Below are 72,089 nucleotides of genomic sequence, written 5' to 3' on the forward strand. Positions count from 1 at the left end.
CTAAGTATATAAGTGCTTCGGTTTATCTCTTCTCTCTCAACATTTTTAGAGATGAAAACAATTTTAAATGAGAAACCTGACACTGAGCCTAAATCCTCCATTCCTTCTCACATAATGAATCTTTACATTTGATAGGAAAATCCTGCGAACTTCCCTGCGCTAAATGCATTTGCTGCATTCCTGAATTTTCTGTTAAAGAGCAGAAAGAATCCAGTTGAAATTCCTACAATAGTATGTTTATTATCTCAGGTAGCATATAGGGCTAATGTATACTAGTACATATTGAGAGCATTTCGGTACAATATAGATAACTTACTTTCCAATTATGACAGTCCAGGTTTAATTTCATGGCAGACTTGGCAAGCAAGGAAGGATGGACTAGCATTCATCTGTGGTCTCTGTGCAGTTCTGGGCTTAATTTCACCAATGTATAGGGCGAACTATAAGGGACCATTAATTAATGTCCAAAAGACCAGGTGGAAAATGGGTGTTTATTCAATGAACTACTATTTTCTCAGTCTGTTTCCACAATGTGTGAATAAGGATTTTCTCTATCAAATGGAGAAAAGAGAACATTTAAAAATGTCTGTACTTCCAAATATTAGGCTGAAATTCAAACACTTCTCCTAATAAATTTTGACAGTGTTTATACATATTTTTAATCTAATGGTTTATATATTCCATTTTCTTCTAAAATGATTAATCTGTTCATGCACATGGCTTTGGCAAGTAGCAGAATTGTGTTTTTACAGCTCTGGTCACACCAGTCTATACATAGTTATGACTTCTCTTTTTTCCAACAATACTTCAGTATTGGATTTCTCTTCCTCACCCTTTCATCCATCATCCCTTCTATGCTCTATTTTCCTTCCTGTTTCACTTTCTTTCCCTTCCCCTCTTCTGTCTTTTGCCATTATGTACTGTAGTTAATATAGAACTGTGATATATTTTTATTTATAAAATATTTGGTATCTTAAAATAAAATGGAAAAAATAATACTAACTTCATTGGATTCTTGTGAGGATTAAATTATATATATAATACTTAGAATGGTGCTGGGTACAGAGAAAAAATTGCATAAGTATAATTTAGTAAAAGTGATCTTTATTTTTGATAGCTATTGAATATAATTTATAATCCTTGTTGCTAATTTACAATCAGATGAGTGAAGTGTCTTGCATTTCTCTTATAAAAGCAATTTGTGTAACTTTCTCTTTTCTTTATTCTTCAATCTCCTCTCCCGCTTTTAGGAATTTCTAGCACTCCCAATGTTTTATAGCAGTGGTTGTGCTATTGTGCGTGACCACAAAAGCTCTAGGCTTTACCCAAGAAAACTGCCTGTACACATAATATTTTGCACGCTATTCCAAGGCCACTTAGTTGTCCATAAACCTTACTGAGAACTTCTGCTGCACAGAGAATAAGATTTTCCTACACTGAGCAGTACCAGATTACACAAATGGAAAAGAAAGTATGTGCTTATGACAACAGCAAAGCAGGAGAGAGGGGAAGAAAGTGGGGGGAGGTCTTTGAAATTATTTGCTTACTAATATTTCCGTAACTAGAGGCCCGGTGCATGAAATTCGTGCACGGGGGTGGGGGGTGTCCCTCAGCCCAGCCTGCACCCTCTCCAATCTGGGACCCCTCGAGGGATGTCCGACTGCCCGTTTAGGCCCGATTGGGGCTAAACGAGCAGTCAGACATCCCTCTCACAATCCAGGACTGCTGGCTCCCAACTGCTCGCCTGCCTGCCTGCCTGATTGCCCCTAACCACTTCTGCCTGTCAGCCTGATCACCCCCTAACCACTCCTCTGCCAGCCTGATTGATGCCTAACTGTTCCCCTGCCAGCCTGATTGCCCCTAACTGCCCTCCCCTGCAGGCCTGGTCACCCCTAACTGCCCTCCCCTGCAGGCCTGGTGCCCCCCAACTGCTCTCCCATGCAGGCCTGGGTCCCCCCCCAACTGCTCTTCCCTGCAGGCCCAGTTGCCCCCAACTTCCCTTCTCTGCCGGCCTGGTCACCCCTAACTGACCTCCCCTGCAGGCTTGATCGCCCACAACTGCCCTTCCTTGCAGATCTGGTCCCTCCCAACTGCCCTCCCCTGCTGGCCATCTCGTGGTGGCCGTCTTGTGTCCACATGGGGGCAGCCATCTTTGACCACATGGGGGGCAGCCATCTTGTGTGTTAGAGTGATGGTCAATTTGCATATTACTCTTTTATTAGATAGGATAGAGCAGTGGTTGGCAAACTGCGGCTCGCGAGCCACATGCAGCTCTTTGGCCCCTTGAGTGTGGCTCTACCACAAAATACCACCTGCGGGCGCGCATGTACAGTGCAATTGAAACTTTGTGGCCCATGCACAGAAGTCAGTTTTCAGCTCTCAAAAGAAATTTCAATCACTGTACTGTTGATATTTGGCTCTGTTGACTAATGAGTTTGCCAACCACTGGGATAGAGGCCTGGTGCATGGGTGGGGTCTGGCTGGTTTGCCCTGAATGGTGTCCCAGATCACGGTGGGGGTTCCCTTGGGGTGTGGGACAAGGGGCCTGTGGTGGTTTGCAGGCCAGCCACATGCCCCGGCAACCCAAGTGGAGGCCCTGGTATCTGGGATTTATTTATCTTCTATAATAGAAACTTTGTAGCCTTGAGCGGAGGCCAGGGCCAGCCAGGGTGGGCAGGAAGCTTGGCTTCCTCCATTACCAGGGAAACCCAAGCCTCCTGCTTGCTCAGTGGCCACAGCCATCTTGGTTGGGTTAATTTGCATACTCGCTCCTGATTGGCTGGTGGGCGTGGCTTGTGGGTGTAGCAGAGGTACAGTCAATTTGCATGCTTCTCTTTTTTTTTATTTTTTATTTTTTTTATTTTTTTTTTAAATATATTTTATTGATATTTCACAGAGAGGAAGGGAGAGGAATAGAGAGCTAGAAACATCGATGAGAGAGAAACATCGATCAGCTGCCTCCTGCACACCTCCTACTGGGGATGTGCCCGCAACCAAGGTACATGCCCTTGACCGGAATCGAACCTGGGACCTTTCAGTCCGCAGGCCGACGCTCCATCCACTGAGCCAAACCGGTTTCGGCTGCATGCTTCTCTTTTATTAGCGTAGATAACTAAACACAATAGTTACCTTGGGAAAACTGTAAAATATTATGGGATGTTTTTGCACATATTTTAGGGGTTGGCATTATTTTCTTTTGCATTACACTGGAGGGGTTCATTACATGTTAGGACCATCTGTGCCCTGCCTCACAACTAAAACCAGTGTGGTCCAGTGGAGAGAGCATAGATTCTAGAGTTTGTGTTCTGTTTCTCTTCTTTCATGTCCTTGCTGTGGATGAGATATTACACTTCTCAGAAGCCTTGCTTCCCTGAGTCTAAGGAGGTAGTATCACCTACCTCTCAGGCTCGTTAGGGACAATATAAGGCAGGAGTGCTGAGGTTAGTAATGCTTGTAGGCTTCCTTTACGCTCTCTCTTTCTCTCTCTCTCTTCTAAACATGAAGTTTGCTGAATGAATAGATGATGGTGAAGCCTGCTGTCCCCATTATTTTAGGAGAAGTTTCAGAGACTGTCACACCATGGTTTCCATGACTTACTGATCCCATATGAATGACTGGTATTGCTTTATTTTGCTTTGACTGGAAAGTTTGAATTTAGGAACATTATTGAGGCATACTGTTGCTTTTCTGAGAATGGGACAGCCTTACAAAACAGAGGGAAACTCTCTGTGTGCTCATGTTCTTTGACTTTATAAGGGAAAGTATAGAGAACGAAAATTAGAATAGGACAAGAATAAAATTGTAAACATGGGTGTAATATACCTGTATTCCTTTACATATTTTATAATAGTACAATTGGCATGAATCCCCTGAGACTATAAAAATTTCCATTTTAAAGACAAAGTCTCAGTCTTTAACCTTATTCATGGTTTTCCTACTTGCTTCACAATTAAATAGGTGAAGAAATAAAATATCACATCTGGCAATGATTTTTCATGGCAACATTCTGTTTGTGGTATAAACTTCTTCATACTGCTTGATTAAGAATGCCACACAAATTGCATATGCTTATGCCATCTACAATAATTAATTTACTGCCAACAAGGCAATTTTTCTTATCTTGTAAAAGAATTTCCACTGGGAGGAAATATTAATATTTGCTTACTTCTTTCCCATCCACACCTTATGCTTAAAATGCACTTTTTTTCTGTACTCTTAAGTACTAGTATTTTTACAAATTTCATTGACCAAATATCCACTTAGAAAACCTAAGTATTAAGATGGATACCTCTAAGAACAATTGTCCAAATGGGTGTGAACTCCCACTCTGCAAGGTTTCTGACAATCGTATCATGTTAGAGGCACATATTTGGGTAGCCTGTGCTTCTCCTCTGGAGCACAGAGGCAGACATGCAGAGGTTGAACAACGCTTACAGGCTGGCCTCTTGGCAAATCATCCCCCAAATCCGTGTGGAAGGGTTTCTTTTCTTCCTTTTCCCTTCCTAACCTTGATGGTTACAATACTTCTCTTCCTATTTCCCCATCCTTCTTTTGGCAAAACCAAAGAAGACAGCTACTTTTTAAAATTTCCCTAGCTCATGCATCCTAAAAGAGACACATAAGTTCTACCTTTTCTTTTGTTTTCCTTTTCTCTTCTTGTGGTGGGAGAGTGGCTATTAAATGATTTTTACTTGAGACACTGAGTTTATAAACATGAAATTCACATGAGATGCTATTTACACCAACACACGCTTATTGAGCATGTACTATATGCATCAACAGTAGGCACTGTGAACATAAACATGGTTTAGGGATAACTACTGTCCTTTATACATGTCCTTTATACAATAACTCGGTGCTTAACTGAGCTATTATAAAATGGATACACTCTCTAAACAGGTATGTGCCCACAAGTTTGCTGGCACAGAGGATGACATGGTGAATTCTGCCTAGAATGAAGGGGTATCATAGATATAATTTCACAAATAAAAAATGTGGAAATGAATCTTAAAAGGTGAAGGGTTTCAATAATGTACTGGTAAACTAGATCATTGGAACCACCCATCTCCTAAGGAAAGCTAGCTTAAAAACAGCTGATTGAGCCAGGCTGGCATAGCTCAGTGGTTGAGTGTTGACCTGTGAACCACGAGGTCCCAGCTCGATTCCTGGTCAGGGCACATGCCCGATGTGTGGGGCATGCGGGAGGCAGCTGGTCAATGATTCTCTCTCATCATTGATGTTTCTATCTCACTCTCTTCATCTCTGAAATCAATAAAAATATATTTAAAGCAGATGAGTGGATTAAAAAACTGTGGTACATCTACACAATGGAATACTATGCTGTAGTAAAAAAGAAGGAATTCTTATCATTTGCAACAGCATGGATGGACCTGGAGAGCATTATGCTAAGTGAAATAAGCCAGTCAGAGGAACATAAATATGACATGATCTCACTCATTTGTGGAATATAATGAACAACATAAACTGATGAACACAAACAGTTCCAGAGACAGAGAAGCAGCGATCAGACCGTCAAACCTCAGAGGGAAGGTAGGGGAGGGTGGGGGGAAGGAGGAGAGATCAACCAAAGGACTTGTATGCATGCGTATAAGCCTAACCAATGGACACAGACACCAGGGGGGTGAGGGCATGAGTGGGAGATGTGGGGGGAGCAATGGAGCGATAAGGACACATAAGTAATACCTTAATCAATAAAGAAAAATAAATAAATAAAATTATATATATATACGTATATATATGTGTGTGTGTGTGTGTATATGTGTGTGTGTGTGTGTATATATATATATATATATATATATATATATATATATATATATTTAAGAAACAAGCAGAAACCCCAGCTGATTGAAAGCATTAAACAGCTAACAAGGGAATAAAGAATTTTAAGCTCAAGGAACTAAAAACAGAAAGAACCACAAAGAGTTAAGCCTGCTATGTAGGTGTTCCTTCTTCCCCAGGGACATCTGTCCAGCCCAAAAGAAGGGACTAGAGAAGCTAAGTTGAGCAGAACTTCTGACAGTCTCCTAAGTCTCGGGGAACAAAACTGGGAATCCAAGATGACCAATGTGAGTGGGAGCCTCCTAACCATGCCAGGCAGTGGGATAGGGCCTGGAAGAGCTACAGCATAAGAGTCACAGTAAATTGGAAAAACACCACCCCCATAGGCACTGCAATCCACTTGCCAGATATATGGTGGTATGCAATAAATCACTGTTGAATGGTCAATTAAATTATTAGATCTGGGAATCAAAGGGGTGATGACCCATATTTTGCCTGTTGCCCCATTACAGAGCATATAGTGACTGGATGGCCATGTGGCAGAGGCAAAAAGAAGCCCAAATCCCCCAAAATTGTGAATCCACAAAGTTGGGGTTCTGAAATAGGATAATTTATGCAAGAAAAGGAAGAAGGTAGAAGGGACATGCAGCTAGGACCACTATCTCTAGCCACCTCTGTGCCACTTAGAAAAAATGAAGTAGAGAGTGGGGGTGGGGGGATAGAGGGAGAGTTGGAGAAAAGGACAGGGGTGAGGAGGTGGGAAAAGAACTCAGTTAGGAAACAGAAAAAAATTCATTCTATTACACAGCAATCATATTTTCCTACAGTTGTTCAGAAAATGTATTTCTTAAATCCATTGAATTAACTAATTATGTTAACATCAATTTCACTTGCACCACATTGGAATTTGTTTTATTTTAACTGTGGTTTGTGGAGATCTCTGATCTCTCTTAATTCCCAATCCTCCTCCAAATCCCCATTATTTAACGGTATGAGTCTCCAGATTAAACTTTTTTCTTATTTTATTGAAATTGTTTCCATGTTCTAAAAACTTAGCATTTCATGTTAACCACTTAGAAGAAGCGAAACTTGTTCAAATATGTGCACGTTTTCTTGAAAAATTAGAATTGTGAGTGGACAAAGGCCAAGTTTCCATTTTGTAGCTGAATGATAAATGAGGCGAGACTAACAGCTTCTATTTAAAAAAATAATATAAAGATTTTTCCTTCTCTTCTTGTCATGCTTAGAAGGACGAGCTGACTGCCTTAAAAAGTGTAGTTATTCAAACAGCAAACCTGGTCTTATTGAACTGTTTTCTGTGGAAGCCATGTGTTTACAAATATCCTTATCCTCAGTTTCTCCTTCGCCTCAAAAGCTGATATTCTGTGTGGTATACATTAATGCAAAATTGTTTAAAGGGTGAACAATCAAAAGTCAGAATATGCCTAGTTAAAATTCTTAGGAGCAATAAGAACTTGGCCACATTACATACCCTGGGCAAACTATGACACATTCTTTACCACATGAACAGTACTGCATTGAAGATATAAATTTACAAGGGAAGGAGGAATAGAAAAATTACATTCAGGCCACAGCACCCACATAATTGGGCTGCAGAACCTTCAGAATTTCCTGACAACTGTTCTAAAATTTGGACTTTGCACATAGATATTGTGGCAATAGTATTTGCATTGAGTTTCCATGGCTTATTAAAGGAAGAAAGCATTCTAGAGAAAGCTTCAACTTAGCTGTCCCTAACCCAAAATTTCTTAATTCCTGTGTCTTTGTAGAATTGCAATGGAACAAAGAAGAAACCAAAACAAAAGATTAATGTCTTTAATGGGCTTTTATTCTTTACATTTGTATTGAGAATTTTTTTCCTCAGAAATGATGACCATTGGATTAAAGTGAACTTTTAATAATTTATCATTCAGAAATATGAAAGCACTGATATTTGTGCTTTAAAATTTGTTCCCCAGGCAAGAAATAAATGGGTAAAAAGTGATTGGAAAAGCCTGAAATGGGAAACTATCATTTTCTCATTTTTTTTCCTGACCAAAGCTTTAACAATTAAAGAATAAAGTTTTCACAAGGCTAAATCTTTAGCACTACTTTTTGCTCTGAATATACAAATAATAGCCAGGTTTCATAATGGGGTTTTCTAGATAAGGTCCAATCAATTCTTTTGTATCTGCTGAGAATTAGAAATCAGTGGCTATCTCAACACAATTTCCCTACCAATTTCCTGAAGAGATTCAGGATTTTAAACAAAATTCATTTTTAAATTCTAAGTCTGGAAAAGTCACATTTTTTATGGATGTACCTACCTTTGGTATCACAAACTCTTAGGAATTGTACAGATTCAAATGGATGAAAGTGAGTATGGAAATTACCATGCTTAATAAGTTTAATTTTCTTTCAGAAAGAGAACAGAAATGGATCAATTTACCATTTACTTCCTAGAGTGGGTGAGAAAACCCCACATAGAAAATGCTATAGGGAGAAGAGAAGATGGCTGCCGACAGGAAGGCAGACTGCAAGACAGTGTGTGAGAAAACAAAGGGAGAGTGTGTGGTCGCACGGGGAGTGTTTGTTGGTGAGTTGAGGGACAGCTATACTCCAGGAGACTGTGGGAGACTGCTGGACGGGGCTCCCCTGACCGGGCAGCCCCCACTGCTGCTGGGTTCCCTCCCAGAGCAACCAGCTCAGATGTGGAGATCGCCCATCTTGAAGAGGAAAGTGGATGTTATCAGACGCCTGAAAAGCCCGGGGAATCTACAACTGCGGCACCCACCGAACAGCTGCGAACCTGAGAACACTGGCCCCCAATTGGCGCAAACATGCGGATTCAGAGGAGCGCTACACTCCACCACAGAAAGGTTAGATTCTGCCTGGGATAAGGTGAGGTCTGTGGTCCTGGCAGGAGAAAGAACCTGGGGAAGTCTGCACCTAGAAAAATCTGTGGCCATTGGGGCTGGTGTGATCCGTGAATGTGGAAGGGGGTCCTCAGAGCTGCTAACAGAAGGGAACTCTAAAAAGCAACCCATTTTGATTTGGACACAAAAGGACAGCCTAAAAATTTTAAAAGTGTGCCTGCTGCTTAGACCCAAGGGAAAAAAAAAGACTGCACAGATTTGCATGCAGCCCTGGAGTTCACACACTTACTCTGGCTCTTTTTCTTTCTTTCTTTCTTTTTCCTCTTTAAATCCTTGCTTCTGATTACTAACCCCAATACATAAGATCACCCAATTGGGGACACCCTAAGAGGCTTCAGGGAAAAGTTGTTTTTCTAGAACCTGGGGATCAGAGTGGAGAATAACCATCATAAAACCAGCTCTGGGGCAACCTACTCCCACAAACAAGTATTAAGTGCCACAGGGGAAGCAGGATCTAAGCACAGGCTAGAGAGAACCTATAGACCCAGAAGTCAATTCAGAAAAACTGCCACCCAGGGGTTGAATCAAAAATTGACTCTTGTGTAAACACAAATAAAGGAATACAAGAAATAGAGACATACTGCCTGCTTAAAAATCAGGACTGGCTTACAACACTGAGGAGCAGTGGAAATCAGGGAACTTCAATACTGTCCTGACTAGGAAACAGGCGTGCCAAACAGAACAGTAGAGGAAGTGAATGACCTTCACTACTGCACATTTTTATTTATTTTTATTTTTTCATCTTTTACTTAAGAAACTAATTTTTTCTTTTTTACTCACTTGATTTTACCCTTTTAATTAATACATTTTTACTTTCAATCAGTATTATTACTACTACTATTTTACCTTTTTTTAAGTGTCATTTTATTTTCTCTTTATTTTACTTTGCGATTAGTATTCTACATTCTATTTTCATCTTTCCTTTAGCATCATTGTACTCTATCTCAACTTTACCTTTATGCCTGCACTCTCTTCCTAACTTTTCCCCTTTTGTTGTCCTGTTTCTCTTACCCTTTTCCTGCTTTAGATTTTCCCTATTCCTTCTTTTTACCCCTGTTAAAATTTCACCCTACTTATATATCTAATTTCCAATCCCCTGCTCCTCTCTCTTCTCTTTATTCACTATGCAAAAAAATTTTTCTCTCTGTCCTTTTGTTGTTGTTTGCTTGATTGTTGATTATATCGATTTTTTATGCTTGTTAGTGAGATTGTTTTGCTTATTCTTTTAGTTTTTTGTTTTGTTTTTGTTTGTTTTTGTTTCTGTTTTCCCTCGCCTTGCTTGATATTAGTTGTTGTTTGTAGTTTGCATTCATCTCCAGGTACTTGTTACTGGCATTTGTTGGGATTAGTGGCTGTTCTATTGGAGTTTACTCCATATATATATATATATATATATATATATATATATATATATATATATATATATATAGTTTGTTCCCCTCTTCTTTATTATTCTCTTTCTTTTCTCTCTTACTTTTTTTCCCCTTTTCCCAATTTCATTTTTTCACTCCTTTTTTTCCCTCTTCTTCTTTCTCTCCTATCCTCTAATTTGCCTTTCTCTGGTGGTCACCTTTATTTGGAGTTATTAATATTGAGAATACATTTCTGTTCAGTGCCTTCTGGGGTATACCTGGTTGTGTTGTATTTTGTGCCTTTAAATCAATGCACTACATAACCAGACACCCGGAGAAGAGAGATCATGGGAAGACAAAGAAACAGCCCACATATGAAAGAAAAGCAGGCATCACCAGAAAAGGAAGTAAACAAAATAGAGGCAAGCAACCTGTCAGAGAAAGAATTCAGAGAAATGGTCATAAGGTGGATGAAAAGAATGGAAGACAAATTCGACAACATGTGTAAGAACCAAGAGGAAATGAAGAAGAACAAAGAAGAAATGAAAAATGACATCACTGCTGTAAATAACTCAATAGAAAGCATCAAGAGTAGACTAGAAGAAGTAGAGGACCCCATCAGTGAGCTAGAAGACAAGGTAGGAAAAAATACCCAAGTAGAGCAGCTTCTAGAAAAAAAAATTAAAAAGCAGGAGGAGAGCCTAAGGGAACTTTGGGACAACACCAAACAAAACAACATCCACATAATAGGGGTTCCAGAAGGTGAGGAAACTGAGCAAGGAATAGAAAACCTCTTTGAAGAAATAATGACAGAAAACTTCCCTGATATAGGGAAGAAAAAACCCACACAAATGCAAGAAGCTCACAGAGTCCCAAGCAAAATGAACCCCAAAAGACTGATGCCAAGGCACATTATAATTAAATTGGCAAACACTAACGACAAAGTAAGAATCTTAAAAGCGGCCAGAGAGAGACAGAAAGTTACCTACAAAGGATCCCACATCAGATTAGCAACTGATTTCCCAACAGAAACACATCAAGCCAGAAGGGAATTCAATGAAATATACAAAGTCATGCAAAGGAAGGGTCTGAATCCAAGAATCCTGTACCCAGCAAGGCTATCAATCAAAATTGAGGGTGAAATCAGGAGCTTCACAGACAAAAAAGGACTAAGGGAGTTTATTACCACCAAACCAGCAATGCAATAAATGCTAAAGGGTCTGCTGTAAAAAAAAAAAAAAAAAAAAAAAGAAAGAAAAGAAATAGGAAGCAAAGGAGGAAAACAGGGGTAAAGAATAAAAATGGCAACAAACAAATACCTATCACTAATAACTTTAAATGTAAATGGATTAAATGCCCCAATCAAAAGAAATAGGGTAACGGATTGGATAAGAAAACATGACCCATATATCTGCTGTCTACAAGAAACCCACCTCAGAAAAAAAGACACATACAGACTGAGGGTCAAGGGATGGAAAAAGGTTTTCCAGGTGAATGGAAATGAAAAAAAGCTGGGGTAGCCATACTTATATCTGACAAATTAGATCTCAAAGTGAAGGACATAACAAGAGATAAGGAAGGCCACTGCATAATACTAAAGGGAACAATACAACAAGAAGAAATAACTCTGGTAAACATATATGCACCCAATATAGGAGCACCCAAATACATAAAAAAAAAACTCCTGGAGGATATCAAGGGAGAGATTGACAGCAATACAATCATAGTAGGAGACTTTAATACCCCACTATCACTATTGGACAAATCCTCTAAACAAAAAAATCAGCAAAGAAACATTAATCCTAAATGACTCACTAGACCAGATGGAATTAATTGACATCTTCAGAACATTTCACCCCAAAGCCACAGAATATACATTCTTCTCAAGTGCACATTGGTCATTTTCAAAGATAGACCATATATTGGGTCATAGGAAAAGTCTCTTCAAATTCAAGAAGATAGAAATCATATCAAGCATCTTCTCAGATCACAGTGGCATAAAACTGGAAATCAACTACAACAAAAACAATCCAAAAAAATCAAACACATGGAGACTAAACAGCATGCTATTAAACAATGACTGGGTTACCAGAGAGATCAAGGAAGAAATAAAAAACGTCATGGCAACAAATGACAATGAAAACACAACAATCCAAAATCTATGGGACACAGCTAAAGCAGTCTTAAGAGGGAAGTTCATAGCTCTACAAGCCTACTGCAAAAAAAAAAAAAAAAAAAAAAAGAAAGAAAGAAACAATGGTAATAAAGTACCTAACCCTACAACTCAAAGAGTTAGAAAGAGAGCAACAAGAAAAGCCCAGTCTAAGCAGAAGGAAGGAAATAATAAAGATCAAAGTGGAGATAAATGACACAGAGACAAAAAAAATCAACAAAACCAAGAGCTGGTTCTTTGAAAGGATAAACAAGATTGATGAACCTCTAGCCAGGCTCACCAAGAAGCAAAGAGAGCAGACCCAAATAAACAAAATCAGAAATTAAAGAGGAGAAATAACAACAGACCCCACCGAAATACAAAGGATTTTTAAAAGATACTATGAACAACTCTATTCCAACAAACTAGACAACTTGGAGGAAATGGACATACTCCTAGAAAAATACAACCTTCCAAAACTCAATTAGGAAGAATCTAAAAATCTCTATAGGCCAATAGCTATGGAAGAAATTGAAGCAGTCATCAAAAAGCTTCCAGCAAACAAAAGCCTGGGGCCAGACGGCTTCACAGGGGAGTTTTACCAAACATTCAAGGAAGAACTAAAACTTATCCTCCTCAGACTATTCCAAAAAATTCAAGAGGAAGGAACACTTCCAAGCTCATTCTATGAAGCCAGCATCACCCTAATACCAAAACCAGATAAAAATAACACAATGAAAGAGATTTACAGGCTAGTATCCCTCATGAACATAGATGCCAAAATCCTCAACAAAATTCTAGCAAATCGGATCCAGCAGTACATCAGAAAGATCATACTACATGACCAAGTAGGATTTTTCCCAGGAATGCAAGGGTGGTATAATATCTGCAAATCAATAAACGTGATACATCACATAAACAAATGGAGAGATAAAAATCACATAGTCATATCAATTGATGCACAAAAAGCATTCGACAAATCCAACACCCATTTTTGATAAAAACTCTCAGCAAGGTGGGAATAGAAGGATCATACCTCAACACAATAAAAGCCATATATGACAAACCCACAGCCAACATCATACTCAATGGGCAAAAACTAAAATCATTTCCCCTAAGAACAGGAACAAGACAGGGATGCCCACTCTCTCCACTCCTGTTCGACATAGTACTGGAAGTATTAGCCATTGCGATTAGCAAGAGAAACAATCCCCTCACTCTATGGTGTGCTATAAATTGAGGAGTGGCAGCTCTTGTTTATTTAATCAGGCTAGCTTCCTGAAAGTCATTTTTAAAAAGGAAATATATGTGATTGGGTAAAGGATATTCTTTTCATTTGTGGCATTTTTTCATACATGGAATAAGCTAATTGAATTTACCATTAATAATCTTATTCATTTACAAACAGCCCATAAGGGGGAGGGATTTGAAAATGAAATTGAATGCAAATGTCATCTCAAGAATCAATCTTAAGTATTTTTTAATATGCTTTATTAATTTCAGAGAGAGGGAGAGAGAAATAGAAACATTGATGAGAGAGACATAATCAATTGGCTACCTTGCCTCCTGCATGCCCCCTACTGGGGATCAAGCCTGCAACCCTGGCATGTGCCCTGACTGGGAATCGAACAGTGACCTCTTGGTTCATGGGTCAACACTCAACCACTGAGCCACACCGGCCAGGCCATCTTAAGTATCTTTAATCTATTGAACTTTCAATTCTTGCTTCAGATTCATTTTCACTTTTGTCTAATCTATACATTTACATCTCTTCAAGAGGCATGGTACTTCCACAGATTTTAACAAGGTCCATAATCAGTTGATTACAAACATTACCTGCCTTCCCAACTCCAATTTTTCCCTTCCCACAGTCACTCTAATAGGCATATATTGATACTTCTAATTTTTCCATTCTAATTATTATCTACTAGAGGCCTGGTGCATGAAAATCATGCATGGGGGTGTGTGTTCCTCAGCCCAGCCTGCACCCTCTCCAATCTGGGACCCCTCAAGGGATGTCTGACTGCCCATTTAGGCCCGATCCTAGGATCAGGCTTAAATGGGCAGTCCGACATCCCTCTCACAATCCAGGACTGCTGGCTCCCAACTGCTTGCCTGCTTGCCTTCCTGATTGCCCCTAACCACTTCTGCCTGCCAGCCTGATCACCCCCTAACCACTCCCCTGACAGCCTGATTGATGCCTAACTGCCCTCCCCTGCCAGCCTGATTGCCCCTAACTGCCCTCCCCTGCAGGCCTAGTCACTCATAACTGCCCTCCCCTGCAGGCCTGGTCACCCCCCAACTGCTCTCCCCTGTAGGCCTGGGTCCCCCCCAATTGCCCTTCTCTGCAGGCCCGGTCGCCCCCAACTTCCCTCCTCTGCCAGCCTGGTCATCCCTAACTGCCCTCCCCTGCAGGCTTGATCACCCCCAACTGCCCTCCCTTGCAGATCTGGTCCCTCCCAACTGCCCTCCCCTGCTGGCCATCTTGTGGTGGCCATCTTGTGTCCACATGGGGGCAGCCATCTTGTGTGTTGAAGTGATGGTCAATCTGCATATTACTCTTTTATTAGATAGGATAGAGGCCTGGTGCATGGGTGGGGGTCAGCTGGTTTGCCCTGAAGGGTGTCCCGGATCAGGGTGGGGGTTCCCTTGGGGTGTGGGGCAGCCTGGGCAAGGGGCCTGTGGTGGTTTGCAGGCCGGCCACGCCCCCCGGCGACCCAAGTGAGGCCCTGGTATCTGGGGTTTATTTATCTTCTATAATTGAAACTTTGTAGCCTTGAGTGTAGGCCTGGGCCAGCCAGGGCAGCAGGGAAGCTTGGCTTCCTCCATTGCCAGGGAAACTCAAGCCTCCTGCTTGCTGCAGCTCTGTGGCCACAGCCATCTTGATTGGGTTAATTTGGATACTTGCTCCTGATTGGCTGGTGGGCGTGGCTTGTGGGTGTCACAGAGGTACAGTCAATTTGCATATTACTCTTTTATTAGATAGGATTACATTAACTATGGAAGAAGAAGATTCTTACCCCCACCCCACGTACACTTCCATCTGCAACCCTCCAATGTATTGACAGTGTTCAGGACATGTTATCCCCAATTATGACACCTTACCATGTTAAATATTTCCAGCTGATGTAATTTGAGAAATGGCAGGTGCAGGAAGGACTTTCTCACCTTCTCCATGAAGCAGGTCACAAAACCCTTATGTGAGAGGTGCCCTCCATATACCTGAAGAAAGGAGCATCCTTATCTCTGAAGACTAAAGGACACAGGAATCTGAATGAACAGGCCTTGCTAAGTTTCCCTCAGTTTATTAGACTTACCTCATAACCTTTGTTCCATCACATCTTTCTAAAACTTTGCACTCTTCCTCAAACTCAGCATAAAAACATTCAAGTTCAACATCACATAAACAAATTGAAAGAAAAAAAACACATTATCATATCAATTGATGCAGAAAAAAAGCATTGGACAAAATCCAACACCCTTTTTTGATAAAAACTCTCAGCAAGGTGGAAATAAAGGGATCATTCCTCAACATAATAAAAGCCTTATATGGCAAACCTATATAGTCAACATCATACTCAATGGGCAAATATTAAAACCATTTTCACTAAGAGCAGGAACAAGACAGGGATACCCACTTTCTCCACTCTTGTTCAACATAGTATTGGAAGTGCTTGCCATAGCAATCAGACAAGAAGAAGAAATAAAGGGCATCCAAATTGGAAAAGAAGAAGTAAAACTGTCCCTATTCGCAGATAACATGATATTGTACGTAAAAAACCCTAAAGACTCCATCAAAAAACCATTAGACTTAATAAATGAATTCAGCAATGTAGCAGGATACAAAATTAACACCAAGAAATCTATGGCATTTCTATACATGAATAGTGAACTTACAGAAAGAGAGACTAAAAAAGCAATGTCATTTACCATCCACACCAAAAAAATTAAGATACCTAGGAATAAACTAAGGAGGTAAAAACTTGTACTTGGAAAACTATAGGACATTGAAAAGTGAGATAGAGGAAGATATAAACAAGTGGAAGAATATACTGTGTTTGTGGATTGCTAGAATCAACATCATTAAAATGTCCATACTACCCAAAGCAATCTACACATTCGATGCAATCAACATTAAAATACCAATGGCATATTTCACAGACCTAGAACAAACTCTCCAAAAATTTGTATGGAATAAAAAAAGACCCTGAAGAGCCGCAGCAACCTGAGAAAGAAGAACAAAGTTTGAGGAATCACAATACCAGATATCAAGCTATACTACAAAGCTACTGTTCTTAAAACTGTCTGGTACTAACTAGCACAAGAACAGACATATAGACCAATGGAACAGAACAGAGAACCCAGAAATCGACTTAAGCCATTATGCTCAACTAATATTTGACAAAGGAGGCAAGAGCATACAATGGAATCAAGATAGTCTCTTCAATAAATGGTGTTGGGAAAATTAGACAGATACATGCAAAAAAAATGAAACTAGATCACCAACTTACACCACATACAAAAATAAACTCAAAATGGATAAAGGACTTAAACATAAGATGGGAAACCATAAGAATTTAGAAGAATCCATAGCCAGTAAAATATCAGACATACCTCGTAGCAATATCTTCACCGATACAGCTCCTAGGACAATGAAAACTAAGGAGAAAGTAAACAAATGGGACTACATCAAAATAAAAAGCTTCTGCGCAGAAAAAGAAACCATCAACAAAACAACAAGAAAGCCCACTGCATGGGAGAACATATTTGCTAATGTTATATCTGACAAGGGTTTAATCTATAAAATTTATAGGGAACTCTACAACTTAACAAATGGAAGATAAGCAATCCAATCAAAAAATGGGCAAAGAACCTAAACAGACACTTTTCGAAAGAGGACATACAGAAGGCTTAGAGACATATGAAAACATGCTCAAAGGCACTAATCATCCAAGAGATGCAAATCAAAACAACAATGCGGTACCATCTCACCCCTGTCAGAATGGCTATCATCAGCAAATCAACAAATGACATGTGGAGAAAAAGGAACCCTCGTGCACTGCTGGTGGGAATGCAGACTGGTGCAGCCACTGTGGAAGACAGTATGGAGTTTCCTCAGAAAATTAAAAATGGAACTCCCATTTGACCCAGTAACCCCACTTTAGGAATATATCCCAAGAAATCAGAAACACCAATCAGAAAGAATATATGCAACCCTATGTTCATAGCAGTGCAATTTACAATAGCTAAGATTTGGAAACAGCCTAAGTGCCCATCAGCAGATGAGTGGATTAAAAACCTGTGGTACATCTACACAATGGAATACTACACAGCTATAAAAAAGAAAGAACTCTCACATTTGCAACAGCATGGATGGACCTGGAAAGCATTATACTGAGCAAAATAAGCTAGTTGGAGAAAGATAAATATCACATGATCTCACTCATTTGTGGAATCTAATTAACAACATAAACTGATTAACTAAAATAGATCCAATGATACAGAAGCATCAAACAATTGTTGAGTCTCGGAGGGAAGGCAGGGGATGGCGGGAGGGGGAGGGTAAGAGATCAACCAAAGGACTTGTATGCATGCATATGATCATAACCAATGGACACAGACAGTAGGGGGGCAGGGACATGGGCTGGGAGGCGGGAGTGGCCAGGCAGAGGTCAATGGGGGAAAAAGGAAACATGTAATACTTTCAACAATAAAGAATTTAAATTTAAAAAAAAAACACTCAAGTTCAGCTGCTTCTTTGGTTCTTCATTTCCTTATGAAGGCTCCCGTTTCACCTAAAACTTAAGTAAATTTGTATGCTTTTCTCCTGTTAATTTGTCTTTGTCAGTCTAATTTTCAGACCCAACCAAGGACTCAAAGAGGATCAGAAAAACATTTTCCTGCCAAAACCGGTTTGGCTCAGTGGATAGAGCGTCGGCCTGCGGACTGGAGGGTCCCAGATTCGATTCCGGTCAAGGGCATGTACCTTGGTTGCGGGCACATCCCCAGTGGGGGGTGTGCAAGAGGCAGCTGATCGATGTTTCTAACTCTCTATCCCTCTCCCTTCCTCTCTGTAGAAAATCAATAAAATATATTAAAAAAAAAACATTTTCCTCATCTACAGTATTTATCATGTAAGTTTGCCTAGACTGTCATTTCGCTTTTACATTATTGTGACTCTGTAAATCCTATTACAAACATTTTGTTTTTCTTAAAGTGACCAATGGTCTTGTGTTTAATTCCTTAGTTTTGTGTGTACTTACTACCAGTACATTTTCCAATTATCTGCAAGCTGAGTGCATCTGTCAAGACATTAGAACCAGTTTACAACTCTGAATAAACGTCTCCAGAGTCTGAGCTGCTCCAATCTGGATTGATGCCATCTACACCTGTGCTATTTATCTACTGACACACAGTGAGTGGCTTAAAACAATGCACATTTCTTATCTCACTGTTTCCCTGGGTCCAGGCATGGCATAACTGGTTCTCTATTCAGGTTCATACTGGGCTGAAGTCAAGGTGATGGCCAGGGATGCATTCCCATCTGAGTCACAGAGTCCTCTTCCCAGATCATTGGGCTCTTGGCAGGATTCATTTCCTTGTGGTGCTAGAACGGAGGCCCTCCGCTTCGCTGGACCACCCTGTGGTACATCTACATAATGGAATACTACACTGCTGTAAAAAAACGAAGGTTGGGCCCACCCAAGATAATCTTCCTTTTAGTTAATTTAAAATCAACTGGTTAGGGACATTATCACATCTGTGAAATCTTGTAACCATTACGTAACACAACTTCATCATGGGCATGTTATCCCATCACGTTCATGGGTCCTGCCTGCCTCGGGGAGGGGATTATTCAGGGCATGTGTATCAGGGGGTGGAAATCTTGGGAGTTCTGCCTACTACTACTATACCTAATACAGTCATGTGCCACTTACTGACAAGGATGTTTTGAGAATTGCATCCTTAAGTGGTTTCATTGTTGTGCAAACATCAGAAAGTGTACTTACAGCAACCTAGATGGTATAGCCTCCTACACACCTAGGCTATATGGTCTACCAGGGGTGGGCAAACTTTTTGACTCGAGGGCCACAATGGGTTCTTAAACTGGACCGGAGGGCCGGAACAAAAGCATGGATGGGGTGTTTGTGTGAACTAATATAAATTCAAAGTAAAGGAGCGGAGGGGAGAGCAAGAGAACCCTCCGCTCTTTCGGCTCCGTGGGCCGGATAGAACAGCTGAACGGGCCGGATCCGGCCCGTGGGCCGTAGTTTGCCCACGGCTGGTCTAGCCTATTGCTCCTAGGCTATCAGCATGTACAGTCTGTTACTGTACAAAACACAAGATTAAATCAAACAGAAGAGAAAATGATGCCATCAAGACACAAGGTAAACACAAGATACACGAGGCTCCTGCTGGCTTAACACAGCATACTGTTTTACAGCAAACCTGTTTTTATAAGTAGAAAGAGTACATTCTAAAACAGCTCTTAAAAGTCTTGTACAGCAAATACATAAAAAGTAACACAGTTATTTATTACCATTAGTAAGTGTTATGCACTGTACATAATTGTATGTGCTGTACTTTTACAGAACTGGCAACACAGTGGGTTTGCTTACACCAGACCGGCATCAACACAAACATGCAAGTAATGCACTATGCTATGACATTGCAATGACTACATCATTAGGCCACAGGAATGTTTCAGCTCCATTGTAATCTTATGGGACCACTGCCATGTATGAGGTCCATCTTTGACTGAAATACCTTTACATGACTGTATCTAGAAGCCATCCAGGAAGCTCCCTTCATTACTATCAATAGGGTCACCTTAGCCTTCCTCTTGGGCTGGAGTCTCTGCTTCCTGGACCCTATCTCTTCTTTCTTTCTTGATTAACTCTATAGTTTTATAGAAGCATATCTCAAACAGCTTCCTGATAAAGACTGCATGGGATGTAAGTTTGTTGTGTGTGTATAGTTTGTTGTTTTTTTTTTTAGGCACCGAATATGAAACTCTTGGCTTGAAATTATTTTTCCTCAGAATTTTGCGTGTGTTGTTGATCTACTGCTTTCTAGCTTTCACTATTGTTATTGATAAGTCTGATGCCATCTAATATTTGATACTTTGTATGAAACTTGTTTGTCTTTCTCCCTGAGAGTTTGTAGAACATATTTTCTGTCCCCCCGCTTTCTGAAATTCCTTGATAATGTGCCTTGGAGTTGGTCTACTTCATTGTTCCAGACATTTATCAGGATATTCTGGGAAAAATTGTTGAATTATTTTATTAATGATTTCCTTCCCTCTGTTATCTCTGTCTTATATTCACAGAACTTCAATTATTCTAGAACATTCTAGATGAGCCTCTATTTCTTAAAATCTTTTTTTCTATTCTATTTTCTGGGAGGGGAGGGATTCCTTTGATTTTATCTCCCAACAGTTTGTGCTATCATAATTTTAATGCCTAAGGTTTTATATTCACTGAATATTTCTTTTTTACAGTATCTACTTCTTCATAGATTTATATCTTCTCTGAAGACATTAATAGTAGTTATTATGGACTTTTATTTCCATTTATATTTGCATTTCAAGTTGGCTTTTACTTTTTAAATAAATCTCTGGCAGTCATTGGCCATCAGATCATATTAAAAGTGGGACACTAAAATGATGACTGGAAGCTCTGGGGTTGCTTGTCAATGATGCTTTTCTCTCTAGGGTGATATTTGAAAGACCTCTGAATTGAGTATCTTGTGCTCTTTCTCCTGGAAGTTAGGTTTCCAGAGAAGATACTTCTGACCTCTTACATAGAATGTACATGTCTGGCTGCCAAAATTTTGAGCCATTTGAGGGAAGAAGGCTGAGAATCTCAAGTCCCATATATCAGGTTCACCTTAATCCCCATGTTTTCTACTTGGTCTCTGTTTGAGCTGCGCCTAGTATTGTCTAGTTCAAAGATCATCTGCTTATCCTCTTTATAGAATAAACCTCAAGTGTCCTGCCAGAATGGGGAAGGGATGTTTGCTCAGCTGACTACATTTGGAATGGAGATTGAGGGACTAAATTGTTCAACAGACTTTCAACCAATTCTTCCACCTGCCAAACCCTGCTCCTTTGGAGGGTTCTGCAATGTACATTAGGTTATGACTCCCCTTTCCCAACCTCCAGCTTAGGATTCAGCTTTCTCTGTCTGTTAAGTCATTTAACTCCCATCTATCTGCCTATCAGCTTCCCAAATTTTGTCACTGTTGTTTCCTATCTCACTTTTATTCTTGTCTATTTACTGGTATATCTTCTTCACACATTTCTTTACTCTCATTTAATGGGATTCTGGGAACAAGAAGAGTTAAAGTGATTTTTGTGTTCAATCTGCCATATTTAACTATTTGCAAGCAAGACAATCACAATCAAATCCCTAGTGAGTTTTTTGGGGTGGAGGAGTGAAGAAGTAGCTCACCAAAAAGCCTGCCTGGAAGAATACACTTATGAGAAAGCCAAGAAACTTCTGGAAAAAAATAATGACAAGACATTTCTCTACAAGATATTAAAGTAATTATAAATATATAATTACTAAAATGGAATCACTTTGGTAATCTAGACAGATGGATTAATGAAACACAGCAAAATCAAATATACTAAAATATCTGGTATATGATAAAGTAATATTTCAAATCAATAAAGAAAAGGATTAACCAGCAAATTAACTAGTCAACAAATGATATTATAACAAATGGTTAACAATTTTCATATATATATATATATATATATATATATATATATATAGAGAGAGAGAGAGAGAGAGAGAGAGAGAGAGAGAGAGAGAGTGGCCAGATTATTATGATCTCTGAATGCATAATAATCTGGCCACTCAGTGAATATATATATATATATTTTTTTTTTCACTGAGTGGCCAGATTATATAAATATTAGAGGCCTGGTGCATGAATTCGTGCATGGGTGGGGTCCGGCCAGCCTGGCCAGGGGGAGGGGACTTGGGCGGTTGGCTGGCCTGCCTGCTGGTCGAACTCCTGGTCAAGGGGATATGTACCCTTCATCAGTATAAATTCTGAGAGTACCTTTTCCTTCCCAGGACCAGACAAGTGTCCCAGGGGCTTACATGGATTCCAAGGATGTCTTTCAGTATGTGGTTGCAACTCTGCCACCTGTCTTTGCTCTGGCAGTTATGGTCCACCTAAAGGCAACTGGTTTTTCTTTTCCCATTCCCCCACCACACACACACACACACACACACAGACACACACACACAGATACACACACACACACACACACACACACACACACACACCATAAGGGATCATGAGAGCCCAAGACCACTGAGCTTAGTATTTGGTCCACAGGCCCACACACTGCCAGCCTGTCAGAGATCCTGCCCTTCCTCCGAGCCTCGTTGGGACTGGAACACCATCTCCACTGCTCTCAGAACTCCTAGCTCTCCTTCTTGTAGCTTAGGAATTTTACTCCTTCGCGGCTGGACAACTGCCTCCCTCCTTGTACTCTCTGAGCCCTGATCCTGTTCTCACTTTTGATTCCAAGGGCCTCTTAACTATTCCCTTAGGCAAAAACCATACACATCTGCAGAATAGGAAGCCCTGGGGTTACAGTTCTCTCATCCTGACTAACAAACCATCCCCACACTTAGCACCTTAAGCAATTACTTTTGTTTTGCTCGGAATTCTGCAATTTGGGGCTGCTCAAAGGCTGAGGACTGGGATATGGAATTTTCTGGAGATTAGTACACTAACATTTCTGGCAGCTGATGCTGGCTTCCAGCAGGAGGTCTCAGGTTGGGTCAGGAAGAAACACATGGTCTCCTCATGTGCCTGAGGCTTCCGCACAACATGGTGGCTGGATCTCAAGGATGTGTGTGCCGAAGAGGTAGAACCAGGCACGGCCATAACACTATTTATGACCTGGCCTCGGAAGTCATGGGTGTCACTTCCACTGCATTCTATTTGTGGAGCCAGCCCCAAAGTTCTGCTCGGGTTCAAAGGAGGAGAAGTAGATTTCACCTCTCAATAGGGGTGTGTCATGATTCTTGAGGAACATTTGGGACTGAATGTATTACTGTGGCAATTTTTAGAAAATAAAATCTGCCACACATGGGTTCTTACATGAAGAAGAAGAAGGAGAAAAAAATGTTTCTTTTATTTGTATGTGTGAAAAGCCCACAGGCAAGAAAATGTAGTTAATTTTTCAGGTTACCTGGGTTCATGGTTGAGATACAAGTGCTAAGTAACCCTTTGCTATATAAATTAACTGTTCTTTGCTTCAAGGTCATGGAATAGGTCCTTAACTCAAGCCAATCACCTTGAAAATAAATGAGACTGCTAACAAGGGCAACCAGATTTTTAAAAATAGCTCATTATAAATCCATTTCTGCTAGCACGTGATCTAGTAAAGCTACATCAGGACATCTTGTCTGCCTAAATAAGGGCAGCCTATAAACACTTACAGTGACAGGAATAGGAGAATATTTTGTTTTCTTTTCAAATAAATTGTGTGTGCATTGCTGCTTTATTGAATTCATTTATAGAAGAGCAGATCACATTTTTTACAACTTTTATCTACTTATTTATTTCTATTTCTTTCTTTTTTAAATTTTATTTTATTGTTTAAAGTATTACAAGTAGTAGTACATATGTCTCCTTTTTTCCCCATTGACCTTCCCCCAGCCTCCCCTACATCCCCCTGCCCCCGCACATGCCCTCACCATCCCCCCCCAGTGTCTTGCATCCATTGGTTATGCTTATATGTATGCATACAAGTCCTTCGGTTGATCTCTTATCTCCCCCCGCAATCCTCCCCAGCGTAAAGGCTTATAGAGTACCCTATGCACTTTTAAAATACTTCTAATAGCAACCCTATGAAATAAATATGATCCATTATACAGAAGGAAGAACTGAGGTTTAGAAAGGGTAAGTGGCTTGTGCAAGGTAGCTAACCTGATGATACTTACTACAGCTTCACCTCACATCTCTCACTCTCTGCCCTGGGCCTTCCCTGACACTATGGTGTGGTTGCTCCAGCAGATCACATTTTTGTTTTAACTAAGAAAAAGCCATGTTGTTGCAAAAATGCAGTGTGACTGTCTTGACAGCTCTATTTAGTTAAATCATTGTGGAGGCTCTAGTATTTGGTTTTGTATCATGACTGTATCCATAATACATTAAAGTTTTCTTTTTAGTTTTGATAATGGAATAGAAAACTCATATTCTGTGCCATCTGCAGTTCCAAAAGCTTTACAAATATCAACTCATTTAAACCTCGTAACAAGCTAATGATGTAGAGACTATTATGCCCAACGTACAGATGAGAAAACTGAACTGCAGAGAGGTCAAGTAACTTGTTCAAGGGCCCATTCTGAACCCAGCAATTTGGCTCCAGAGTCAGTGTTCATATCTACTATGTTCTGTTGACATTTGAGAAACTTAACCACACACACATAAAAAGAACGTATTTATGGTTATGGAACTATAGAATCAAAGACCAATGGACTGCAAGGTGTCAGCTTCCCTCTTTCTCAGCCTTTTGCAGCTGGGTTGGTATTGCAGGCTCAGTGACGTGCAGGTTCTAAGACATCGTGGCCATGGAGTACCAAGTCCTACCACCAGGAGGAGACAGTGCTACCCAATCGTAATTCCCATCATAATTCTCACAATTCCCATGATAGCAATCGTCCTTCTCCTCTGGGTTCTCCATTGGGGCAGCATGAAGCCCTCCTGCAATCCCTACCTATTCTCAACTCTTGCCAATTGTGTCCCTTGAATGATGGTTGCTGCTTTCCCTAGACCCACAGCTACTGCCTGAGGTCTTTCTCTGAGGGACTCATCATCTATGACCACAAAGTCTGTCCTTCCAGTGACTATCTCTCTCATCCAGCAGCCATATCACCTTACCTTAGAAACATCCAACATCCAGAAGTGAACCCACATCTTTCCTAGGCTCGGTGTCCTCAAACTTATACTAGCCCATGCCTCAGAGCATGCTTTATGGGGAATTCCATATCCCGAATCTGGAAATAAGTTGATATCTCATATAACTGTACTTACAACTTGTTATCTGACCTAAAAGAACCTGGTTCTTCTCTAAAATGAGAAAAAAAACATAAAATTGGAACATGAAAATTTTTAACTTACATATAAATAATTTAGGATGCCTTTGAATTGGCCATTTTCAACTGTTGCCTCAAAAAGATGGGATCTGTCAGGTCTCATCATCTGGTTGTAGGAGTTTAACTCCATTAATTGACTTTATGTAAAATATTTATAAGCATTAGAGACGTGTTATGGGACATAAGTTCATTATGGTTCTTTTTTAGCTCATAAAGCGGTACATTAGGAAACTAGGACTTGTTGTTAGCTGCCCATGCAATATGAATGGGTCTAAGGCTAAATTTTTCATTCCTAAGCATTTGGGTCATACATAATTAATTTGGTAATGTGTGTTTCCTTGGTTTTATTTCTTAATTGAATTTATGTATCATAGGAGGCAGCAGAAGAAAATATGTCAACTATCCATTCATATAAAGCAAAATTTGAAGAGAAAAATTACCTGTAAAGGTAGCATGGTATGGTGGAAATATTACTGGCAATCTGGGCTCAAATTTCACTCTATAACACCCAGATACTTTAATTTTTCAAAGGTAAGTAAAGTTTAATGGCCATATTGCCAAGCTATAAACAATTCTCAGTAGAGAAGCTGACATTGAAATAGAATTCACTGAAGAAAATTAACTGGCTTCTTAAAAATATGCTTTGAACCTTAGAAAGGAATGAAAGCAGGTACACACCAGCCCCACTAGGTACCTTTCCCAAGGGCCTGAATTACATCATTTTATTAAGTTGTTTCAGGGGTCTAATCAATTGAATTTGGTGGCTTGAATATTTGAGTAGTGTTAGTGAGCTGAAGGGGGAGTGATTGCACCGCGGACATGAAATGAAAGGGTTATAGAAGATTAATTCAATTTCCCTCCCATCTCCTGGTGTACTGCATGAAGAGGTCAGTCCAGAGATGAGAAGCTGCCTTGGGTGGGAATTGCCAGTTGAACCAATTAACTGCACTGAAGCATCGTCCCACCTAACTCAGAGAGCTTCAAATGGTGGTCATGGAGGAGCGCCAGGAGCACTAAACTGATTACACTGAAGGGGTCATCACGGAAAACTGCAAGCAAATACTTACTTATCCTGCAGACAGAAACCCGCAACAAAAACAAGGAACCCAATGACAAGCTGACTTGGAAGAATCAAGTTCTTGCTGTGATTTTGAGTTTTAAGTTCTCTCTTATGCTCCAGGCTCTTCACTTCATGTAGTCTACTTAAGTAACTGAGCTTCTTCAAAGGTCACCCAACAAATTCTGGCCACCAAGCTCAACAATTTTTAGTCTTCCCCTTCTTTCAATTCTGTTGGCTTTGACCCTACTGAACACACCTTTTTTCCCAAAGTGTTCCCTTAATCCTAGGACAGGTTTTTTTCTGCTATTCCTACTTCCTCTTTGTCTATTTATCTGTTTTATTCCTTTTTTCTCCTCCTAGTTTCTAAATAATGGCCTGCCTCACAGCTTACTTTGGGGCCCTCTTTTATTTTATTATTATTATTTTTATTTTCAAAAATATATTTTTATTTATTTCTGAGAGGAAAGTAGAGGGAGAGAGAAATAGACACATCAATGATGAGAGAGAATCATTGATTGGCTGCCTCCTGCACACCCCTCACAGAGGATTGAGCCTGCAACAGGGGCATGTGCCCTGACTGGGATTCAAACCCTGACCTTCTGGTTCATATATCGATGCTCAACCACTGAGCCACACTGGCCACGCTGGGGCCCTCTTTTAACATTTACTCTCTTTTGGTTAGCCCAGTGGTCGGCAAACTGTGGCTCTGTTGACTAATGCGTTTGCCGACCACTGGGATAGGGGCTTAATCACAAGGAACAACAACAGCCTGTAATTATTGGAATCGAGAGTCTAGGTCAGTGGTCAGCAAACTCATTAGTCAACAGCGGCAAACTGTGACTCGCGAGCTGCATGTGGCTCGTGAGCCGCAGTTTGCCGACCACTGTCCTAGGACATCCCCTTCTCATTCACCCTTGCGCCTAACAGGTGCTAATTACTACAGATTTTGCCTGCTCCCAAATCATCCAGGTCTATGCCATTCCTTTTCTTAAACACTGACACTACATGATTTACCCCTCCATTTCTGCCTGCCTGGAGTTAGCACATGTCAAGAGAAATACAGGCCAAGTATTCTGGGAGTTCAGAGGAGATTGTTAAATCGGAAATGGGTTATTCACATATCTATTCCAACTAACACAGGCAAATAACACTGAATGGTCCCCAATCCATGAAAAATAGCCCAAAGGGGTACTGAAAGACTAAAATGAATGCCATGTCTTAAATAGAAGTTATTATTATAGAAAGAATTGATATTTATAAAGCACAGGGTTCTTTTTAAAATAGACAAAAGTAAAAATCCATAGTTTCTTCCCTCTCCTAACCAGTCAAAGTAGGGTACTGATATGACAGAGGCATAAAAAAGTATATTAGCTTGGAAGTGTTCCTTCCTCTTGAATTTTTTGGAATAGTCTGAGGAGGATAGGTTTTAGTTATTCCTTGAATGTTTGGTAAAATTCCCCTGTGAAGCCATCTGGCCCCGGGCTTTTGTTTGCTAGAAGCTTTTTGATGACTGCTTCAATTTCTTCCATAGCTATTGGCCTATTGAGATGTTTAGATTCTTCCTGATTGAGTTTTGGAAGGTTATATTTTTCTAGGAATATGTCCATTTCCTCCAGGTTGTCCAGTTTGTTGGAATAGAGTTGTTCGTAGTATTTTTTAACAATCCTTTGTATTTCGGCGGGATCTGTTGTTATTTCACCTCTTTCATTTCTGATTTTGTTTATTTGGGTCCTCTCTCTTTGCTTCTTGGTGAGCCTGACTAGAGGTTCATCAATCTTGTTTATCCTTTCAAAGAACCAGCTCTTGGTTTTGTTGATCTTTTGTATTGTTTCTTTGGTCTCTATGTCGTTTATCTCTGCTCTGATCTTTATTATTTCCTTCCTTCTGCTTACACTGGGCTTTTCTTATTGCTCTTTTTCTAACTCTTTGAGTTGTTGGGTTAGGTAATTTATTACCATTGTTTCTTGTTTTTTTGCAGTAGGCTTGTAGAGCTATGAACTTCCCTCTCAAGACTGCTTTCGCTGTGTCCCATGGATTTTGGATTGTTTTGTTTTCATTGTCATTTGTTGCCATGATGTTTTTTATTTCTTCTTTGATCTCTCTGGTAACCCAGTCATGGTTTAATAGCATGCTGTTTAGCCTCCACGTGTTTGATTTCTTTGGGTTGTTTTTATTGTAGTTGATTTCCAGTTTTATGCCACTGTGGTCTGAGAAGATGCTTGATATGATTTCTATCTTCTTGAATTTGAAGAGACTTTGCCTATGTCCCAACATATGGTCTATCTTTGAAAATGACCCATGTGCACTTGAGAAGAATGTATATTCTGTGGCTTTGGGGTGAAATGTTCTGAAGATGTCAATTAATTCCATCTGGTCTAGTGAGTCATTTAGGATTGATGTTTCTTTGCTGATTTTTTGTTTAGAGGATTTGTCCAATGGTGATAGTGGGGTATTAAAGTCTCCTACTATGATTGTATTGCTGTCAATCTCTCCCTTGATATCCTCCAGGAGTTTTTTTATGTATTTGGGTGCTCCTGTATTGGGTGCATATATGTTTACCAGAGTTATTTGTTCTTGTTGTATTGCTCCCTTTAGTATTATGAAGTGGTCTTCCTTATCTCTTATTATGTCCTTCACTTTGAGATCTAATTTGTCAGATATAAGTATGGCTACCCCAGCTTTTTTTTCATTTCCATTAGCCTGAAAAACCTTTTTCCATCCCTTCACCCTCAGTCTATGTGCGTCTTTTTTTTCTGAGGTGGGTTTCTTGTAGACAGCAGATATATGGGTCATGTTTTCTTATCCAATCCGTTACCCTATGTCTTTTGATTAGGGCATTTAATCCACTTACATTTAAAGTTATTATTGATAGGTACTTATTTATCGCCATTTTTATTCTTTACCCCTGTGTTCCTTCTTCGCTTCCTACTGCTTTTTTTTTTTTTTTTTTTTTTTTTTTTTTTTTTTTACAGCAGACCCTTTAGCATTTATTGCAGTGCTGGTTTGGTGGTAATAAATTCCCTTAGTCCTTTTTTGTCTGTGAAGCTCCTGATTTCACCTTCAATTTTGATTGATAGCCTTGCTGGGTACAGGATTCTTGGATTCAGACCCTTCCTTTGCATGACTTTGTATATTTCATTCCATTCCCTTCTGGCCTGATGAGTTTCTGTTGAGAAATCAGTTGCTAGTCTGATGGGGGTTCTTTTGTAGGTAACTTTCTGTCTCTCTCTGGCCACTTTTAAGATTCTTACTTTGACGTTGGTGTTTGTCAATTTAATTATAATTTGCCTTGGCGTGGAACACTTCCAAGCTTATTCTATGAAGCCAGCATCACCCTAATACCAAAACCAGATAAAGACAACACAATGAAAGAGAATTACAGGCCAATATCACTCATGAACATAGATGCCAAAATCCTCAACAAAATTCTAGCCAATCGGATCCAGCAGTACATCAGAAAGATCATACTCCATGACCAAGTAGGATTTATCCCAGGAATGCAAGGATGGTACAATATCCACAAATCAATAAACGTGATACATCACATAAACAAATTGAGAGATAAAAATCACATAGTCATATCAATTGATGCAGAAAAGGCATTTGACAAAATCCAACACCCTTTCTTGATAAAAACTCTTAACAAGGTGGGAATAGAAGGATCATACCTCAACATTATAAAAACTATATTTGATAAACCCACAGCTAACATCATACTCAATGGGCAAAAACTAAAACCATTTCCCCTAAGAACAGGAACAAGACAGGGATGCCCAATCTCACCACTCCTGTTCGACATAGTACTGGAAGTATTAGCCATTGCAATTAGACAAGAAGAAGAAATAAAAGGCATCCAAACTGGAAAAGAAGAAGTAAAGCTGTCCTTATTTGCAGATGACATGATATTGTACATAAAAAACCCAAAAGACTCCATCAAACAACTAATGGACTTAATATATGAATTCGGCAATGTAGCAGGATACAAAATTAATGCCAAGAAATCTATGGCATTTCTATACACCAATAATGAACTTACAGAAAGAGAGACTAAAAAAGCAATCCTATTTACCATCGCACCAAAAAAATTAAGATACCTAGGAATAAACTTAACTAAGGAGGTAAAAGACCCATACACGGGAAACTACACAACACTGAAAAAAGAGATAGAGGAAGACGTAAACAGATGGAAGAACATACCATGTTCATGGATTGGGAGGATCAACATCATTACAATGTCCATACTACCCAAAGCAATCTATAGATTCAAGGCACTCCCCATTAAAATACCAACAGCATATTTCACAGACCTAGAAGAACTCTCCAAAAATTCATCTTTAATAAAAAAAGACCCCGAATAGCCACAGCAATCCTGAGAAAGAAGAACAAAGTAGGTGGGATCTCAATACCAGATTTCAAGCTGTATTACAAAGCCACTGTTCTCAAAACTGCCTGGTACTGGCACAGGAACAGACATATAGATCAATGGAATAGAATAGAGAACCCAGAAACTGACCCAAATCACTACGCTCAATTAATATTTGACAAAGGAGGCATGAACATACAATGGAGTCAAGACAGTCTCTTCAATAAATGGTGTTGGGAAAATTTGACAGATACATGCAAAAAAATGAAACTAGACCACCAACTTACACCATACACAAAAATAAACTCAAAATGGATCAAGGACTTAAACATAAGATGGGAAACCATAAAAGTACTAGAGGAATCCACAGGCAGAAAAATCTCTGACATATGCCGAAGCAATTTCTTCACTGATACTGCTCCTAGGGCAATGGAAACTAAAGAGAAAATAAACAAATGGGACTACATCAAAATAAAAAGCTTTTGCATGGCAAAGGAGACCATCAATAAAACAACAAGAAAGCCCACTGCATGGGAGAACATATTTGCCAATGTTATCAACGATAAGGGTTTAATCTCAAACATTTACAGGGAACTCATGCAGCTTAACAAAAAGAAGATAAACAACCCAATCAAAAAATGGGCAACTGATCTAAATAGGCACTTTTTGAAAGAAGACAGAAGGAAGTCCAAGAGACATATGAAAACCTGCTCAAAGTCACTAATCATCAGAGAGATGCAAATCAAAACAACAATGCGGTACCATCTCACACCTGTCAGAATGGCTATCATCAGCAAATTAACAAATGACAAGTGCTGGCGAGGATGCGGAGAAAAAGGAACCCTCGTGCACTGCTGGTGGGAATGCAGACTGGTGCAGCCACTCTAGAGAACAGTATGGAGTTTCCTCAAAAAACTAAAAATGGAACTCCCATTTGACCCAGTGATCCCACTTCTAAGAATATACCCCAAGAAGGTAGAAACACCAATCAGAAAGGATATATGCACCCCTATGTTCATAGCAGCACAATTCACCATAGCTAAGATTTGGAAACAGCCTAAGTGCCCATCAGCGGATGAGTGGATTAAAAAATCGTGGTACACCTACACAATGGAATACTACGCTGCAGTAAAAAAGAAGGAGTTCTTACCATTTGCAACAACATGGATGGAGATGGAGAGCATTATGCTAAGTGAAATAAGCCAGGCAGAGAAAGATAAATATCACATGATCTCACTCATTTGTGGAATCTGATTAACAACATAAACTGATGAACAACAATAGATGCAGAGACAGAGAAACATCAATCAGAACATCAAACCTCAGGGAAGGTAGGGGAAGGTGGGGTTAAAGGGGAGAGATCAACCAAAGGACTTATATGCATGCATATAAGTCTAATCAATGGACACAGACAACAGGGGGGTGGGGTCATGAATGGGAGGTGGGGGGTAATGGGGAATAAGGACACATATGTAATACCTTAATCAATAAAGAAATTTTTAAAAGTATATTAGTTTTTCCAACTGCTTTTTACACACCATCTGAATCAGAAACAGCTGGGGTATGTTAAAATGCTGTTTCCCAGGACCCATATTGTACCCTCCTTTTCTAAAGCAGATAGAACATGCTGTTTAAACAGGTTATCCCTATGATTCTTATGCATGTTAAAGTTGGAGAGCTAATAAAATATAAGCATACAAAAAAAGGCTAAAAGACCTATGTCAAACTATTATAAACTACATATATTTTCTTTTTTATACTTGTCTCTATTTTTTCAAATTTCAGTTATAGAAAAGTAATGTGTGATTTAAAACAAAATTTATAGACTATCTCTGATTTTCACCTACATATAACAGGCAATAATTCCCAGATAAATTATTTCAAAAAATTAAGAAGATTTTATAAAAGAAGAAGAGATTTGAGGCAGAACTTTTCCATATATTCTCAAAACTACAATTAAACTCAAGAGTGACTTAATCTAATGGGATTTTCTTATTCCAAACGTTTTCAAAATTCCAGATGTGTAGGAAAAAGATAATAAAACTATAATGCCATTGTTCTTTTTAAAAAACTCAAGTTCTCTTACTAATAGTTAAGGATACTGATTTATTTTAAACATAACATGTTTCTGCTTCATAACAACATCTGTATTATTTTACATTTTTATTGGCAACTTTCACTGTACCCTGGTGATTTCTCAAAAATCCTCGTACTTCCCTGCTGGTCAAAGTTTCCAAAAAAATAATAAACAAATGATTACTAACTATGATCTTTTTATTCCATGACCATGTATCCCATAAGAAACACTTGAAAAAAGCTGAACTATTAACTTTGGGGGAAATGGGGTTCACATACCAGGGTCTCAAATGTAGAGATTTTGTGACGTGGACAGATCATCAAGAGTAGATAAAACAAGTGCATTATCCCCAAGAGAGAGTGTCAACATCTGGACTTCCACTAGCATTAAACACACTCCTAATTTTCCACCTCACAAAAGAAATGTCCATTGCTCACAGAGAAGCTGCTACTATGGTAAGTGCTGCCTATTGCTAAAGTTTCTGGCCAAGTTGTTCTCAACTGAGAATGATTCGAATCCCCAGCAGACATTTGGCAATATCTAGAGATTTTTCTGGTTGTCAGATCTGGAGAGAAGTACTGGCATCTGTAGTGGGTCTGTGTCTACTTCTTACAGATAGCGTCCACTAGTGTAGTAGATGCGGTAGTGGGCTGCCCAGACTCACAGGGGTCAGGAGTGTTGGAGAGTAATAACTCACAGCTCAGTTCCTCTCTAGGCATCACCCAGCACTGAAGAGAGCCACCTCACCTAGCTCAGTGGTCGGCAAACTCATTAGTCACCAGAGCCAAATATCAACAGGACAACGACTGAAATTTCTTTGGAGAGCCACATTTTTTAAACTTAAACTTCTAACGCCACTTCATCAAAATAGACTCGCCCAGGCCGTGGTATTTTGCAGAAGAGCCACACTCAAGGGGCCAAAGAGCCGCATGTGGCTCGAGAGCCACAGTTTGCCGACCACATAATCCCTAGCTCGTGCCCCTTCTCTGAGCGAAGCTAGCATCCAATGACTGTCAGATGCAGAGGGATAGAAAGGACTGTCCCCTTTGTCTCAAGGAAGGACAACTTTGAAGATCTAAGCTCAAAACCTTCTTGACCCATGACCATTTCAACTCCTTTCTCTGTTTACCTTTCTTCTTTCTCTTCCCCAAAGGTGTTGAGAGCACTCCCCAATAAATTATTTGCATGCAAATTTCCACCTCAGAATCTGTTTCCTGGAGAACCCAACTGAGACTACAGGAGGGGAAACAAAACAATTACAGGAGGGGAAACAAAACAATTACAGGAGGGGAAACAAAACAATTACAGGAGGGGAAACAAAACAACGGTGGTGGTAAGGAGAAAGGATGGGTCCAGCAGTCTTTAAAACTATCCTTCTTGGGGCGATGGCCAGTGTGCCTCAATTGTTTGGCGTATCGTCCCATATAATGAAAGGTTTGCGGGTTCAATTCTTGGCCAGGGTACATACCGAGGTTGCAAATTTGATCCCTGGTCAGGAGCACATATGGAAGGCAACCAATTGATGTTCTCTCTCTCTCTCTCTCTCTCTCTCTCTCTCTCTCTCTCTCTCTCTCTTTCTCCCTCCCTCCCTCCCTCCCTCCCTCCCTCCCTCCCTCCCTCCCTCCCTCTCCCTCTCTGATCAGTAAGCATATCCTCAGGTGAGGATTAAGAAAAGAAAAAAAAACATCCTTCTAGGGCAGTCAGCACTTAGGCCACTGCAAGTATGTAAGGCAGCGATTTTCAACCTTTTTCATCTCATGGCACACATAAACTAATTACTAAATTTCTGCAGCACAATTAAGATCTGACAAAAATAGGTATTACTTTGATTCATTCACACCAGACAGCTATTGTTGTGTTGGCTGTTGTCATTTTTTTATTTGACAATCTAAGGGAAGAGAGGTCAGTGCCCCTGACTAAATAGTCAGGTATTGCATGTTTTTTTTTAATTTCTTTATTGATTAAGGTATTACATATGTGTCCTTATTCCCCCATTACCCCCCACCCCCCATTTATGCCCCCACCCACCTGTTGTCTGTGTCCATAGATTAGGCTTATATGCATGCATATAAGTCCTTTGGTTGATCTCTCCCCCTTACCCCCACCGTCCCCTACCTTCCCTGAGGGTTGACGTTCTGACTGATGTTTCTCTGTCTCTGGATCTGTTTTTGTTCATCAGTTTATGTTGTTCATTATATTCCACAAATGAGTGAGATCATGTGATATTTATCTGTCTCTGCCTGGCTTATTTCACTTAGCATAATGCTCTCCATCTCCATCCATGTTGTTGCAAATGGTAAGAACTCCTTTTTTACTGCAGCGTAGTATTCCATTGTGTAGGTGTACCACAGTTTTTTAATCCACTCATCCGCTGATGGGCACTTAGGCTGTTTCCAAATCTTAGCTATGGTGAATTGTGCTGCTATGAACATAGGGGTGCATATATCCTTTCTGATTGGTGTTTCTAGCTTCTTGGGATATATTCCTAGAAGTGGGATCACTGGGTCAAATGGGAGTTCCATTTTTAGTTTTTTGAGGAAACTCCATACTGTTCTCCACAGTGGCTGCACCAGTCTGCATTCCCACCAGCAGTGCACCAGGGTTCCTTTTTCTCCGCATCCTCGCCAGCACTTGTCATTTGTTGATTTGCTGATGATAGCCATTCTGACAGGTGTGAGATGGTACCGCATTGTTGTTTTGATTTGCATCTCTCTGATGATTAGTGACTTTGAGCAGGTTTTCATGTCTCTTGGCCTTCCTTTTGTCTTCTTTCGAAAAGTATCTATTTAGGTCAGTTGCCCATTATTTTAATTGGGTTGTTTATCTTCTTTTTGTTAAGTTGTATGAGTTCCCTGTAAATGTTTGAGATTAAACCCTTATCGTTGATATCATTGGCAAATATGTTCTCCCATGCAGTGGGCTTTCTTGTTGATTTATTGATGGTTTCCTTTGCTGTGCAAAAGCTTTTTAAACACTAGGGGCCCGGTGCATGAAATTCATGCACTGGGGAGGGGGTCCCCTCAGCCCAGCCTGTCCCCTCTCACATACTGGGAACCCTCAGGCAATGTCCTACTGACAGCTTAAGCCGCAGTCTGGCCTCCCTTTGTGGGAGGCAAATGGGCTGATCAGGGAAAGGCATCAGCCCCATCACCTCACTGCTGCAGCCACTGCCAGTCACCGCAGCCACCAAGATGTTTTCATCAACATGGACTCGGGTCCCTTCACCATGAAAAAATGACAACTTTCTTTAGGCATTTTCAAGATATGTCTTTAATAGGATATGAAATTTCTTTCTTTCTTTCTTTCTTTCTTTCTTTCTTTCTTTCTTTCTTTCTTTCTTTCTTTCTTTCTTTCTTTCTTTCTTCTCACCTGAGGATATGTTTCCATTGATTTTTAGAGAATGTGGAAGAGAAAGGGAAAGGCAGAGAGAAACATCAAAGTGAGAGGAACACTTTGATTGGTTGGCTCCTGCATGAGCCCTGACATGGGCCCCAGCCAGGGAGAAGCCTGCAACCTAGGTACATGCCCTTGATCAGAATCTAACTCGGACCCTGCAGTTGGCAAACCTAGGCATTATCCACTGAGTCAAACCACCTAGGGCAGGATATGACATTTCTTAGCCCTCCAGCAGCGGACCTTCGTTTTTTTCTCCAGGATTGTGGTGGAAAAGCCCTAGGTCACCTTTTTGGATTTTTATACACAAGTTACTAAGAATATTACCAGTGGCATACAGGGAGCTTAGCCAATGAGCGGTCAGAAAAGGTGTTTCCTCTGTAGTTCACACCTATCTCCTCTGATCTCCCACTCCACCCCTGCCAAGGCCTAAAGCCTCCGGCCCTGGGTGGGGGACCCCCAGTTTCCTCCAATAGCCGGCTCCATCCCTGCCAAGGCCTAAAGCCTCTGGCCCTGGGCGGGGGACCCCCAGCTCCCTCTGATCGCCCGGCTCCGCCCCCTGCCAAGGCCGCAAGCCTCTGGCCCAGGCTCGGATCCTGGGCAGGGGACCCCAGCCTGCTCTGATCGCCCAGCTCCGCCCTCGGCCAGAGGCCACAAGCCTCTGGCCGAGGCTCGGACACTGGGTGGGGGACCCCCAGCTCCCTCTGATCGCCTGGCTCCGGCCCCGGCCCAGGCCGCAAGCCTCTGGCCCAGGCTCGGGCCCTGGATGGGGACCCCCAGCCTGCTCCAATCGCCCGGCTCTGCCCCCGGCCAAGGCCGGCAAGGGCAGGCAAAAAGCTTGGCTTCCTCCATTGCCGGGGAAACCCAAGCCTCCCTCCTGCTCTCTGTGGCCGCAGCCATCTTGGTTGGGTTTATTTACATATTCGCTCCTGATTGGCTGGTGGGCGTGGCTTGTGGTTGTAGCAGAGGTATGGTCAATTTGCATATTACTCTTTTATTAGATAGGATTCTTGCAGCACAACAATGTGCCTGCAGTGGCACACTGCTTGAAAAATCTGCTGATGTAAGGAATAATCTTACTCACCCTGCAGTATTTCATTCCCATTACCCAGCTAGCACCCATATCCCTGGGAAATTTTCCTACCCACCCTGGAACAAGACCTACTTTCAAAGTCTTCATCCACATGAGAGCTTAATGACAGATCATATTCTTAAGTCTTACCCAACAGGAATCAATGTTGCCATTCAACCTTGATTCAAGCTGAATCCAGGAATCAGCTTGCCACAGGGGAATATTTGGGACACATCAGGGACTTTGATGATGCCACTAAAACTATAGCAGGTCAACCTGTATAGTGGCAGAGACAGCGCTATAAACTCATCAGACTTCATTTTCTTGTCCACCTAGGCTCAATGTTATAGATTTCCCAGCCTCCTCTGCTATGCTACCAGGTCATATTACTGAATTCTGGCCCACACAATGTGGGTGGAAGTGATGTCTGTCACTACTAGGCTAGGTCCCTGAAACCCCCTGAACAGTTCTCCATGCATTTTCTCTTCCTTTTTCTACCATGTGGTTGTAGATGATCCAGTCACATTCTGAGGCCTCACAGGAGAGCAGAGACATAATATTTATGGAACCCAGGCCACTGAATGGCTGAATGCAGTAGAGCCTTCCCACATACCACATCAACCATGCTTGGGTTACGTCATGGAGATATGTGGGTGACTTGTCACTGTAGATAGTGTTGCTTACCTTAACACACTGACTCCAGATATATTTGGATGCAACCATAAGAGCTAAGCTTGTGAGAAGGTTCCTTGATATTTGAGGAACACTGTCTCAGAGAAGCCCTAACCAATATCTTTAAAAATTCAGTAAAAAGAAAGGACTTCCATGCCATCATAGGGATAGCTAGTGGGTATAATCTAATCAAAGGCATAGCCACTTACAAACCAACAAACAACTGGCATCCTGTATTTAGTTATGGAAGGTATAACTGGATTATGAAATTGCATTCACCCATACATATTTCACACATCATTGATTGTGTGTTAACACGTTTAAATTTTGTTTCAAAAACAAAATAGCCCGCCAGCATGCTCTGAGTAAACAGACTCTTAGAAAAATGATGAACAAGGTCTGGGAAGAGAGAAGGAAAACTTGAGGAAAATGGACTAACATTTTCACTTTAAAGTGAAAACTTGGAGAAAATATAAGGCTGGCTGGGTAAACACAGAAACTATATAAGCCAGAAATTTAAGAAATGTGTATTTTAAAAGCCAAGATAACCAAAACAGGATGGATATTAACTCACTGTTACCCTGCTCTCTAGATTCTTATATTCCATATGTGCAGGAGAAAATAAGCAAGTGAAACAGGATGACTTGCTTTTTTCTCTTTTAAGTGATTATTCTTCTCTATGTTGAGGGATTTGGCTATGCTTCAGTTCTCTGGAGGGACTCTTTGAAAAAAAACCTTAGATTGTTATCTTTGAAACCATCTTCACAAAAGGCTCAAATTTGAACTAGTAAGAAACTTTGCTTTCAAACCTAGAAATGCATCTGATTTCATTTTATTTTAAATTTTATCCTCAAGGAGCACATTACGTATTTTAAGTCACTCTGGTAGGGGGCTTCCAAAAATCTTTCAGTTCATAGGATTATTCACTAGACTCCAACATTTTAGTCCACTTACTAATGTCTGAACGCCTCTACCACTTACTGCTGGCTTAATCCACTGTGCATATGCATGTGAACGTGTGTGTGTGTGTGTGTGTGTGTGTGTGTGTGTGTGCGCGCACATGTGCATGCATGTGCTTCAGGTCATTTTGTTGTATCACAAGCAGTTTCCTATTTCTTTAAATTTGGAATCCCACACTTCTTCAGGGAAAAATATATTAGATGACCTGAGATACAATAAATGATTGCTCCATACCCCTAACCACTTTTTCCTCCCCTCTCCACCCTGGATTACTACCATTTCACCTATAATTATTTCTATACATACATGTATGTTTAAGTTTATATTTCTTGTGTGAGATTTTAGGCCAAATTTATCAGTGGCCATAATTAAATGAATATTTGTTTTGACTTCTGCGAGGACAATGACATTTACTTCTAATATTTTCATAACAAGGACAAAATCTGTTCAATACTACTCACTTTTAACATTTACAATAAAGACAATATTTCATTTGACCTTAAACTTACACAATGTTATCTGTCAATTATATCTCAATAAAGCTGGGGAAAAAGATTTCATTTGAACTGACAATGACCTTTCCTTCACAATAGAGCTGTGAATGAACTTCTGCTCCACAAACTCCCACATGTTCCATTTTTCTTATCGCTAATAATAGTCATTAATCAATCATCATATATACATACATACAAATACCCAGAAAAAGATACATGTAATTTTTCTTCCTATATCACATTCTTCTAGTCTAAACCAAACCAGATTTTCACTTACGAGGGGAAAAGTCTGTAAATAAGGTGTTAAAGGAAAAAGTAGAAAAATACATGAAAAGTCATCTAACAAGTTCACAGTTAAGGGAACCAATGCCACACCCAATTCCACATTCATCCAGATTTTCATATCACATTTTATACCACAGTTATATGTAATTTTATATTAATATTTAAAGCACACCTAAAATAAAAATATTTTAAAATCTTATTATTAGTATTTCAGTTAAAGTCAAAAGAAGAAATTTAAGTTAGTACCTTTAGTTCAAGGAGAAATGTATAAGGACGTATATGCATGCATATTAGCATAACCAATGGACATAGACACTGGGGCGGTGGAGGCTTGCCCGGGATGGGAATGGCTGGCGGGGGGGGTGGGGCGGTCAATCGGGGAAAAAGGAGACATATGTAAAACTTTAGACAATAAATAAATTTTTTTAAAAAGATTTTACCATCCTCACTAGTTAAAATAAAGGCTGTTGGAACACACCGCCTTGGGGAATTTTCCCTTAGAGCCATAAATGTTCTGGCATAAGGAAAAAATAATATGTTAGAGAGTGTTGGTACATACCTTGGCTCTAATATTAAAAATTGTAATAATTCCCTTCATACTTTGGGAGTCCACCTGGACTGGAATCCAAGGATTCTGGGGTAAGCACCATAAGTACAGTTCCTGCCCTCACAGAGCTTATGATCTCCTGAAAAGACAAGTACACGAGGGGTCACAATCAAGTGTGACACTTGTTACACCTGAAGGACTGTAGGAAGGTGCAGAATAAGGGAGGTGAAACCAGGGAGGCCCCGGGGAAGTGATGTTTAATTTGAGCTGAGACTCCCAGCATCCTTCTTGATGCCATTTTGTTTTATTGAAATACGGCCCTATGCAGAGTGGAGGAAAGGTTGAAGGAGATAATATAGAGGCAAGGAAAACAGGCAGAAGACCATTGACCTTAATATGGGCCAAAAAAGATGGCATCCTGAACAAGGTGCTAACAAAGAAAATGGACAGAAGTGGACAGATTCCAGAGCTATTTCAGAGCTTGTACCCATGGAGTTTGGTGATAAATTAGTGTGCGTGGTAAGAAAACAGGGAGAATCAAGTATATGTCTGAGAATGGAAGGTGACCACGTTTGTTTTGTGAAGCTGGATAAGTAGGTGAGCTATTTGGTGTCAAGATTTCTATTTCAGTTGATCCTCTCCAGAGATAGACAAACATCTCACATTAGACTTGGCCTTGCGATTCATGAAAATGTTAAGAATGTGTACATGTGGTGTAATTACTGCTATAATTCAGTGGGGCTGCTTTGTGCCTTAAAGCTGAGAGGCAAGCATACCTTTGTGTGTTTGGAATGTTAATTGAATTACCTCCGACTTTAGTTTATGTTCCTTAAGTACAAACTCTTAAGTCAGGCAAAAGGGATCACAGTTCTGTAGTACCATACTTAACTACCCTTTTTATAAGCAAGCGTTTTCATACCAAAAATAAACAGAGGCATAGAGACATAAGCCCATAAGTTATGTGGGCCAGTACTTTAAAGGGCTATGTATTTGCACAAGGACCAGGAGAGCTTCTGTAAAAGGGACTAGGTCCTGGGAATTCTCTCTGAAAGTGATTTATGTCTACCAACATTCTTCTTCAACTTAAACATAAGCATTCACACATATTGAAGTCTAGACCTTGGACGTTAAAGCTCTACTTCTGATGTTCTGAGTAAATACCTTTAGCAAAGAAGCAATAAAATAAGGCAAGCTTTTCTCTTTGCATTTGCCTTTCTTGTACAAAATTTTCTCTAAACACCTAAAGATTCTTTGATAATGTTATTTAGAAATATTTTCTATACTATATATAATATATATGTAATACATATCATACACACATGTATTACAAACTGTTAAGAGTGTTTCCTATTGATCTGATTTTTTTTTTACAGAAAGGTTCTTCTCAGCTTCCTGACAATGTAGATTTCAAACTTTATGTGTACTTATAAAATCACTTTTGACAAACATTTATGAACCATCTACTCTGTATAGGTAGATGTGCCAGTGTGTGTCAATGCATATTATTAACATAATAAGTCAAGTGTCAAAAAAAAAAACAGACAACTTAACGAATAAGTAATAATGTTAGCCGCAAATAGAGACAGACTTAAGCAACCATTTTCTACCTTTCTAGTTTACTAAGGGAATAAGTGAGAAGAAAAACAAGCTTTGATAAGGCTTAGCCCCTGATATATCATAACAGGAATTAGCTCTCCTCCAGCCTTGATAATCCATTCTCCAAAGAACCCTGATGATCATCTTCAATAAAAGGGATTGCACATGGCTGACAGTACATGTTATTTCACATCCCAGGTTATTACTGATTGCCCAGAAAGCCTTCATAGTATTTATATTTTCTGTAAAATAATCCTCACTTCCCAGTAGGAGGTTACTTTGCATTAAATGATGAAATTGCACTTTGGAATATGTATCCTATTAGTGTTTATCATATTAGTATATTATCCCTAATACAAAATTCGTGTTAGTTTAATGCAAAGCTTTACTTTCTCCTCACTTATAACTTACAGAAAGACATGTTGAACAAGTTAGTTATGTCAATACATGTCTGTTAAGCCCATGAGGTGAATTCCAAAAGGACTGGAAGAATTTTTTTAAATGCTCTGCTTACATTGCTGCTGCACTAACATCACTGACCCAATTAAAAACATACACGGACAGTTCTGTATTTGTAACAATTTGTATGATTTAAACGACAAGGTACCTTAAAAGGGAGCCAGAATCACACTGGCAGAATATCGGAGTGATTTCCCTTTTAAATCTGGATTGAGAGACCCTCGGCATAAAAAAAGACAATGAGCACAAAAGCTGTCCAGAACACAGTGATTTGTGTGTTGTTCTTCAAACCTTGGGGTATCAAGGAAACTTGCTGGTGTGAACTCTGTCTGGTACATCCAAAAAGAAATCAGCCCAAGGTCTTGTTGACTTGACCTTGTGTCTTTCAGCGAGGCAGCCCACCACACACCAAACAGCTGCACCCAATAAGACTGCACTCTGGATCTCCCTTTGCCATGCAATGAAACATAATGGACAGACCCTCATATCTGGTTGCAGGGTTTGTTCTTCAGTTCCTGCTTCATCCCTGCCTTTCCTCAGCTCCAAAGCTTTGGGCCCCACCTCATGTCTCCTGCTGCTAATCCCGCACCTGCTCTTTGGACAGATTTGGACACTGGATATCTGGTACCAGTGTCCAAAGTAGGTAGGTTTGAACTCATTGTCTGGCACTCATGCCTCTGACACCCCCTCCATCCAGACTGTGGGCTCCAGGAGTTCTCTGCTTGGCTAGTGCATCCACTGGACTCAAGCTTGTCCAGCCAGTGCAAAGCAAACAGTGTGGACTATATCCTAAAGGTACTGTATCAGTCAATTGAGATAGGTTCAGTGGTGCTTATGTAACAAACAGCTCCAAATTCTCTGTGGTCTAAAGCAAAGGTTTATTTTTGTCTTATACTACATGCCCATCACAGGCCAGCTATGACCGTGTTCCAGATCACCCGCACTCAGAGTTCTCTGCTTGGAACATCTCTGCTCCCCATGGCTGGGTGAAGAAAGCATGTTGGATTGCAAAATAGCTCTTAAAGACATTTCTAGTCACATTTCATTGCCAATGCAAATCATATAGCCCTGCCTCATGTCAAAGGGGCACAAAGGTACAATCCCACCCAAAGGTAGAAGAACCAACGACATCGCTGAATAATGTTAACTGTCACCACAGGCACCATTTGGGAAACCACCATAGTCTAATATATTTGTTCCTGGAACTGAAATATTGACTGTAGTGCTTGTTAGCTGTATCTGTTAAGTGTTACTAATCCTTAGAGAAAGCGGTAACTTAAGGTTTAAGTAAGACACAAAAGGGATTGGCTGAGCCCTAGCCAGTTTGGCTCAGTGGATAGAGTGTTGGCCCCCAAGGATTGCGGGTTCAACTTTCCCCGTTACCTCAGTTGGAGGCTGGGCCACATGCGGGAGGCAATCAATCGATGTATCGCTCTCATATGGATGTTTCTCACTCTCCGTCTCTCCCCTTCTCTTCCACTCTCTCTAAAAATCAATTGAAAAATATCCTCCATTGAGGATTAACAAAACAAAAAAAAGGAGGGGGGATTGGCTGAAATAAAGTAAGCGCTTAATAAAGAATCTTCAGTAGTGCTATTATTAATAACAACTAGTGCTTCATTTATCAGGCATCTGCCATGTGCTATGCATGTCTCTAAGCTCTTTACATATATTAATTTGTTTAATCCTCTAGCAACCCCATGATGCAAGTACTCTTTTTATTCCCATTTTATAGACAAGGACACCAAGTCACAATGTTTAGTAATGTGCTCAACAGCTATCATGGTTTACTGGATGCCAATTTAACCCTTAAAAATATAACATCCTATCTAATAAAAGAGTAATATGCAAATTAACCATCACTCTGCTACACCCACAAGCCACGCCCACCAGCCAATCAGGAGCACGTATGCAAATTAACACAACCGAGATGGCTGTAGCCATGGAGAGAGCAAAAGGGAGGCTTGGGTTTCCCCAGCGATGGAGGAAGCCAAGCTTTCTGCACACCCTGGCCAGCCCAGGCCTGCACTCCAAGCTACAAAGTTTCAATTATAGAAGATAAATAAATCCCAACAAAAATGGAGGCAGCCACGGAGCTAGAGAGAGCAGGAGGCTAGGGTTGCCCCCGGCGATGGAGGAAGCTAAGCTTCTGAAGCCCTGGCCTGCCTTGGCCTCTGCTTAAGGCTACAAAGTTTCAATTATAGAAGATAAATAATTCCCAACAGAAATGGCTGCTGCCACAGAGTGAGCAGAAGGCTTGGCTCTGCTCCAGGCTACAAAGTTTCAATTGTAGAAGATAAATAAATCCCAGATACCAGGGCCTCTAGTAAAACTATAATGGTTTGGTTCTACTAATGCCAAGGTTTCTACACTGGGTTACTATGAACCTCTTAGTCTGTTATATCTAAATAATGTATCTCTTTCTGTCAAGAATCACAAGAGAGCATCATTCTCACCCCAACCACCAAAGCAAACCTGATAAGCTACAAAATCAAAGTTTTAAAAAATCCACCTGAGAGTGGGGGATGCAAACAAACCTAAATGAAAAAATTTCCAGAAAATAATTGCCCTTCACAGGTGAGAAGAGAGTTGTAACTGTTGTCACTCAGCAGAATGATAAGTGGAAAAGAACTCCACTTGGGAAGGGATAAGGAGACATTAGCCAAGACTGCAAGGAAGGTTCATTGGTCACATGAGGTCTGGCACACAAAAGAAGAGAATGCCAAGGCACTCAGCCACAGAGCAAGTCTGTACTGATCCACCAAATCATTTCCACGGGTTGCCACCAGATACTCAGGGGTATTGTGCCAAAGGCTGGGACAGGGCGTAAGAGGGATTCCCCCCTGGAATGAACAAGGCCTTTTCCAAGGGCAGGGCAGCCATTTCCAAAAGCAGAACTGAGAAAAGTACATTTGACACGCTCTGGGCTCAGAGGTACTGAAGGCCTGGGGCTTGTCAGGTAAGTTGAGAGAAATGCTTCTGTGACACTCACACAAGTAAACAATAAACACACACACACACAATAAAAGTGGGAAAAAGAGCTCCCTGAACAGACCCTTCATAAAAGACTACATGAAAGGCAAATAATTATATGAAATAGTGCCCCACATCATTAGTTACGAAGGAAATGCAAATTAAACCAACATTTAAGAGACTTACATCAAATATTGGTGAGGCTATAGAGCAACTAGAATTCTCGAACACTTCTAATCAGAGTATAAAATAGTATAATTATTTGGAGAACTGTTTGGCAGTTTCTAACAGTTAAACATACATCTGTCCTAGGAACCAGTAATTCCACTGTAGGTAATTATCTAAGATGAATGAAAATGCATATCCTCAAAAGACTTGTTTATAAATGATCAAAGCAGTCTTATTGATAAGCTCAAAACTGGAAACTATCCATATGTTCAGCAACATGTAAACATAAACTTTGTATGTTCACACAAGAGAATACTACTCAACAATAGAGAATAGGAATTACTAATACAATCAAAAACATGGATGATTCTCAAAAACATTGTACTCAGTGAAAGAAGCCACACACAAGAGAACATACGTTTGAATCTATTTACATGAAATTCTAGAACAAGCAAAATAATGCATGGCAAAGAAAATAAAAACAATAGTTAAATTAACCAGAAAGTGGCACAAAGGAGCCTTCTGGGATGATGGAAATATTCTATATTTTATTTTGGAAGATTAATACATGCAGTTGTCAAAACTTAATTGAAATGAGGATTTGTGCAATTTATTGTAGTTTAATTATACCTCACTTTTTAAATGTATGAGGTCAAATACCATTATTTCAGAATACTGAGAATGAGTTGGCTCCAAATTGAGTCCATGACACAAGAATTAAAAGCCACGTCCTATAGGCCACCCAAGGTCAATATAAAACCATCACAGCACTTATCCTTGTTCATAACATTTAAGAGTCGGATGCAGACATGACAGGACTTGCTAAATAAAAGCACAACCCTGTACTTAATGAGTGACCCCATCCTTTCATCTCTCTCTAGCAGTGTTATCTCATGCTGATCCACCCAAACTTGCTGATGTGTCAGGGCCATAATCTCTCAGTGTCAGCCTGTATTGTTCAGGGTCAGCCTTTAAAGCACTGGGGGTTCTTGCCCTAACCACACAGAGCTTATCAGTTGCATGGCTTCCTAGAACTCTACCATGAACTAACTGCTTGATTAGTTCTTTATTGCCATTTCTGCTCTTAGCTTCTCTATGCAAGTCTGTACAAACACTTTCCTGTGAGGTTCCTTTGAAATGCTCACAAACATAGTGATGGAAAGTGATATTATGCATTAGGGTGACTGCAGGTGAGAAAATGCACATCTTCTAGTCTTAATACTGCCTAAAATAGTACTTCTCACACTTTAATGTGCATCAGAATCACCAAGGAATATTGTTAAAATGAAGACTCTGACTCAGTAGGCCTGCAGTGCGACCCAAGGCTCTGCATTTCTAACAAGCTCTTAGGTAATAGGGTGTTGCTGATCCATGGACCACACTTTGAGTTATAAAGGCCAAGGATTCTTTTCTCTATGGTTATGTTCTGTTTCTAGAAGGTGCCTCTCATTTGACTGCTTCAGGTTCAAAAGATCCAAGTGAGGATCCCAGCAGTGGACAAAGAATAGCTTTTGGAATTCAAAAAAAAATATTCTAGAGAGGCATTCTAATTTTCATCTATTAACTCAACATCAATACATCTTCTCTGATGTATGCCTATAATCAATCTGCAAAATTCCCATTGACCAGCAGCTCCTACAGAGCAGGCAATAGACCTTCCAGAATTATATGAGAACAGAGCAATGGGTCACATGCAGGAACCTCACCAACACTTCAGCTCACATTAATTAGAAGCAGCACTCTGCCTGAGAGCCAGGGAGAGGAGAGGGATGCAGGTCAGTGAGTCCCTCTTTGGAGCAGCCCAGAGGCTGCTTCCATAATTAAGTGGGAAAACAGCCTCTTTTCCCAATGACTCTGCTGGGTACAATTGTGCTCCTCAGGCAGATACAAAGGAAAACAGATGTTGACCTTTTCGCAACAGCATTACAGGAGGTAGTAAAACTATAATGACAGGATGATATTTGGCATCCCATGAGGACATATTTTGAAAATCTTAAATCATATATATATATAATATATTAGAGGCCCGGTGCACAAAATTCGTGCACAGGGGTGTGTGTCCCTCAGCCCAGCCTGCACCCTCTCTAATCTGGGACCCCTAGAGGGATGTCCGACTGCCCGTTTAGGCCCGATCCCAATGGGATCAGGCTTAAACGGGCAGTCGGACATTCCTCTCACAATCCAGGACTGCTGGTTCCCAACTGCTCGCCTGCCTGCCTTCCTGATTACCCCTAACCACTTCTGCCTGCCAGCCTGATCACCCCCTAACCACTCCCCTGCCAGCCTGATTGATGCCTAACTGCTCCCCTGCCAGCCTGTTTGCCCCTAACTATCCTCCCCTGCAGGCCTGGTCACCCCTAACTGCTCTCCCCTGCAGGCCTGGTCCCCCACAACTGCTCTCCCCTGCAGGCCTGGGTCCCCCCCAACTGCCCTTCCCCGCAGGCCAGGTCGCCCCCAACTTCCCTCCTCTGCTGGCCTGGTCACCCCTAACTGACCTCCCCTGCAGGCTTGATCGCCCCCAACTGCCCTCCCTTGCAAGCCTGGTCCCTCCCAACTGCCCTCCCCTGCTGGCCATCCTGTGGCGGCCATCTTGTGTCCACATGGGGGCAGCCATCTTTGACCACATGGGGGTAGCCATGTTGTGTGTTGGAGTGACAGTCAATTTGCATATTACTCTTTTATTAGATAGGATACACACACACACACACACACACACACACACACACACACACACACACTGAGTGGCCAGATTATTATGATCTCTGAATGCATAATCATCTGGCCACTCAGTGTAGATCCTATATAATAAAAAGCTAATATATAAATTGTCCCCTCGACCAGGAGTTCGACCAGCAGGCAGGCCGGCCAACCACCCATGTCCCCTCCCCCTGGCCAGGCTGGCCAGGCCCCACCCATGCACGAATTCATGTACCGGGCCTCTAAAATATATATATATACATATATATATATATATATATACTGAGTGGCCAGATTATTTTGCGTTCAGAGATCATAATAATCTGGCCACTCAGTGTATATTTACATATATATGTGTGTATATATGTGTGTGTGTGTGTAATCTCTATCTTTATTCTTAGAAAATTACACTGAAATCATTGAATCTAAGTAATTTAGAATATTCATAAATCCCCCAACCAGTTTATTTGTTTATCATTCAGAACAAAACTTTATACGTAAAACAGTAAAGACTATCACTTAATATAGTATGATATACCAGAGTTATTGCAGTTGATGAGGTTTCTTGTTAATTGGATCAGTGGATTAATCCTTGGGCACACAAATACTTTGTAAAAGAAACAGAAACAACTAAACATACATGCACACAAAACACGGCAGCAAAAGAAGCCCACAGGTTTTGCTAGTTAAGAAGACCAGCCAGACATACTGTGACGAAGGTTAGGAGCTCTAGATTTTGCATAACTAGCTTAATATGTGAAAACAAACTCTACATGGAGGCAGCCAGTTAAGCGCTGCCCCAAAGGTTTTGGGATCAGTCTACATACAGAAATCTGGAAATGTATTAGGGAACAAGAACATTGAGGAGTTCAACTGGGATTCCTGATACTCAGCAAAATAGCTACATGAGCAGGAACCAACAGTCTTTTTCTGGTCAATGCTTGTCTTCGCTCTAGAAGTCTTCCTCTGCTATTCTAGAATACTTTTTGACAGTGGTTTAAGATGGTGGGAGTCCCTGTTCCTAAAAAGCAATTCAGTACTTCTCAACATTGTAATACAAGCATCCACCTAGGGCTGAGCTAATGTTGGTAGCAATTATAAAATGTATACTCTCAGGCAAGCCTAATTTTTCTAACAGAAGGTTAGTTGAAGAATCAGGATTTCTCTCCACACTCAAAATGAGGAGCAATAAAATCTGAAGGTAATCAGATATCTGAGGGAAATCAGAGCTACACTGAATTATTACAGAAAAGCCGTGGGTTCTTTTACAATATAGTATAATCACCACCACCAGTACCCTTTCTGCAACCACCACCATCACCCTCATCACTACGTCATCACCATTATCATCACCATTATTGACGTCATCATATACTATTAATAGTACAGACAGCTATAGAAGAAGCCTTATTAAAAATAACTTTGGGCCAAAACCGGTTTGGCTCAGTGGATAGAGCGTCGGCCTGCGGACTCAAGGGTCCCAGGTTCGATTCCGGTCAAGGGCATGTACCTTGGTTGCAGGCACATCCCCAGTGGGGGGTGTGCAAGAGGCAGCTGATCGATGTTTCTCTCTCATCGATGTTTCTAACTCTCTATCCCTCTCCCTTCCTCTCTGTAAAAAATCAATAAAATATATTAAAAAAAAATAACTTTGGGAGCAACTATTAAACCTTAAAATTCATATCCCATTTGACTCTTCCATTTCTTTCAAAGCTATGTGTCTTACAGAAATGCATATGCAAAAATGCAAGGAAAAAATTAATATTATACAGATGTCAATTCTCACCAATAAAATTCCAAAGTCCCAATAGGATTAATTTTAGGCAAATTGACAAACTGACTCTAAAATTTACATAGAAGCATTGTTTGAAACACAGAAAAATTACAAACATCCTAAGTAACTTCCAAGACAAATTGATTTAACAAATGTTTATCAAGTGCCTATTATGTGCTAGGTATTTTTTTAGTTAAGGAGATAAATAAATAAAATGTTAGTATGCTCCAACTGTACACCACTAGGCTGCATATCCTATCTAATAAAGAGGGAATATGCTAATTAACCATCACTCCATCACAAAGATGGCTGCACCCACAGCTGAGGCCAAGTTCCCATAAGGAGCTTTCACAAACAATCAGCAGGGACCTGAGGCTACGCCCTCCCCCGCCCCTGTGGGGCTTGACAGGGGATCTCAGGCAGTCAGGGTTTGACAGGGGACCTCAAGGTGCACTTCCTGTCCTGGTGCTGGGCTAAGGGACCTCAGGCTGCTCCCCCCACCCCAGCGCCAGGCCGGGATACCTCAGGCCATGCCCCCCACCAGGTGGGGCTTGACAGACTTCAGGCCACACCCCCCACCCCGGCACCAGGCCAGGGGACCTGAGGCTGTGCCCCCCTGCCTGGCGGGGCTTGACAAGGGACCTCAAGATGCACCCCCAGTGCTGGGTTGGGGGAACTCAGGCCGCGCCCCCCGCCCAGGGGGGACCTGAGGCTGCACCCCCCTGCCAATGGGGCTTGACAGGGGACCTGAGGCTGTTCCCCCCTCCCAGTGCCGGGCCGGGGGATCTGAGGCTGTGCCCCACCCCCGCCTGGCAGGGTTTGACGGGGGACCTCAGGCCATGCCCCCCACCCAGTGGGGCTTGACAGGGGATCTCAGGTCATGTCCCACACCTGGTGGAGCTTGACGGGGGACCTCAAGGCACACACCTCAGTCTGGGCTGGGGGACCTCAGGCCATGCCCCCTGTCCTGGCACTGGGCCAGGGGACCTGAGGCTATGTTCCCTGCCTGGCGGGGCTTGACAAGGGTGGGACTAGCCAGGTCTGAATCTATCCCAATGAGGGGGGGGGCGGCCAGGTCTGGGTCTCACGAGATTTTGAGGTGCATATGGGTGGGCAGGGACTTGACTCTGGGTCCCGTGGTGTGCCCCAGACTCTGACAGGAGGAAGGTTTTCATATACATTTTACTAATTTTCTTTCATCTCTGACACTGCTATTATAGAGAAAGGGCAAATAGCAATATTAAATTGTTTCCTCTAATTAATCCCCTTTTAATGTGCACGAATTTCGTGCACTGGGCCACTAGTAATAAGAATAAAGTACAGTTAATTAATTCATGTGGAAAAATCTATACTGTGGACTTTTTAAAAATCACAGTACAATACATGCAGTATAATGCTATTTATTTTATAAAAATCATCTTGATCCGAACACATAAATGTAAAATGCATAGAAAATAATCTAGGAAGATATCTTACTGACAAGGAACGGATGATGACCTCTAAAGAGGAAAGTGAGATTGAGTACGTCACAAACAATTCTGGCTTTGTGCACAGTCATACCTAAAAGTATTGGGCTACCTGAAAAATACTGATGAAGCATTCCTCGTCACAATCTGGTCTAGAATAAAGTGTACTTAATATACCTTCTCATTGTTGTTGGTCATTTTTCTAGGACTTCCAATTCTGTAGGTTGCTGGTAGACAAAGATTACCTTTGTTAAAAGAAAAGGCAGAAAGCCAGGCAGATGAGAGAGAGAACAAACCACGATGGTGTTTACCATCAATCAAACTTGGATTCTAATCCCTGTTCTGTAGCATGATGAGTGTGTAGGTTCTCAGAACATACACTTGCAATAGCACATAATAGGATGTCTAACAAACAGTGGCTCAAACCATGGGGATTTGCTAACTCACACAACCAGAAGTTCAGAAGCAGAACAGTGCCAGGCAGGACAACTCCAGCAGCTCTTCCTTGGCTGTTTCCTTAGAGTTGCAAGATAGCTGCTGTAGCTCCAACAAAGTACCACATCCATACAGGACAGCAGCCCAATACAAGGAGAAATGAGGTCCTTTATTTAATCCATGTCTCTACTTCATTGGGGCAGATAGGTTTTCACACCAGTCCCCACAAATTTCCCCTTGCATTTAATTGGCTAGATTTATTGAGGCCACCCCCAAATAAATGCCTAGAAAAGAGGTAGAACTATCATGTTTGACTTAAGCCCAATCATATTTCATATCCTGAGACTGAGCCCGCCTCCTTGCCTGAGCACATAATTACATGATACCCACAGTAATCCTGGGTTCCTCTATTAATAAAAGAAGAAAAGTTAAAGCACCATGGAACAGTGGATATCCTGCTACAATAAGTAAAGATTGAGTTCCTTTATCTGTAAATTGGACCAAGTAACCTATCCTCATAATTGTTCAGAATACTAAGTGAGATAGTATACGTTAAGCACTTGACTTATACTAGCTATTTGATCAATGACAGTTTTCCTCTTCCATCTCCTCCATCAATAATTATAGCCACAAAGAGCCTTTAAAAAGATAGAAACCAAGAAAACTAGAAAGAGAAGCATCCAGAGATAGTTTTCCATTCCTTGCATTTAGGTATTCCTATATAAATGATATATTTACATTCTGCAACCAAAAGTATCCCTATCTATCTGAAGATTGTTACCTAAAATGCCAAATTAGTTTCGGAAAAAAAGTTCTGCACAAAGCAATACGATTCAGTGATAGAAGTCATTAGAGGAGGTACAATCTCAGGGAAGGACTTTTTCAATATTAATTTCAAGTGTACTTCTTGAAGAAAAAAAGGGGGATCTAAATGGGTGCTAACTGAACACTATAGTGGCACATGGAACCAGGGAACCAGGAGCACTCTGGGGCCTCTTCCATAAAGGCACGAATCCCAAACTCCCATTCCCCTATTTACAACTAAGAATGACCACATTTACTTTCTCATGAAAAAACATCGCCCTGTAAATTCCAAAATAACACCAAAGGTCCTTTGTACACGATGGCAATCAATTTAAAATTATTCTACCACAAACTATTTGATGACAAATTTGGCATTTTAATTTCAGCCATGGCAGGAGGAGGAAGAGTAGAGGGACTCAGAGTTGGGCTTCTCTACATCCAAGTAGACAGATTTCCCTGGTGTAGTACTCCTCAAACTTGAGTATGCATCTGAATCACAGGGAGGGTCCGTTAAATTAGATTCCTGAGTCCCGCCCCCAGGAGATCTAGGGTGGACTCCAAGAATCTACATTTCCAACAAGGTCCCAGGTGATGCTTATGATGCTGTTGGGGATTATTTCAATCCCTAGTGACAGAAAGCCAATTCAAACTAGATTAAAAAAAAAACAGAATATATTGATATATGTAACTAAAAGAGAAAGGAATTAGTGCTGACTTCAGGCATGGTAGGATCCAGGCAGTCAAATGATGCCATTAACTGTTCTCTAGGAGAACCACTGCCCCCCAGTGATATAGGAGCCATGAGCATGCGTGATGGCATCAGTCACTCCCTGAATCCTTACCTGTGAACCCAGGCTCAAACCCAGTCAAATGACATTGGAGAGCAGAGCTGTGAAATGGATAACATTTCTGAATAGTTTCACATGATTTCCAGGCTATGGAACTTGCAACTAGAAGCCTTCATGTGGGGACAGACATTTTGAAGTAAGCTTGAACGGAGAAGCAGCTCACCTACCAAAACAAGCCAGCTTTCCACTATCTCACCTACCAACTTCCCAACCAAGGAAGAACAAAATAGCAAACACTCAAGTTCTAAATGCTTCGAAGGGCGTGCAAGTATTTCAAGCCCATTCTTTCCTTTCTTTTATGCCCGGTAAAACCATTTCAACAGCGACCCCAAGAATGTAGGGCTCTTTTGCATCTTTGCCAGCGGACAATTCTCCCTGACTGGACTCCATCAAAAACCCAAGAGCATGGCCCGGACAAACTGGCTAGATGAACCCACTGTCCGCTGCTTTGCCAACAGTAGACCAAAGAGCTGGATTAGAACATTTTTTTTCTGTCATTTGATGCAACGGATTTTTCCAAACAATATTTTAATTTGGATACCAAGCCAAATTCCCTCTCGGAGGAGGGCTAGGGCACATTCCATTGTGTAAGACAATACTCATTCCCACACGGTGATGTCAGTGCTCAGCGAGCAATGCTCTTTCTGAGACTCTTTTTCTTGCCATTCAGGTTCCTATTATAAAATTTTAACCACTTCAGCATCAAGCAAGATGTGGCAAATCTTTGTTAGCATTTTTTGCAAAACCGAAAGAGACAAGGCTGTCACCAACTGCCTCATGCACAATTATTTAATGACTTTTCCCTCATGGTATGAATAGGATTTCTGAAATCTATCTTCACCTCCCAGGACTTTTTTCCCATAGGAATACTGATTGGGATAGTTTCTCTTTGCCAGCTTTTAACGTGCGAGGGGCCGTTTGATTGTTTGCTAAAATGATAGGAGGCATTTCGGGGCTCCGAGACTAAATCTTAGTAGGAATGTTGAGGTTAATGGGAAACACACTGGGCATTTTGCTGGTTAGGGGAATACTAGGCACAGGGAAGATTAAGGACTAAATGCACTCGAACTCATAAATGATATAAAATGGCGTGAAGTAGGATAGCACAGCAGGGAGATTTTGGCAAGAGCCTCTTCTTATGAATACTTGAAAAAGCACCAAGTTAAAAAAAATCACAATATGTTAGCTATCTTCTATCTATCATCTATCTCTCTAACTGCATACATATCCAAACGTGTTAAGATTAAACAATAAAATTTATTTCTATTTTTACTCGAATCATGTGCTACTTTTTAAATTGCAAAATGCTTTTGAAAAATTATAGAACAGTGAAAAAAAGAACACAATACAGTACCAAGCATACTAAATTAACAATTGTTCACATTTAGTTAACTTAACTGAGCCAATTTTAAAATGAAAAAAAACCAGCAGCAGTCCAGAAAACATTGAAGTCCCCTTCAATTTTTCTTAGTCACATTTGCCTCTCTATTTAATTTCCTGGGAACCCTTACAGTGCATGGTTTTATACTTTTATTTTATACATACTAGAAGCCCGGTGCACAAAATTCGTGCAAGGGGCTCGGCCCTCATAGCCCCAACTGCCTCAGCCCTCACAGCCCCGGCTTCGTCCAGAAGGTTGTCCGGATGGTAGTCTGGAAGGTCGTCTTGTTAGGTCTAATTAGCATATTAGCTCTTTATTATATAGGCTACACCATATATTTTATATACATGTTTTCTAATATATACATAGGTGCTCTCAATATAACACTTACGCTTCTACAACTTGATTTCTTTATTCGGTGTTATACATTTGAGCCTATCTATTTTAATAGCTGTAGATCTAGGTCATTATTAATGGTGGCATCACATTCCATTCTATGAGGACACTACAATTTATCTTTTAGCCAGCTGATGAAACCTTCAGGTGTTTTCCATTTTTCATGACTACAAATAATGCTGCCAAGAATAATCCTGTCCATGTTTCCCATGACTACAGTGGAAGAGTTTTTCTTGAGACTATATCAAGGACAGAACTGCTGGGTCCTAACGCCTGCACATTTTCAGCCATGGTAAATGTCATCAAAATGCTCTTCCATGAGGTGACAGCAATTAGTATCCCAATCAGCAGCATCAACAGTTTCTGTTTTCTCTTATTCTTGTCAAAACTTGGACTATGTCATTCTTAAGGACTCACCCAAGGGTCCCTGATAAACAACCAAGGTGAGTTTTCTGCCCATACGTGGAAAGAGACTGCAGGGGACATCTCTCACCTCCGCCCACCAGTGTCTCTTATTTCTAGAAACAGAGCTTCTCTTTTCTATGAAGGACTGCCCTCCAACCCAGTGGATTGGTTGGTAGTGACACAGTTATGAAGGCGCTTCTCCCTAGGTGGAGTGAGCCATCCAGGAGTAGAGATCAGAATATCGGCTATCAAAAATTTTATTCAGGTGTTAATAAGGGCAATAGGAGAGAAAAATCTCTCCCTTCCTTATATGAAATGAGGAGTAAGAAACAAGCTGTCTTTGCCTGCCTGAGGAAGAAGCCATAGAGAGGACAGCGGAATCAAGATTGGGTACATAAATATTCCACCCAAAAAGAATTGGGAACAGGGACTTGAACAGATATTTGTACACCAATGTTTGTTGTAGTATCATTCACAATAGCAAAAAGATAGAAACAAAACAGATGTCTGTCAACAGATGAATGGATAAACAAAAAGTGGTGTATACATATGATGAAATATTGTTTAGCCATAAAAATACTGATGTCTGCTGACATGGATGAACCTTGAAAACATTATTCTTAGTGAAATAAACCCAACACAGAAGGACAAATATTGCATGGTTCCACATATACAAAAGATCTGGAATAGGCAAATTCATAAAGACAGAAAGTAGATCAGAGGCTACCAGGGCTGGGAGGAGAGTGGGAGGAGGAGTTACTGCTTATGATTACAGAGATTCTGTTTAGGGTGATGAAAAAGATTTGGAAACAAATAGAGTGATAGCTGCACACCATTTTAATGTAATTAATGTCTCTGAATTGTACACTTAAAATGGTTAAAATGTCATCTTATGTTATATATACTTTATCGCAATAATTTTTTAATCACAAGATCATCAAGAATTAAAAAAGAAAAACGATTATATATATAGTCATAAAGATGCGTACATATATGTCCTAATGGCGTATTTTTACTCCTTGGATCCTATCATGCCTAAAGTCAGCCCTAATTCTTTTATCTCTTAGTTACATATATCAATGTATTCTGTTGGGTTTTTTTTTTTTTGTTATCTAGTGTGAATTGGTTTTCTATAGCTAGGAATTAAAATAATCCTAGATCGGGCATAACAGAATACAGCCAGGAAGGAAAAAAATATGATAACATCCACTTAGGTTCTAAACATTTTATTTAAACTTCTGCTGTTTGAAGGCAATCAATCAAATCTTATTCTGATGGAGTGTGTGTGTGTGTGTGTGTGTGTGTGTGTGTGTGTGTGTGTGTGTGTGTTATTAGGAGCAAATAATCACTTGAATGCTTGATACAAGGTTGATCCCAACCAAATTTTTTCCAGATACAGTTCTCTGGTTAACGCCTAAGAATAATTCAGTGACATGCCAAAGAGGATATAAAGAAAAAAGAATCTACAACAATGAGATGATGGACATTAAAAGTGATTCTTTTGATATAGTCCCATTTGTTTCTTTTCTCCTTAGTTTCCATTGCCTAGAAGCAGTATCAGTAAAGATATTGCTACGGCATATATCTGGTATTTTGCTGCCTACAGACTCTTCTAAGATTTTTATAGTTTCCCATCTTACGTGTTAGTCCTTTATCCATTTTGAGTTTATTTTTGTGTCCGGTGTAAGTTCGTGGTCTAATAAAATAAAAAGCTTCTGCACAGCAAAAGAAACCATCAACAAAACAATAAGAAAGCCCACTGCATGGGAGAACATATTTGCCAATGTTATATCCAAAAAGGATTTAATCTCCAAAATTTATAGGGAACTCATACAACTTAACAAAAGGAAGGTAAACAACCCAATTAAAAAAAAATGGGCAAAGGACCTAAATAGACACTTTTTCCAAAGAGGACATACAGAAGGCCAAGAGACATATGAAAACATGCTCAAAGTCACTCATCATGAGTGATGCAAATTAAAGTGACAATGAGGTATCATCTCACACCTGTCAGAATGGCTATCATCAACAAATCAACAAACGACAAGTGCTGGCGAGGATGCGGAGAAAAAGGAACCCTCGTGCACTGCTGGTGGGAATGCAGACTGGTATAGCCACCGTGAAAAACAGTATGGAGTTTCCTCAGAAAATTGAAAATGGAACTGCCATTTGACCCAGTGATCCCACTTCTAGTAATACATCCCAAGAAACCAGAAGCACCAATCAGAAAGGATATATGCACCCCTATGTTCATAGCAGCACAATTCACCATAGCTAAGATTTGGAAACAGCCTAGGTGCCCGTCAGCAGATGAGTAGATTAAAAACTGTGGTACATCCACACAACAGAATACTACGCTGCTATAAAAAAAGGGAACTCTTACCATTTGCAACAGCATGGATGGACCTGGAAAGCATTATGCTAAGTGAAATAAGCCAATAGGAGAAAAATAAATATCACATGATCTCACTCATTTATGGAATATAATAAACAACATAAACTGACGAACAAAATTAGATCCAGAGACACAGAAGCATCAAACAGACTACCCACCTCAGAGAGAAGGTGTAGCGGGGGAAGGTAAGAGAACAAGCAAAGGACTTATATGCATGCATATGAGCATAACCCATGGACACAGACAATAGGGGGGTGAGGGCATGAGTGGGGGGTGGGAATGCCTGGGGATAGGTCAATGGGGGGAAAAGGAGACATATGTAATACTTTAAAAAATAAAGAATTTTAAAAAGTGATTCTTTTACTTTACTACCAAACAGAAAAAGAAATGATCCCCAGGCAAAATAATTCTCATAGTTTTTAAGTATCTGTATTGTCCCAGAGCATGGATGCTCCCTTTCAGAGAGTCACCATCCCTTCTTGATGGAACCAGGAGGCCCCTCCTGGATTATGGAAGGCAATTAATGATTCTGACATTGATTTAATCTGCCCTTCGTAAGAAATTGACAAAGTCTCAGTGGCAAAGAAGAAGAGAGGGAGGAGGAAGAGAACTTCGTCCCCTTGATTTTTCTCTTCATTTAATTTGATGTTTCTATCTTCCTATAATTTTAGCAACAGACAACATAAATAGAGCTCGATGAAAATAATGGACGATTTTCAAAACAAGATAGGACATTTTAGCCCTTAATAATTCATGGGAACAATTATACTTTGAATCCAACAGCTTCTCCTGTCTCAGAAATTACACATATGGCAAACCTAGCTAATTTGCCAGTAGTCTTGCTCATAATATGATTTAGAATGAGGCCAATAAAATAAAATAAATCTATTTGCAAAGAGACAAGCTGTAGAATTAAAAGTATTATTTATTGTAGAATTTGCTCAAGGACTTAACTATGAGTGGTAGACACAAAATTATGAAAGATCCCAAAATATTTAATGTGTTACAAAAAAAAAACACACCTAGAAATGCAATAGTCTTCAGGACAGCCAAGAACAAGAGAAGGGATTTGCTTGTGTGGAGTGGGGAAAGGGAAGGAGTGTCCCCAGTATATTGGTAGGCACTACTGATTGCCTTAGGCAAAATCCAAATATCAGTAATGGGTTAGATTGGTTTTGTTCGTGTTTTTACAGTAGTCAAACAACAAAAATGCAGAACCAAAAGGGCATTAGGCAAAATACAATAAAAATGAATCATTTGTTCAGCAAGAGAAGTAAAACAAAGAGAAGATAGGAAAGGAATAGTTTCGCCTATTTTTTTTTTCTTTTTTGGCTCTGAAATAGCTCCATAAGGACTGGGAGGAGAGCAAAGGAACCAGAGAATCTCCTTTGGAAAAACAGAATAGTGTTTCCAAAATTCATTTATGCTTCTCTTCATCCAGTTTAGTCTATTTCTTCCCCCTCTAAATGCTTACGCGAATGCCTTTTCTGCCTGGTATTCATAAGCAAGACATTTTTGAAATGTGTAGCTTCATACCAGGAATGGGGTGGGGTGGGGACACCACAAAAAGGAGCTTTTCTTTCAAACATTAGCACAAAGAAGTGCTTCTTTGAAATATGTAACATTTCCAACTCTGGGAAGGCACATCTGGCCTCATGTGTCAGTGGTACATAAGACCTTCCCAAGAGAAGCAACATGAATGAACTACCATGTACAGTCCAAAGCTCATTGTAACACAATAAAAAATATGAGCTATTTCCACTTTTGACACCATGTGAGTTTTCAGTCTGTCTCAAACTCATCAGGGTTCTGTTGAATGAATAATGTCATAGTTAGAGGGGGGAATTACTTGGCAGAGCAGAGGGACAAGGAGGGGATAGGAGAAATAATTGATATGTCATTTGATATTACCATTTAGCTCCAGAATTGGGGTTTTGAGGATAATTCCAAACAAAATCCCAGACATTGGTTTGGGAACTGTTTCTCTAATCTGTGTTCTACTTTTGTGGCTTTCCAATGAACGCTATCCCAAAATTATAAATGTTTTCTTCAAACCGAATTTCCTGTGAATTGGCAACAATTAGTTTAATTGGATTGAAGAAAATATGATTAATGTTGAGAAGAATATATTTGCTCTGGATCTTCTAGAGAAAAATCTATTCTGTTTTGGTAAAAGTATGAACCAAAGTTATAAATAATTCATTATTTATGCAGTTCTATTATAAATTTGAGGGCTTGTTTAAATAATGACATTTCTTTGTAATAATAGGCTATAATAATTAAATGTATTACAGGGAGTTAGATTCTTTATTAAACATCCATGTTACTTTAAGGCCAAAGCCTTAATTTCCTTTACAGACTTTCTCATCTTCTACTCATTTATGCAGATATTTCATCACAACATTCATCAGTTCACTCTTTAGAAGCAGAAAGCTATACAATTTTTGCATAGATATATCAATAAATATCACTTCTTAAACAATCTCTAGCTACCTTACATATGACCTAATTAAATCCTTGAGACAATGTTTTGATCTCTAAGAGATGAGAAAGCAAGTCTGTGAGGTGTTGGAAAACTTGGCCAAGGCTACATTTAACCCAGACCTAACCCCAAAGGCTGTGCTGCTTTCACTACACTATGCTCCCTTCAACTGCAAGAAGTTGGCAATATCATCATAAAGGGGACCATTCGAAAATACCACCTCCTAAATATTTATAGAAGATGAAAGAACAAACTATTTCACAGAAAAGACCATTTCAAAAATATTAGTTGCAAGAGCATTTAAAAATGGCCTAGCCCAGCCCACATGGCTCAGTGGTTGAGTGTCAACCTATGAACCAGGAGGTCACAGTTCGATTCCTGGTCAGGGCACATGCCCAAGTTGTGAGCTCAATTCCCAGTAGGGGGCGTGCAGGGGACAGTTGATCTATGATTCTCTGTCATCATTGATGTTTCTATCTCTCTCCCTATCCCTTCCTCTCTGAAATCAATAAAAATATTAAAAATAAATAATAAATAAAAATGGTCTAAAACTACATCCCCTTAATCCTAAACTTAATATTACTCAATTATTTACATATATATTGGAAATTTAATGTTTATGTTTTAGATCTTATTTAAGTGCTTAATAGCATTTTCATAAATATAACATTTGCTCCTTGTTAATAAAAATTCAAAGTGCAGGTTTCCCCTGCTCTCCAAAAGCAGAGGGGTGCTATGACATTTTCATAAGCTGAAATGGCATGAAGCGAAGAGTATCCCCCCCTTTCCAAAAATTTGTGGTAGGACCACTTCGCTTTTGTGAAAGACCTACCTGAATATTAAATTTCTCAAATACTTACCATGGGTTTGAAGACTATTTCCTACAAGAAAATGGCCCCGTTCTCCTCCTCATTATCATGCCTGTTTTCCTCTGTACTGTGAAGACTTGGCAATGTATCAGAGGACAAAATTCAGGAAAAGAGGAGGAGAAGGAGTAATGTTCTACCTGAAAAGAAATCAGCACATTCCTGCCACCACTGTCCAGCCCTACTGAGACCCCGGGGAGTTGCAAGGAATAGTTGAGTTACCTAACAGTGGCTACTTTTTCTCACCAATGTATAAATGCTAAATTAGCTACATCACTCCTCTTCTGGTATTGCAGAGAAGTGAACAATGAAAATGATATGGACCAGATCTGGGAGAAGAGGGGAGGAATTATACACCAATTTAGGAATCTGACAAAATCTATTTTTATTGAATAGGGAGATTTAAATATGTATAAATGAACATTTTCTTATATAATTGAAACATTAGCTGTCATTGGGATAAAAGGATGTGTCTTTTTATCAGATAGTAACACATATTTGAAACAAGGTTTTCAAATATTATACTGACTTATATAATTCTAAGAATGAAGGTCTGTTATGGGTTCCACCATGTATGTTTCCCCCCCCCCAAAAAAAAAAAACCAGCCCCAAAGATAATTTGTAGCAACACATAGAGCTTACAGTAGACAAAATAGATGGAACAAAGTCCAAACACCTTTAAAATGTAGATCCAAATCCATTCCTCCATATTTTTGTGTGTGATTTAAATTATTTCAATAGATCTGAAAATATAAAATAAGGTAATACATGATCATTGTAGGAAATCATAGAATACTATGCTATTCAATACAAATAATAATATTCTCTTTCCAAATCTCAGCTTTGTTAGCAGTTTGGTATATATGTCTTTCTACAACTTTCTTAGGTTCATTGTAATGTATACCTATTTCTTTTTAACTTTTTTTCAAAAATAACATTATATAACAACAATTTATTCAACTGTTCCCATTTTTAAAGGCATCTTGGCTATTTCTAGTAATTTTTTCTAAAAGTTATGCTACAGTAAACACCCTATTACATATATGTTTATGTATTGGTGGTTTCATTTCTGTAGAATCAACTCTACAAATTGGGAGTATTGAGTAAAAATAGGTGTCCATTTTAAAATTGAATAGATACTGCCAGCAACCACCTTTTTATGTTTAGGTTAACGTAGGTACAAATGTTCACACACATAGACATTTATAGATATACGCATATACATAGCTTATTTTACAGACACACGTTTCCTTGCTCTGCCAATTGAGAGGGCCTCGTAGAAGCAAGCCCATTAGCACCAGATCTTGGTTTCTAATACCATTCTCCAATAAAAGGAAGCAGGCAGCCTTAGAGAAATGGCTAAGTCTGGGAAAGAAAATATACAAAATAAGCCTGGAATAATTTGAGCACAAAAAATAAATAAATAAAGCCGTTTGGATTATAACCCTAAGTTTAAAATAAGTATCCATGAGTCATTATGGCAAAGATAAATACTTGAATAAATAAATGAGGAAGACTAGACATATCTTCCATGCAGAAGAATTCTAAATAATTCATTTAGGGAAGTGGAATATAATTCCCCATTCCTTGAATATGATCTGTGCATAGCGACTTCTTTCCAAAGAATGTAATATGGAAAGGGGGGGGGCAATAACTTTACAGTGGAGAAAACTGACAAACATTACCTCAGCCAGGTGATCAAGGTCAACATCAATAGTAACGTCATGCTGGTAGCATGTATTCTCAATGAAATGTGACGAGAACAGGACTTTACCTCTGTGATCTTCCATTAATCAACGAGGCCAGTCTAATTATAAGAAAAAATTAGAACCCTGGCTGATTTGGCTCAGTGGATAGAGCGTCAGCCTGAGGAATGAGTGGTCCCAGGTTCAATTCCGGCCGAGGGCACATGCCTGGGTTGCAGGCTCGATCCCAAGTAGGGGGCGTGCAGGAGGCAGCCATCAATGCTTCTCTCTCATCATTGATGTTTCTATCTCTCTCTCCCTCTCCCTTCCTCTCTAAAAATCAATAAAATATATTTTTTAAAAAAGAAAAAATTAGACAAATTGCAATAAGGGTCATCCCACAAGATTTCTGCCCAGAACTCCAATACTGTCAAGGTTATCAAAAACAAGGAAAGTCTGAGAAACTGTCATAGCCAAGAGGATGCTAAAGAGACATGATGGCTAAATGTGATGTTTTCTGGACAAGACCCTGGGACAGAAAAAGAGCATTAGGTAATAACTTTAAAAATCTAAATTAACAATGGGCTTTAGTTAATAATGTATCAATATTGGTTCATTAGTTTTGACAAATGTACCATACTAATGTAAGATGTTACTAATAGGGGAAACTGGGTGTGGGGTATATAGGAACTCTCTGTACTATCTTTATAACTTTTCTGTAAAATGTAAAAATATTCTAAGATTATACTTTTATTATTTTAAAAACAATAGCTCTTAAAATATAAATTAAACTGAAAATTGAAAGAAAATCATAATAGCAAGAAACACTACAAAATCCTTTAAATATATTTTAAAGGAAGGCACAGAACCTACATGAAGAAAACTACAAAATGATATTAAAAGAATTAAAACAAGATCTTCTAAACTCTAAAGAGAGAGAAATACCAGGTTCCTTTTCTGGAAGACTTAAGGTAATAAAAAGGCCAACCTATTGGTTTAATACTATTTCTATAAGAGTCCAAGCAAAGTTTATTTGGATTGTGGGAATGGGGGTGGGAATAGGGAGGTGGGAGGTTGAATAAGGTGAAAATGATTGTAAAATTTTATGAAAATTGCAAGAAATTTTTGAAATGTAATAATGAAGAAAAACCTGCTCAACAATGTTTTAAATTTACAATAAAGTCCCTATAATAAAAGGGTCTGGTATTAACATGAGAAAAGACAAAGAGATCCAAGTACATGTAAGAATTTAATGTCTGTTAAAGCACTTACTTCAATTCAAAGGGGGAAAGAATAGATGATGCATTTGGAAGGGAGAGAGGAAGGAGGGAAATGCAACATTGCAAGCCAAGCTAGAATGCAGAAGTGCACGGGACATGTTGAAAGGATTCAGTGCATTTGAGCAGGAGCACCAGGGAGCCGTCGGGATAGAAGTATGTTTGGAAAAGGCCCAAATGCCAGGCTGTGTTTAGGAACAATACCAGTTTATCCACGAGTGAGAGGACCACTAAGAAAAGGTTTGATTGAGACTGGGGGGTGGGCTGGGAGGTGGGAAAGAAGATTAACAGTTAGTGAGTGCTGTGCCCAGAGTGTTATTCTCAGAAATGGACACAGATCAGCGATTTTCAAGATCTTCAACTGGTATGCTGCAAGAATTTTTAAAATAGGCAATACCCGACTACTTAGTCAGGGGCACTGACCTCTTTTCCCTTAGATTGTCAAATAAATAAATGACAGCCAACACAACAATAGCCATCCAGTGTGAATGAATCAAAATTATACCCACTTTTGGGTCAGATCAGCAAAAAGTATATTTTTTGGTATGCCGCAGAATTTGAGTGGTAAGTATATGTGTTCCATGAAATTAAAAAGGTTGAAAATCGCTGGTGTAGATCAGTTAATCCTCATCACAACTGCATGAGTTTGATATTTTTCAATTAGTAGTTGCTGTTCTTGTTACCATTCATCTCCTTGTTTTATTTTTATAGCAATATTTGTACTATTATTCTGAAATATTTTCTTTATTTGTAGTATAAAGTGGAGAAGTAATTATACTAGTAGTGTTACCAAAAAGATTTTCTGTATAAGAAAAAGTTGAGATTATAAAATTAAAGAAGTGAGAAACTGGTATTGTTCCTTTGAGCTGGAAATGTTACTATGAACTCATAAGCTTTAAATATATCTGCTTTCTGACTCTGTCAACTAAAATGACCAGTAGATTTGGCCCGTAAGTCCATTCTCCAATGAAAGTTACCAGAGTTTCTTAGAGAAATGGCCAATTCAAAATCTGGTTCAGGGGCAGGGAAGATATGAGATAATCATGGGACATTTTGCAGTGCTGGAAATCAAGGAAGGTTTCAAAGACAAATGGAGTCATTTCAAAAGGACACGGGAACCAGCTTAAAGAGGTTCCCACTGCTCAAATCTATGGAAATCTGAGTTGAGTATGCCCCTTTTTATGAGTAACGATTGTAGAAACTCAATCTAGGGGAAGTTAAGTAATTTGTGCACGCATATGCAGCCAGCAGGAAGTAGACTCAATTTTGAACATGAGTTTTCATTACTCCAAAGCAATGGTTCTACCATATATGTGCTTCTTGATCAAAGCAATGTTTAACTGAAAAGTGCTGAAGGGAAGAAAATAAAAAGAGCTAGGAAGGGGCCAGTAAGAAAACCTGAAGTTAACTTTCATTAGAAAAGTTTTTTAGTAAGTAGACTTATCCAACCACACAAAGGGATGAGTACAGATATCCAAGCAGTGGCTGGATAAGATGGTGAAACCACTTATTGGAGAAGCCACTAAAGTCTCTCCGTACTGATGTCCAAATGCTCCAAGTACTCCTGCCTCGTGGTGGCCGTTACCTTTATGTCCTCGCATTAGTGGTCAAATCCCCACCTCATGCCACAGTATGGTGTCCCGCCCAGGTATCTCTGATACGGAGAGTCCTAAAGACATGTTAGCTTTTCCTTCAGCTCACCCTGGAAACTTGTGGCTACAGCCAGTCCAGGAATTCAGTGCCTTCCTGTCTTGTAACCTGTCCCAGCAGACTGCATTCACTTTTCTCACCTATTTGTCCCCAACAGGAACCATGGCCCTTTAATTTCACAAAACCCTGCTAAGTCCAGGCTATAGAATTTAATAAAATTTACTGACCACATGAGGTTAAAAGAAGAGAACTGTAATGCAAAAGAGAACGTTTAAAACTAGACACAAAATAGTATAGCTCTGGTCCTTTCTGGGTAGTTCAGTTGGTTAGAGCATCATCCCGATATGCCAATGTTGTGGGTTGGATCACCAGTCAGGGCATATACAAGAATCAACTAAGGAATGCATCAATAAGTGGAATAACAAATCGTTGTTTCTCTCTCTCCCCCTGCCCCCATCTCTAATATCAATAAAAAATGCAGCTCCCAGTACCCACCATGTTACAGAGTAGAGCCCACCTCCCACCACCCACTCACTCTGGGAGTATTTTTGACCATTGTATCCCCCATACCCAAACTCGCCTGGGACCTAGAGACAGGAAACAAGTTTATCCTTGATTACCAGCCTCAGGTTCCCCTCCTATGAGGGTACAACTCTGCTCTACAGTGAAGAATTTTTATGCAGATGGCTTAGAGTTACAGCTTCCCTTTGGCACAGCCAAAAGGTTGACTGTGGTCATTTTTCTTCCCCACAACTGAAGAGCAATCATCCTCAAAGGAGAATCAAACATCCATCTCTACCAACAAAATTAACCACAGAAACTTCAACACTAGGATGTCTTTTTCTCCCAAGGCTCAAATATCCCAGAACTAATTTTTTCCATTAAGGCCCAGATTTAAAATTCTGGGACTTCCTTTCATTCAGATTCAGAAGTCTCAGTGAAAGGAAAGCTGTCCCCAAGCACATGACCTAGGACGAAAACATCAGCCATGATTTGGGGGGAGAGGGGAAGGGGAGGAATCAAACTTGATACTCCTCCCCTTTCCAGAGCAAACACCAAAATTCAGATTGCTCCCTCACAGCCATTTTATGATTCAAGTAGACCCCAGAGTTTCACTCCATCCTGTCTCTCATCTTGAAAACTAAGAAGTTGCACTGATGTATTGTGACCTCAGGGTGCTAAGTATAGACATGCAAGGTGAGTCTCTCTCTCTCTCTCTCTCTCTCTCTCTCTCTCTCTCTCTCTCTCTCATCTGACTACTGATCACTGCAGAGTTTGGTGCCCTATCCAGGACCCAGTGGGGGAAGAGAGGATTTGCACACTCCACTCTTGTAGCCCACCTCTGTGCCTCTGAGGGCTGACCTATATGCACAACATGAATCAGGTTCCCAGTGGAGAGTCCCAGTATAATACCAAAGAAAGTGAGAAGAGTGCGTTTGAAGTAAGACTTCCCCCAGTGCCCAGCTGCAGGCTCATGTCAGCCAGGTTCTGCTTGATGGCCAAAGGTGACAGCCCAGCTAGTGGGTCCTACAGACTGAGCTCTCCTGGTCTCTGGGTTCCTGGAAACGGATCTCTCCCCATCCAACCTTCAGGCTGCATTGGTTGATGGCATTCATTCTTACTAGACCCAGGGTACTGTACCTTCCCTTGAGGCTTCACTAAAATATTTACATATTACTCAGTATAAATGTGCCATTGGTTTCTTGCTCATATCCTGATGTGTACAAGTGGTTAGGAGAGCTCTAATTAACTCATACCTTGTGAGATGGATTATGCTCCCTGGAGTGGCTGCCTTCTTGAGGCATGTACCCATGTTCTCTGGAGATACCTGTGACTGCAATCCCTGTGACATGGCATGGCCTTTCTTAGCTTCTTGCCCTAGCACTACACACACGTGCCTCCTAACGCTGAGGTACCCTTGCCTGTGTGGTGGGTATTGAGGTGTGCTATCTGGATCCCCCTTCAATGAAATGCTTGTTGCCCCAGCTTCTGGGAGTGCACTGAGGGCAGAAAGCCTACAGCCTGCAACCCAGCAGCAGAGGGCTGCAAAGCCATGGTCATGTCCTTCACAGGGCCTACACCCAATGACAGTTAGTCAAAGCAAACATATAACATTCTTGCCATTTGACCCAAAGAGGGACCATTATGGTGGGCCATTTTATGCCAGAACTACCCATGGGGATGGCTAAGGCCGATTCAGCTTGCATTGCATAGGTCCCCTAGATGCTCCCCTCACTAGGACAGGGATTAGGGGTTGTTGTCTCCCTGCCCTGATTGTTGGTGGTAAAGAATGGTGAGACTCCCAGTGTCACTTCCTCCAAGGACACCCCTCACAAACTCTTCTTAACTCTTTATCCTTTTTTTTGTTGATTTCAGAGAGGAAGGAAGATGGAGAGAGAGATAGAAACATCAATGATGAGAGAGAATCATGGGTCGGCTGCCTCCTGGGGATCGAGCGCACAACCCGGGCATGTGCCCTTACCGGGAATCAAACTGTAACCTCCTGGTTCATAGGTTGATGCTCAACCACTGAGCTACACCAGCCAGGCAACTCTCTATCCTCTTGACTCTTATCTTCCATGTCAGTGAGTCCTCTATTCAGGTTTTCTATTTAGAATTATTGTCCTAGGGTATCTTGGGATGTAGTGCCCATTGTCTTCATGCCTCAGCCAAAACTGACCCTGGAAAGGGTTCCATTTCAACATGTTACATTATGGAAATGCTTGAACATGACCAGACTATCTTTTGGAAGAACTCTAGCAGTGGTCTTCTCTAAGGAGGGAAATGGTGGACAGGCGAGAAGGACAGAATTGAGACATACTTTTCATTCTCTGTATGTTATACCTACTAGACTGAACCTTGCAAGATTACCAACATTTGGCCATTTTTATTTACAATTTTCTTATTATCTTGTCTATCCTCAGCATGGTCAACTGTAGAAAACCAGAGTGAGTTAATTCATGTTTCTCCCACCATCAGGTTATAACTGTAAATGGCCTAAGCTGTGCCTATTTCTTCCTCTCAAATGTTGACCCTGCTATATAATTTTCCTACTTACATCTTTTACACTCTGAGTTTGCTTCTGGAAGTAGAAGAGAAATTATATACAACCTAAGGAAGACAGTCAGTAATATCCCCACTTTGTCCCCACCCTATGTCCAATGCTCTCCCTAAGACCCAGATAAATAACCCTCTTTCAAGTCTCTGCTATGACACCACCTTCTCCCTCTGAATTTCTTCTCACTGCCTCCAGCACACTGAAGAGAGATTGACCATTCTTTGTGCAAATGCATATCAAAGGGTCTATCACAGTATTGGCCTCATGTGTAGACATATCTGGCTTCTTCATTATACTATTCATTTTTTAAGAAAAAATTCACGCCAAAACCGGTTTGGCTCAGTGGATAGAGCGTCAGCCTGTGGACTGAAAGGTCCCAGGTTCGATTCCGGTCAAGGGCATGTAACTTGGTTGCGGGCACATCCCCAGTAGGAGGTGTGCAAGAGGCAGCTGATCGATGTTTCTCTCTCATCGATGTTTCTGACTATCTATCCCTCTTCCTTCCTCTCTGTAAAAAATCAATAAAATATATTTAAAAAAAAAAAAAGAAAAAATTCACATCTTTTTTTATCCCAAATTAGACAGTGCCAGAATCAGACCAGTAGTTCTGATAGAACAAGATGCATAAATGATTGCTAGATAAACAAATGACCTCATTATTATTAAAACTGGCATTATTTCATAACAAAAATGAATTCAGCAAATGCTGTACACTCCTTATTCTGGTTTGAGTGCAATATTATGTCTAAATGTGCAATGGGATACAACTGTGAATCATTAGCTTATGCAGACTCAATTACTCAATGGTCTGTATATGATAGATGTCTTGGATACACAGTCCTAGCACACAGAAATGCACTCTTTCTGAAAACATACCTTGACAAAGAAGGGTAGCCAGTAAGATCCTGGCTCCTACAGTCGATAATTCTGCTATGCTTCATAGCCTCCAAATTTCTATCTTGCTTCTAAATGATGAGGAATTTCAAGTCTCCAAGGAGGACAAATAACATGAGAAAACTTTGTCCGGAAACTACAGGCTCCAGGGCCAGAGTTTAGAAAATACGTATGCAGGTGAGACCGTTTTCAAGAAGTTTTGACTATATAAATTCCTCTTTGTCAGAGTTACCATGTATTAGTCTAAGACAGTTATTATATTTTCTTATTATAAGCATGCACTGTGCTCTGCATCTGGAGCATTTGCCAAATTGTAGATTTATTCCTATTTCTATACATCTGTGAAAAGAATGTGTGTTCTGTTTCATCAGGGAGTTACTTGAAGTCACAGGTTGCTAATTCCAAATGAATAGAAACAGTGATTAATCGGGGAGATATGAGCTCTCCACTATTCATGTAACAGATGTCCATTATGATGAGTTACACATTTGTTCCATGTTTACACTAGAATACAAAAAAAGAGAATTCAACTATTTTGTAAAAACAGACACACACAAAAGAAAGAAAGAAAAGAAAAGGGGGATGTGGGAAGGTAGGGGATTAGAAAATACTTGAAAATGGTTTATTCAGGTGCCAGGTTAGATGCAGTGGAGACGTGCGGTATGTCTGCAGGGTGGCAGGTAAAGAGTGGAGGGGAGGTAGAGGGCTGGGGGACAGAGGACCAAGCAGGGGTAAATGTTTCTGGCTTCCTTTCAGGGTGTGGATATTAACTCAGCTCATCTCACTTGGCTGAAAAGAGCACCAATGCCAAAACCGGCAATTTCATCAGCATTGGCTACACAGAAGATGGGATTTCAGAGGGAGGCCTGAGAAAAGGGAGGAGGAGGGATGTCATTTTATTCAAATAATTAAAAACAAAGTTGGCAGTCTATCTTGCTGTCAAGAAGAATAAACATCAGACTATGGAGCTGGAAGGGGAAGTGCAAGAGGCTTCCTGCTGCTCCCACTCTGGTCCAATGCGAACTCCATGGTTCTCTCCACACAAAATGATCCTCCTATGTGTTTTTCCAGTTACTCTGAGCAGAGCTAACACAGGAAGAGGACACGAGCCAGGAGTGGGTGTGGAGGAGGCCGACTGACTGAGTCACACTAGAGCTCTGAGCTTGATAGCTATGGATACAGGGTTTCTAAAATAAGATGAGTGATAGAAAGGTTTCCAGAACTTTCCTTTCTCTCAATATTTGCCCCTTGTCCTCATATGCCCAGGAACTAAAGCAGGGCCCAGCATATGATAGGAACTAAATAAACACACACATAAACACACACATTTTTAAATGAATTACACAAACATGTGCTAGACTTAAGGGACGTGTACGTGGATGGATAATATTTATCAATGCATTAATTAGCTTATGCATTTGCAGGCTCACTGGATTAGAGCAGATGCAATATCATAACCAAAAGCTAAAGAATCCTCTCTGAATATCATAACGTAACTGACATTTGTCCTAAAATATACCTTTCCTGGGTTTCTTTTTAATAGCCACACTCTTTAGAAGAGAGGGAAAATTCCATTTTGTTACTTAATAAAAAAGATCAGCATGATCAGCTGCTAAAAATAATAATTCAAACACACTCACTGAGGGTTTAGCTTCTAAAGCATTTTAATGATGATCCCTCTGTGTTTCTGCTCTTCAATTGCTTCTAAAATGTTGAATTTAAGATGCAAAATGCTCCACTTTTACATCTAATCCTTTCTTTTTGTTCTTTGAAGATTATGACAGAAGTGAGCAATCCTTGCATTTGCAACACTCACAGGTAAATGCGAGAGCAGAACTATTCTTCTGAAAGTCCTCGTGTTGAGTGGACTTCTGGGAACCGTGCAAAGCAACAGCAGCTTACTTGTCTACCTTCAGCAACACAAGGAGGAAACACCGCAAAGGTAGCCAAAACGATTAAGGAGGAATTCAGTTACTTTCAATGACATTTTTATGACATGTTGCTATGCCAAGTTAGAAGTGTTGGTAAGTGGGTACTTTGAGCCAGTTAAAAGATTCTTTCAGGCATCCTAAATCTCTTTGCCAAAAAAAA

This window comes from Plecotus auritus (assembly GCF_963455305.1).
Source record: "Plecotus auritus genome assembly, chromosome: X".
Lineage (NCBI taxonomy): Eukaryota > Metazoa > Chordata > Mammalia > Chiroptera > Vespertilionidae > Plecotus > Plecotus auritus.